Source organism: Lactuca saligna, chromosome 1, assembly GCF_052625555.1.
Source record: "Lactuca saligna cultivar CGN05327 chromosome 1, ASM5262555v1, whole genome shotgun sequence".
Taxonomy (NCBI): Eukaryota; Viridiplantae; Streptophyta; class Magnoliopsida; order Asterales; family Asteraceae; genus Lactuca; species Lactuca saligna.
The window spans coordinates 195,673,394-195,745,482 of NC_136417.1; the positions used below are offsets into that span (position 1 = coordinate 195,673,394).

The following is a 72,089-nucleotide window of genomic DNA, read 5'->3' on the forward strand; positions in this document are numbered from 1 at the left end:
GTGAAACCTAAACATCATAAACTTTAAGGAATTAACGGGGAACTTTGTTCCAGATTTTTACGAAACCTTTGCTTCAGTATCAAAAATTTCAAAACTCCAAATCATATTCAATTCGCATGCGTGGTCTTGATCAAATATTCGCAACCAACAATGTTTGTTACCCAACAAGATCCAGAACAAAATTTTCTTTTGAATATGATTTCACCGTGAGTTTTATTCGCAAATCCTAGTCATGATAAATATTTTCAAAAGCCAACTTGTCACTGACTACACTGGTCAAACAAGTAATTTCATTTACAATTTCTCACCTTATGTTAAGGCTGATATGTAATGAAATTTAAATCCAATCCCAAATGTCTTTTAAAAGAAGCCGTTCGATACTTCTCTATAAGTATTCGATTGTAATTCACGGGAAACTACACAAGCTGTTGATTATCCCTCTTGATGATTAACGAAGCAACCTTTGCCTGGGGTTTAACTGCATTCATGTCAAATTCAATTTTTGACATCACAGAATTCCAAATGTTTTTTTTTGTTGTTTCTCATCTTATTCTGATTAACACAATGCACACACGAAATCCTTGAGGTTCTAAGTAAAACCAACTCAGACTGATGATTTCGCAACTCTGGCATATGACTTCACTTTATATCCCAAAAGTGAAAGAGCCTTGACTCCATGCGAAGGGTTTTAACGGTTCAAATTCTATAACGGGAAACTTGACAGGCTGTGTACTCAAGATGGTTGGTATTCTATCCGGTTTTCAAGGAGATGTGACAGTTACTTTTTGAAGCATGGTTATCTTTTGCAGTCATGATCCGATTTTCAAGGTGCCACGTCGGATAACATTAAATGTATCCTGCTTTAATTTCAAATTAATTTGGGTAACCTATAAAAGGGGGATCAAGAACACTATATACGGTTACACAAACAAAACTCTCACAAACCTCCAAAGTCTCAAACTTGATCAAACCTCCTCTCTTTCAAACCCTAACAATGGCAGCCACTCAATCCAACACTGATGAAGTTCTTTCTCAATCCCTGATGAAAATCCAAAGCACCAATTATCAAGTTGATCCAAATGTATCTTCTTATCCTGAAGGCTTGAAGATGCTTATCGTCGCCCTGAAACGATCACTTCTGTCCACTGCCATGTTTAGTTCCTTCTCCGTTCTGATGATATGGTTATCCTTGACAGCTTCAACGGCATCATACAATCATACAGCAGATGTGATAACATTCAACTTGATCAACAACAAACGGGTCAAACTTTCCAAGAAGATGTTTGTTGAATTCTTGCAGATTCCAAACAACCCTCCATTTTTCAAACCTATTAATCCTCAAGTCATTCACATGTTCAATGAGATGGGTCATCAACCAGAGCTTGAGAAGATAAGTGACTTTCGAAAGTCTGGGTTACCGTGCATGTGGAATTTCTTATTTGGAATTTTTCTTAGATGCCTAACAGGAAGAACAGTTGGACAGGATAGAGGACGAATGGAAGTATATGCCATGGTTATGGGAATATACTATGACATAAACGTCGATTATGCAACCCAATTATGGAAGAAATTTGTTAAGAGTCTTGAAAACACAAATTCTGAAAAAGGGATTTCGTGTGCAAGGTATTGGAGCTTAATTCTGGAGAAAGTATATGAAAAAGAAGGGATTAAAGTAACGGAGGATGTTGAAGTTGCTGAATTTTCTTTCTATCAGTTTCCAAAGCTCGTAGAAGATGATGAGGCTATTTTTACTCATGTGGCTCACATTCCAGATGCGATGCTTCGCAAGATATCTCAAACTCACAAGGTCTTGGTGAGATATTTGCGAACAATTGATCAATCTGTGCAGACTGGAGTATTATTAGAAGTTGCTACTCTGTCAAAGAAGAAGAAGTCCACAAAGAAGGATGTGAAAGGTTCATCTTCACAACAAGCTCAATATGAAGATGTTCAGATTGAAGAAACGTCATCTAAATCAAAGCAAGAAATAATACCTTCCAAGTCTGGGGTATTGAAGAAAATTCGCAAGGCTGAGGTAAGCAGTAGAGGAGTTACTATTCGCAGTATTCCAGCTCTGGTTTCTCCAGGAAAGAAAAGGCAAAGAGCTGAACATGTTGCGAAAAACATGAAACATACTCTCACAAAAAAACGGAAACTGGTGATTTGAAATGAAGAAATTGTTCCAGAAACTCCACCAATGACGTCTACGGTAAATGTTTCATTACCCATTATCCCAACTTCGCAAATTTCTACCACAATACCACTCACCGAATCACTCGACATAGTCACTACCAAATCAGTTTTTGAGGAGGTACCTATTTCTGATATGGTTGTCAATGTATCTGATACGGGGGCACCTATCTCGAGTGTTGAAACCACAATTCCAATCACCGTACCCATTTCTTTACCAATTGTTTCAATTCCATCCACAATTCTATCCACTACCTCATCAATTTTTGATCATCCTCTTCTAAACCCTTTTACAACACTTTTTCCATCACACACCAGAAAATCCTCAACCTTCGCAACCTTTATCTGATAATGAAGCTGAAGGAGGAGTCTTTGGAGGGGTATTTGAAGATATTCATTTTGATTCAGAGGAGGAGGATATTCCTAATCATATGCTTATGACAGAAAAGAATTTAAAATTCTGATTCTGGCAGGATGTCTTCTATCTCAGCCATGGAAGTTGATGTAATGATCAAGAGTGCTAAGAAACGTATAATGGAGAAGGTTGATCAATCTGATAAAAACAATGAGCTTCGCATTCAAGCTCAAGGGAATAGCTTTTCTTCAGTGGTACAGGATTTGAAAACAGTTACAAAAGAACATCATGTTCTTTTTGTACAAGATGTGAAGAAAGTTCAGGAGGATGTCAACTATAAGCTTCAAGAGTTGAAAACTGAACTTGCGAAGTGGCTCTAGGATATTCATACTCAAAATGTTGATGTTCAAAAGCAGATTGAGGAGCTTAAAACAAACAAACAAACAACGGAGAGGTTTGATCAGCTGATCCAGTTGGTGACAAAGCTTAAAACGGTGGTTTCGCAATCTTCACACTACTAGAAATATAGCCTTTTACGACGCGCGAACCATGACACGCAGTGATTTATGATACGCAAAGGTGAGTGTCTAAAAAATAATGTCATCTCTTCCAAAATTTAAAGGATTTCAGACACACATTTTTGCGTGCCCTAAAATTTGTGTCTAAACAAAAAAAAAATAAAAACACGGAGGGCACCTGCGTGTCGTCTACGACCGTCGCTTTATATATTTTAATAGAACGCGCGCGTTCCATCCGGGGAAAATGAAATCCCAAAAACTTAAAATCCCCGCCTTCCTTTTTTTTTCTCCCTCCACTTTAATTTCCCTAGTAGCTAGGGCTTTTTTTTTCAAGAACTTGCCCCGATTATGCCCTCCTATACTGCTCATTCTCTCTTCAACTTCCCTTTCTCTCCTTCTCACTTCGACAAACCCTTTCTCTTCTTCTCGGTTCTCGACGTCGACAGCTTCTCCCACCTCCGATGTTTCTCTTGGTGTTGGCGCCTCCCACCTCTGACCTCCGTCTAGCCCTGCCCCACCGTCCAACGCTTTCCAGCGTCACCCAGCCGATGGAGCCCCTCATCTCTGGCAATCTCACCTTGCCTGCCCTTGCCAGCAACATTAGGTCTGGTGACCTAGACCGAGAAAACTCAGAGCCTTCGGAGGAGTGGTGGCACTACTCAAATCCCAGCGACAGAAGGAAACTCTCTATCACAGCAACAGAAAGTCGGAGACTGGAATGGGAGAAAGAGAAATAGAAATCGAGAAATCGACTTATACAGTAAATGGGGAAGAATCGATGATGCACGCAACATGTTTGATAAAATGCCTCATCCGCCACTGGAACAAAACTGTACGGACAATTCCAATCTCTCGTAAGTTTATGTGTCAATATGAGGTGTTTGGTAGCATGCTGCTTTACTTGACTTGGACAACTCCACATCTTTCTTTGGCGTTTATGATGGCCATGGAGGTAAGCATATGGATATAGATTATATACAGACATGTTTGTTTCTTCATATATAAGGTGTCCTTGTTGGGTAATCTCGATTCAGGATATGGATATGGGTATCAGAGCAGGTTGAAGAGAGCTAGTTTGAGAGTCGATTTTCGGAGGGAGGATCTTTTCGCTGCAGGGCAACAAGAGCAGTAGAAGCAGCAGCAGGTCGGCAAGAGAAAGAATGTTTGATTGGCAACAATCAGAAGAAAGAAAGAAAGACAAGAAGAAAGAAGAATGAAGAAAGTAGAAAGAAGAAAGAGAAAAGACACGAAGAAAGTGTTGGGTTTTAGCCATAAGAACTTTCCTATGTGCGCATGCAAAACCCTATTGCTTGGATCTAGGCTTTCTATCAAACATGCTTTTGAATCCAAGACTTCTAATGGCTAATTAGGTTAAACAATAACATTAAAACAAATCTAGAATCATACCTTTGAGTTCCTTGTTGATCTTCTTGTCTTGGAGCTTCTAGAGTCACAATTGTCACTCCTCTGATGGTTCACAAACACCAATAGCAAGCAAGATGATTTAGGAGAGAGGAGAGGGGATGGAATTCGGCCAGAGGTTCCTTTCTTTAGGTTCTGAAAGCTTGTCCACGAATTCCACACCCCAAGGGCCTATTTATACCTTTAGACTCCTTAAGGGTTTCACCCTAAACCCTAATTGGATAATCTTCACTTAAGGCTATCCAAATCCATTCCATAGATATCCTTATGGACTATTTTGAGCTATCCTAAAGCTCTTAGAAACCGTCCAAAGTCCATCCTAATGGATTTATAGTCTAAAGTCTAACTATCAAACAATTGCAGTTTATACCCTCTTATTTAATTAATCTCTTTAAGAAACCAAATTAATACCAATTAATCTATGACTTATATTAATCAAATAGCTAAATATTATTCCTTATAATATTTACTCTCTCTTAACAAATCATCCTTCAAGTTGCTATGGTGAAGGCAACCCAAAAGGACCATGCACCACCGAATATAGTTATAGCCTTAGACACTATTCCAACAGTCTCCCACTTGGATAAGTCTAGTAACTATACAAGTATAATACGGTTTGCAATCGTAGCTCTCAAAGACGCTGTCAACTCTGATCTAATCAATCTTGTCCTTTAGATAAGGGATCGTACAGTCCTCTGTTAGATATCATGCTGACAATCCTATGGAATGGTTAGTCTAGCATTTAGATTTCTCGATCTTCGATTTATTTGACATAGAACTTAATCGAACACATCAATTCAGTTCTGACCGGGCCCGGCACATAAGTCAAATCAAATCATCGAGTGGCCAAGATATCTCTTCTACCCTCTTAGGATAAAATTTACAGATAAACTTCGACTTATATGCATTTACTTATTCATTAACCAACTACACACAACAATGCGTTTTATAACATCAAGTTACTGATGCGTTTTCGCATTATCAATGCACAATCAAATAACAAATAATAAACCATATATCTAGGTTTTAAGACCATATGATATTATCGTCTTGCGATCACCTTTTATATCGTATTCCATAAAGTGATTACAGCAAGCGCGGGTTTATTCCAATGCTCAAAACCAGTTCGTAAGCACTCATGAACGTTGCAGCAACTCTTGCTATGTCTAACACCATTTAGACACTCTACACACCAATTCACGACAATCTTCATTCATATCTACTCCCAACATATGAACGATTGTGGACCATTTGAATAATTCGATTATTCCTAATAAACTCAATTATTCTGGAAGTCAAAACATGCAAAGTGAAACAATAGTTAAACAACTAACATGTGATAGTAACTTTACTCATAAATAAAACTTCTTTATTTAATCATCAAATGTTAATTACATTTATCTATTATACGTTTCTAATACAATCTAATCTGTGCTAATATCATCCTTCAGCCCAATACTCCTAGCATGCTGTAAGTGCTTAACCCTACTCAGTCCCTTCGTAAGCGGATCTGCTGGGTTATCTTCTGATGATATCCTCTTCACTACGAGTTGTCCTTCTTCTACACGATGTCTAATGAAGTGATATTTTCTGTCGATAAGTCGAGATCTACCATGATCCCTCGGTTCCTTGGTCAAGGCAACCGCACCTTCGTTATCACAGAAAATCTCCATGGGCTCCTTTATGGCCGGTACAACTCCAAGATCACCGATGAAGTTCTTCAGCCATATTGCCTCCTTCGACGCTTCGCTTGCTGCGATGTACTCTGATTCGCACGTTGAATCAGCTACGGTTTCCTGCTTGGAACTTTTCCATGTCACTGCTCCTCTATTTAGGGTAAAGACCCAACCCGACTGCGAACGATAGTTGTCCCTGTCGGTTTGAAAGCTGGCGTCACTATACCCTCGCACCTTCAAGTCATCACTCCCTCCAAGGACTAAGAACCATTCTTTCGTTCTCCGAAGGTACTTAAGGATGTTCTTCACCGCAATCCAATGTGCTTTGCCAGGGTTCCCTTGATATCTGCTAACCATGCTCAAAGCGAAGGCTACATCAGGGCGAGTACAAGTCATAGCGTACATGATTGAGCCAACTGCGGAAGCGTATGGTACTCGGCTCATTTCTGCTATCTCGGCTTCGGTACTCGGACTTTGAGTCTTACTCAACTTGGCATTTCCTTGTATCGGTAGTTCTCCCTTCTTTGAGTTTTCCATACTAAAACGTTTTAGTACCTTCTCCAAGTAAGTATTCTGACTAAGTCCAATTAGTCTCTTACTTCTTTCTCTTACTATCCTTATTCCCAAAATGTAAGAAGCCTCTCCGAGGTCCTTCATAGCGAAGCACTTCCCGAGCCAGGACTTAACCTCCTGCAGAGTCGGGATGTCGTTTCCTATGAGTAATATGTCATCGACATATAGAACGAGGAAGCTTACTACACTCCCACTGGCTTTGACATACACACAAGATTCGTCTTCGCTTCGTACAAATCCAAACTCTTTGACTTTCTCATCGAAGCAAAGATTCCATCTGCGAGACGCTTGCTTAAGTCCATAAATGGACTTCTCAAGCTTACACACTCTATTCGGATGCTTCGGATCCACAAACCCCTCTGGCTGAGCCATGTAAACATCCTCAGCTAACTTTCCGTTAAGGAAAGCGGTCTTGACATCCATTTGCCAAATCTCATAATCATGAAATGCGGCAATTGCTAGCATCACTCTAATAGATTTAATCTTCGCAACTGGCGAGAAGGTCTCATCATAGTCAACTCCGGGAGTTTGAGTAAAGCCCTTCGCAACCAATCGCGCTTTGTATGTGTGTACGTTCCCATCCACGTCGGTCTTCTTTTTGAAGATCCACTTGCACCCTACGGTCTTACGTTCGGGCACGTAATCAACCAAATTCCAAACTTGGTTATCGTACATGGATTGGATCTCGCTATCCATTGCCTCTTTCCATTTCGCAGACTCCGGGCCTGCCATGGCTTCCTTATAGCTATTAGGTTCATCAAGATTTATTAGTGTACCATCACTAATATACGTGTCCCCTTCGGTAGTAATATGAAAGCCATAAAACTGGGGTTGAACTCTAACTCTATCGGAACGTCTAAGAGGTAAGGATTCGTCAATCGGTTCAACCGGAGTTTCCTCCTCGGGTTGAACGCCAGCGGTAGAGGTTCCTTCATCTATCGATTCTTGAATCTCTTCAAGTTCGATTTGTCTCCCACTGTCTCCTTGGCTTATGAGTTCTCGCTCTCGGAAAACTCCTCTCCTCGCAACAAAGATAACATTATCTTTCGGTCTATAGAAGAGATATCCAAAGGAAGTTTGCGGGTAGCCGATGAAAATACATCGCTCACTTCGAGGTTCAAGCTTGTCGTGAGTATCTCGTCTTACGAAAGCCTCGCAACCCCAAACCTTGATATGTGCCAACGAGGGAGCTTTCCCTGTCCACATCTCGTGAGGTGTTTTGGCAACCTTCTTGGTAGGGACTCGGTTAAGGATATGGGCGGCAGTCTCTAAGGCATACCCCCAAAAGAAGATAGGTAGTGAAGCACGACTCATCATAGAGCGAACCATATCCAATAAGGTTCGATTACGCCTTTCTGCCACACCATTCAATTGCGGTGTCCTAGGAGGCGTCAATTGCGAAACTATTCCACACTCCTTGAGATAATCGTGGAATTCAAGACTTAGGTACTCTCCTCCTCGATCGGATCGAAGCATCTTGATTTTCCTGCCCAATTGATTCTCCACTTCATTTTTGAACTCTTTGAACTTTTCAAAGGTTTCTGACTTTTGCTTGATTAAGTAGATATACCCATATCTACTATAATCATCGGTAAAGGTCACATAGAAGCGGTTCCCATCCTTCGTGGTTGATCTAAAAGGTCCACATACATCGGTATGTATTAGGTCTAATAGTCCCTCACCCCTTTCACAAGTGCTCGTGAAGGGTGACTTAGTCATCTTTCCAAGTAAACAAGACTCGCAAGTGTCATCTTCCCTAAGGTCGAATGACTCCAACACTCCATCCTTTTGGAGTTGGGCTATGCGTTTCTTGTTGACATGTCCAAGACGACAATGCCACAAGGATGCTTTATCCATACTAGTGGAAGAATCAATATTCAAAACATCATTTCCTAAGTTATCAACAATCATAACAGTTTCATATATTCCATTACATGGTATAGCTTCAAAGTAAAAGACACCATTTAGATAAGCCAAAATAGAACCATTCTCATTATTAAAAGAAAATCTAAAACCTTGTCTATACAAACCATGAAATGAAATGATGTTTCTAGCCATTTCTGGCGAATAGCAACAATTGTTCAAATTTAAAACTAAACTATTCTTAAGCACCAAAGAATACACTCCAATCTTGGTCACAGGCGACGATCTTCTGTTCCCCATGATTAGATTGATCCTTCCTTGCTCCACATCCCTACTTCCTTTTAGTCCCTGCACATTAGAACAAATGTGATAACCACAACCGGTGTCAAGAACCCAAGAAATAGCATGATTAGAATCGTTAGATTTTATTGCATATATACCTGCGAAAGATGGCTTGATCTTTCCTTCCTTGATGGCTTGCAGGTAGTCCGGGCAGCTTCGCTTCCAATGTCCTATCTTGTGGCAGTGGTGGCACTCTGCCTCCTTCGGGTTAGAGCAGGGCTTAGAGGGATCAACTTTTGTCCCACTAGAAGAGGAACCATCTCGGGCTTTCACCTTTCGATAGTTATTTGAAGAAGCTTTCCTCTTCTTTCCCTTCCCTTGACCTATTGCCAAGACAGGAGCAGCAGACGGATTGGGAGTTGGTGCAACAGACTTGTCCTTGAAATTGCTCTCAGCAACCCTCAAGAGACCTTGGAGCTTACTTAGAGTGACCTCCTCTTTGTTCATGTGGTAGGTCATCCTAAATTGATTGTACATCGGAGGCAAAGAGTGAAGCACCATGTCGATCGCCAAGTCTTCGCCGAAGTCAACGTTTAACTTGCGAAGGCGGTCGACATACCTTTGCATCTTTTGCAAGTGCACGGTAAGAGATTCTCCATGACCCATCTTGGCGGAAATCATGTTGGTGAAGATCTCGTAACGCTCTTGTCTCGCGTTTTGGTGGTACCTCTCCAGCAAGTCTTGATGCATCTCGTATGGATACATGTCCTCGTAGGACTTTTGGAACTCGGAGTTCATGGTGGCGATCATGATGCAATGTACTTTCGTCGCATCTCGCTCATGGGTTTCAAAGGAGGTGATTTCAGCGGGAGTAGCAATTTCGGGGTTGATTTTCTCGAGCTTCTCGTCGAGGACATACTCTTTATCCTCATAGCGAGCAATGGTGCGAATGTATCTTATCCATTCGCCAAAGTTCGTTCCATCGAAGGTGACCTTTTGGCAAAGGCTCATCAACGTGAAAGAACTAGCAGCAGCGTTGTTTGCGTTTGACATCTATAGAAAGGACAAAGATAGATTAGAACAAGAATCCCTAATTATCACCCAATAAGAAAAATTAGGGCTAGGATCCAACAATAACATTTACATACTAGAAAAGGGATGCCGTAATCCAACATGCAAATAAATTGAAGGTAAGTGAATGACGATTCACTAATTCTCCATCACAAAACTTAAACTTTTAGTCCTAAGTGTTTTTGAGAATTCCTAGGTTCGGATGAGATTCATTGAACTATTCAATGGCATGTTTAAATCTCGATATGCCCCTCTTGTTTGTGACTGGGATGCCGAGGATCACAAAGCGGGTGTGAATTACCATGCAAATTTACATGGTGCCTTCATTGTTACGATCACCTATTCGATGTGCCGGTAAACCACACACGCTCCACCGAACTATGATAAACAATGAATCACCCTCCGCCACCTTCGCTTAGAACCAATTAGTGTGCCGGTAAACCACACACGCTCCACTAACATCTTAGCAAGGTGCAAAGTGTAATTTCATGGAATTGCATCAATTCACTTTTCCTAAAGTAACTAAGATTGGGAAATTTAAAAAAATTTAGTTACTTCGTATTTCTTATTATACTTTTAATGAGAGGATGAGGTTGCCCTATCCTACCCGTTCGGCTAACGACCCTCCACCAATGAAGCAAGCGGTGGGTGTGAGTGTACACCCATTAAGCGCCATTTTATAGGCCGCAACCTTATACCCACCTTATAGATCGGCTTCGTGAATGAGGCCTACTAGCGGTAAGACTAGCATTTAGTTATACATATATATATTATTCTAATAATGTCATATAAGTATAGGGTTGTATTTTAAACTTTTCAAAATCTAGGGTTTGAAATTTAAGTTGTCTAAATTAAAGCTTTTAATCACAAATTTAAATTTCAAAACTATAGGGTAGGTTTTAAACATTTAAAAACATGGAGGATCAAATAACAAATAATTTCAATTAACAATTAATATCTTAATTATCTTTATTTGATTTATCTTTGATTTCTTTGAAGATAATTACCAAAATTAATTAAAACAATTAATTAATTATCATATAAAGAAACTAAATATTTAATTAGTTGATAATTACCTTTAACTAGATCAATATAACACTTATATTTATCAAAAAAACGGATTCATATTGATCTAATTAGTTTATGGTAAGTTTGGATAAGATAAACACAAAGAAATCCCGAATCTGGCCCTTCCTGACGCTTGGACTCGCCGAGTACACAAATGGACTCGCCGAGTCAGGCCTACTCGCCGAGTCCACTTTGGAACTCGACGAGTCAGTGACTCAAAAACCAAAAAATCGAATTTTGCAGGTTTGTTTCAGTTATTCAAGCAACAATTTGTAGAAAACCAATCTAGGCTCTGATACCACTGTTGGGTTTTAGCCATAAGAACTTTCCTATGTGCGCATGCAAAACCCTATTGCTTGGATCTAGGCTTTCTATCAAACATGCTTTTGAATCCAAGACTTCTAATGGCTAATTAGGTTAAAAAATAACATTAAAACAGATCTAGAATCATACCTTTGAGTTCCTTGTTGATCTTCTTGTCTTGGAGCTTCTAGAGTCACAATTGTCACTCCTCTGATGGTTCACAAACACCAATAGCAAGCAAGATGATTTAGGAGAGAGGAGAGGGGATGGAATTCGGCCAGAGGTTCCTTTCTTTAGGTTCTGAAAGCTTGTCCACGAATTCCACACCCCAAGGGCCTATTTATACCTTTAGACTCCTTAAGGGTTTCACCCTAAACCCTAATTGGATAATCTTCACTTAAGGCTATCCAAATCCATTCCATAGATATCCTTATGGACTATTTTGAGCTATCCTAAAGCTCTTAGAAACCGTCCAAAGTCCATCCTAATGGATTTATAGTCTAAAGTCTAACTATCAAACAATTGACAGTTTATACCCTCTTATTTAATTAATCTCTTTAAGTCACCAAATTAATACCAATTAATCTATGACTTATATTAATCAAATAGCTAAATATTATTCCTTATAATATTTACTCTCTCTTAACAAATCATCCTTCAAGTTGCTATGGTGAAGGCAACCCAAAAGGACCATGCACCACCGAATATAGTTATAGCCTTAGACACTATTCCAACAATATGATGATTCCCTAGGAAAGTCTCGTACTTTCCTAAAAGTAATTTAGTTATTAGATTTCGATATACTGATTTATTTCCATTCGTACCTATTGTATTGACTAGGTACTCTGATATCCTAATGATAATATCTCGGGACATACTTAGCTACACATTTTTATATTCGTGTTCTTATTATTAAACATATTCTTGTAGTTATTCGTGTTCGTATTCATATTCGTTACTGTATTCGTTTCCCTATTCCTACTCCTATTACTATTCGTATTCGTATTCGTATTCGCAGTCGTATTCGTATTCGTAGTCGTATTCATCTACCTATTCCTACTCCTATCACTATTCGTAGTTGTATTCGTATTCGCAGTCGTATTCGTATTCGTTCTGTTCCTAATTATAGTTTCGTTATCCATTCTGTTCTTAGTTATAGATGTGTTATTCATTCTATTTCTAGTTGTAGTTTCGTTATTCGTTCTGTTCCTAATCATAGTTTCGTTATCCATTCTGTTCCTAGTTATGGATGTGTTATTCGTTCTATTTCTAGTTGTAGTTTCGTTATTCGTTCTGTTCCTAATAATAGTTTCGTTATCCATTCTGTTTCTAGTTATGGATCTGTTATTCGTTCTATTTCTAGTTGTAGTTTCGTTATTCGTTCTGTTCCTAATTATAGTTTAGTATTCGTTCTATTCCTAGTTATAGCTTCGTATACGTTTTCGTATTCGTAATTAGTTATAATTGGAAATTAGTAGAAGTTATTCGTAGATTATGAAATATAGTTTAGATTAGAACATTTTATCGAGAAATCTATGATTCGTTTGAAAGCTAAATTCGTAATTCGAACTATTTGATAAACACAGTTATTGATATTAGGACATACATAATGAAAACGATTAAACTGAAAACAATGAGTTTGAGTACAAGATTTCCTTGTACTTTTGCTTGTATTCCCCCCCCCCCCCCTTGAAAACAGTGAAAACAGTTGAAAAGGGGTAGGGGTATGAACTCACCGGACGAGAAATGTGGCGATTTTGGATGCTAAGTGTTGTCCGGGGCTTGCAAACACACGAGGTTCCTAAGTATAATGTAAAGATACACATTTGTATCTAATTATGACTTAGATTGGTTATTTGGTAGGGACAATTGTTTCTAGTCGCGAAAACACCCCGATACAAGTGTTTGGAGGGAGCCGGGAGGCTTTTAAGGACACATATAGTTAGGATAATGAGTTGGGACATCAAAGGAACACTCCTTAAGGAGTTTACGACCACAAGACCCTCTACCCATGAGTTTACGGCCGTAAACTCATGGTGGGCTGAGTTAAGGGCAAAAATGGCTTCAAATCACTTAAGGGAATTTTCTAGTTTTGGATTTAAAGGCTTGGAATGGATTTAAATCATCAAAATGATTAATTTATGGGAGTTTACGGCCTAGCATAGGCTCCTGGCCGTAAACTCCTTAATCCTCATAAAAATGGTGTTAAATGATGCTAAAACAAATCACATGTGATTGGTAAAATTGTTCCAAGGCCTTATATGCATTTGTTTGAAGATTTGAAAGGGTTTTTGGAGTTTAAGGCCATGGAGTATGTTCTATGGCCGTAAACTCTCATATATAGGATTTTGTTATGTTTAAAGCCTTAAAACTATTTTTGGTTGGTCCTTTGATTTATTCCAAGGCTTTTGGTGGTGTTGGATGGCTTTCTAACACCTTAGAATTGAATTTATACCCATTTTTAAGGAGTTTACGGCCCAAGCATATGCCTTGGCCGTAAACTCACACAAACCCCTCAAAAATTATGTTTCAAGTGTCCAAATGCTAATACCAATATTCTATAATTCATATCTAAGCCTTGTTTGTGATTTGGAAGGGTTTAAGGTCAAGAAAACCCTATTTATATGAGTTTACGGCCCAAGCACATGCCTTGGCCATAAACTCCTTCAAACCTCTCAAAATCCATGTTTTAAATGTTTTAAGTCCATATCTTGAAGTCATTTAGCCATATCTAGGTCCCAAAATTGTCTAGGAGGGGTTTAAGGGCTCAAAACCCTTCAAACTTAGAGTTTACGGCCTAGGCACCTTCCTGGGCCGTAAACTCATATGTCATGTCCAATTCCAATATTAAATCTCGAATTCGGAAGTCAATTAAGCTATACAATGAGGTTAGGAAGTTACCTTAAGGATTTGAGACCTTAAAATTGAGTTTTGGACCCTTAAACTTGGATTTAGGAGAGAGGTTAGAGAGAGAGTAGAGAGAGGAAGAAAAAGCTTCAAATGAGTGCTTAGATAAATTTAAATATTGTCTAAGTTTTGGACACGGTGGAATTCTACCCGATACCGGCATTAAACGCGGCTTTTGGTCGCACCCAATTAAGTTACCGTCACCCGGCAGGAGTGTTTCTAACTTTTTGAAATAAACACTTTTGGGTTAATTTCATGAGTTCCTAAGGGATTTGGACACTCATTAAACTATAATAAACATATAAGTTTTAATTAGTTAACCCAAAACGAGAACGAAACGAATTGACTAACGGCGAAATCTCACGGGTAGAACAAGTTTTCGACGATGGAAAACTTCGGGTTGTCACATGTATAAATCGGTCAAAACAAATAAATCAAAGTATAATTAAGTTTTGCAAAAAATAAAACGAAAAAAAATGACATTTGATACTTGAATAAAAGAAAAATAAAAAATGACCGTAGGTAATCTGTAGGTAAATACCTACGGATTGCCTATAGAATAAGGTGATCTGTAGGTAATCCGTAGGTATTTACCTACAGATTACCTACGGTATTTTTTGATTTTTCAATTTTCAAAGGTCAAATATCGTTTTTTTCGTTTCGTTTTTTTCACAACTTATTTATACTTTGATTGCTTTGTTTTAACCAATTTATACATAAGATAAACTTACAAACAAACGTATGCATCATTAGAAAAACAAAGTATGAATATAGATAGCTATTTGTTTGTTCTGTATATAGTAATGGTTTCTAACTAGGCATACGTTTGTATGTATGTTTAGGTTATATATAAATCGGTCAAAACAAAGCAATCAAAGTATAATTAAGTTGTGAAAAAAATAAAACGAAAAAAACGACATTTGGTACATGAAAAATAGAAAAATAAAAAATGACTGTAACTAATCTATTGGTAAATATCTACGAATTGCCTACAGAATAAGGTAATCTATAGGTAATCCGTAGGTATTTACCTACAATATTTTTTTATTTTTCAATTTTCAAAAGTCAAATATCGTTTTTTTAGTTTCGTTTTTTTTTTTCACAACTTATTTATACATTGATTTCTTTGTTATAACCAATTTATACATCAAATAAACTTACAAACAAACGTATGCATCATTAGAAAAGCCAAATTTGAATTTAGATAGCTTTTTGTTAGTTCTGTATATAGTAATGGTTTCTAACTAGGCATACGTTTGTATGTATGTTTATGTTATGTATAAATCGGTCAAAACAAATAAATAAAAGTATAATTAAGTTGTGAAAAAAATAAAACGAAAAAAACGACATTTGATACTCGAAAATAGAAAAATAGAAAATGACCGTAGGTAATCTGTAGGTAAATACCTACGGATTGCCTACAGAATAAGGTGATTTGTAGGTAAACCGTAGGTATTTACCTACAGATTGCCTACTGTATTTTTTTATTTTTTAATTTTCAAAGGTCAAATATCGTTTTTTTCGTTTAGTTTTTTTTTTCACAACTTATTTATACTTTGATTGCTTTGTTTTCACCAATTTATACATAACATAAACTTACAAACAAACGTATGCATCATTATAAAAACTAAATATTAATTTAGATAGCTTTTTGTTTGTTCTGTATATAGTAATGGTTTTAACTAGGCATACGTTTGTATATATGTTTATGTTATGTCTAAATCAGTCAAAACAAAGCAATCAATGTATAATTAAGTTGTGAAAAAAATAAAACAGAAAAAAAATGACATTTGATACTTGAATAACAGAAAAATAAAAAATGACCGTAGGTAATCTGTAGGTAATACGTACGGATTGCCTACAGAATAAGGTGATCTGTAGGTAATCCGTAGGTATTTACCTACCGATTACCTACGGTATTTTTTTAATTTTTCAATTTTCAAAGGTCAAATATTGTTTTTTTCGTTTCGTTATTTTCACAACTTATTTATACTTTGAGTGCTTTGTTTTAACCAACTTATACATAACATAAACTTACAAAAAAAAGTATGCATCATTAGAAAACCAAAATCTAAATTTAGATAACTATTTGTTTGTTCTGTATATAGTAATGGTTTCTAATTAGGCATATGTTTGTATTTATGTTTATGTTATATATAAATCGGTCAAAACAAAGCAATCAAAGTATAATTAAGTTGTGAAAAAAATAAAACGAAAAAACCGACATTTGATACATGAAAAATAGAAAAATAAAAAATGACCGTAAGTAATCTGTTCGGAAATACATACGGATTGCCTACAGAATAAGGTAATGTGTAGGTAATCCGTAGGTATTTACCTACAGATTACCTACGGTATTTTTTTATTTTTCAATTTTCAAAGTTCAAATATCGTTTTTTACGTTTCGTTTTTTTTTTCACAAATTATTTATACTTTGATTGTTTTCTTTTAACCAATTTATACATCAAATAAACTTACAAACAAACGTATGCATCATTAGAAAAACCAAATTTGAATTTAGATAGCTTTTTGTTTGTTCTGTATATAGTAATGGTTTCTAACTACGCATACGTTTGTATGTATGTTTATGTTATGTATAAATCGGTCAAAACAAATAAATAAAAGTATAATTAAGTTGTGAAAAAAAATGAAACGAAAAAAACGACATTTCATACTTGAAAAGTAGAAAAATAGAAAATGACCGTAGGTAATCTGTAGGTAAATACCTACGGATTGCCTACAGAATAAGGTGATATGTAGGTAATCGTAGGTATCTACCTACAGATTACATACGGTATTTTTTTATTTTTCAATTTTCAAAGCTCAAGTATCGTTTTTTTCATTTCGTTTTTTTTCACAACTTATTTATACTTTGATTGCTTTGTTTTAACCAATTTATACATAACATAAACTTACAAACAAACGTATGCATCATTAGAAAAACAAGGTATGAATATAGATAGCTATCTGTTTGTTCTGTATATAGTAATGGTTTCTAACTAGGCATACGTTTGTATGTATGTTTATGTTATGTATAAATCGGTCAAAACAAAGCAATCAAAGTATAATTAAGTTGTGAAAAAAATAAAACGAAAAAACGACATTTGATACTTGAAAAATAGAAAAATAGAAAATGACCGTAGGTAATCTGTAGGTAAATACCTACGGATTGCCTACAGAATAAGGTGATCTGTAGGTAATCCGTTGGTATTTACTTACAGATTATCTACGGTATTTTTTTATTTTTCTATTTTCAAAGGTCAAATATCGTTTTTTTCGTTTCGTTTTTTTCACAACTTATTTATGTTGGATTAGTGTCTAAGTCCATAACTATTTTGGTATGTACTTGACCCGATTATAAGCATGGTCCTTTTGGGTTGCCTTCACCATAGCAATATGTAGGATGATTTAAGGAGAGAAAGGTTTAAATATGATTTATTAATATATTATGAGAATAATATATTAAAGGAGAAATCGTATTGTTTAATTAATATTGGTCAAGAATTAATTAAGAATTAATTTTGTGGTTAAAATAGATTAATTAAACTTAGGGGACTGAAGTTGTAATTATAAGATAATTATAATTGGGCTATGGATCACCTAATAATATATAGGTTGAACGAATTCTATGGGAAGCCCATTAGAAATCGTCCAAGGGATATGTTTAAGGAGTCCATGGGCTGCTTAGGGCCTAAGCAGTCAGATTAGGGTTTCCTAGTTGTAAACCCTAATAGCCTACATGTATAAAAGGGACCCTTAAGCCCCAAAAACGAGGACAACACTTCCATTAGGGTTTCCAGCCGTTTTGGTGCCTCTTTTTCTTCTCCTCTTCATCTAAGTTGCATATGGTGTTTGTGACTCCATTAGAGGTACTACACTTGTGGTACTTGCTTTCAAGAGCTAAGGAAATTCAAGGAACTAGTTGTTATTGCTATATAACAACAAAAGGTATGTATTCTAGCTTTATATATGAATTTTGAAAATTATAGTAGCATGCCAGGTTTCTTTTTGTGTTCATAAAGCTGTATAACTAATAGTGAAAACATAGATCCAATACTAGGGTTGCATGCACACACAGGATTGTTTGTATAAGACCCATCAGTGGTATCAGAGCCATTGGTTTTTGTTTTCAATTAGCTTTTATTCAAATTTGTGAACTTGACATATTAGGGTTTATGGCTAATAAACCCTAAAGGCTTGGTAATTTTCGCAATCCGGGTTGCAAAACCCTAGATGGCGATTTTTGCTAGGGTTTCCCAAATCCTTTCCTTAGCCTCCAAGATTTTGAAATCTAGGGTTATCCAACCCTTGGATTTCGAAATTACCTCCTTCCCCAAGGTTAGATCCTAAATTTTAGGGATTTGGATAATCCCATATCTTGTAATTATCTTTTAATTGTTAAATATGGTAATTAAAGATCTTGAATTATCCCATCCCTTATTTTCGAGATTTAGAGAGGGATTCAAGGGATTAGGATATCTTAGATGTATAATTGGTAATTATCCTCATGATCTAGATAATCCCTTGTGATTTAATAATTTAAATTAATTGTTTAATTTATGGTAATTATTAAATCAAGAGTTTTAATATTTAAAATTTTAATTTAAATGTCTTAAATTCGAAAATTTTAAGTGAGATTAAAACCTAATTGTTTTGAAGAGTTTCAAAACTTGCCCTCAAGTTTTGGAATTTAAATTGTTGATTAAAAGTTAATTTTGAAAGTCTAAATTCCAAAACCCTGATTTTGAAAAGTTCAAATTAAACCCTTATGGTTTTATTAAATTAATTAAGTGTATAATTAAAAGATATTTAATAAATCCATAATGATTTTGGTTAGTTAAAAGTATAATTTAAACCACCTAGTATTTTAAAAGTGTAAAATACACCCTTATACTATATATAACATTAAAAGTTTAATATTATATATGTATAACTAAAAAGTCAGTCTTACCGTTAGTAGGCCTCATTCACGAAACTAGTCTATAAGGGGTGTTTAAGGAAATTGCCTATAAAATGGCGATTGAATGGGTATCCACTCTTACCCACCGCACTTTTGACTAGTGGAGGGTCGTTAGCCGAACGGGTAGGATAGGACAGAAACCTTCCATTATAAGTATAATGAAGTACAAAGTAACTAAATGCTTTTTCAAATTCCCAAATCATAGTTACTTTAGGCAAAATGTGAAATTGTATGCTAACCCATGGAATTACACTTCGTACCCTTGTCAAACGTTAGTGGAGCGTGTGTGGTTAACCGGCACACTAATTTGGGGATGACATTGGTGGCAAAGGGTGGCTCGATGCTTATCATAGATCAATGGAGCGTGTGTGGCTGACCGGCACATTGATTAGGTGATAGTAGCATTGGGTGCACCACGTGATTCGTATGGTTATTTACACCTTGTTTGTGATCCTCGGCATCCCAGTCAAGAATAGTAGGGCATAATCGAGATTAAACATGCCATTGAAGAGTTCAATGAGTCTCAAAAGATCTAGGAGTTTCAATTCATTTAAAACTTAAACTTATTTTTCGTTTTTCATGGTGGAAATTGGTAAATCGTCATTTACCTACCTTCAAATATTCTGCAACTAGATTACGGCATCCATCTTCTAGGTTGTAGAGTATTGTGTTGGATGCTAGCTTGATGTTTCATTTGGGTGTTGCATCAAGAATTCTAATCAACTTAACTTGAATTTTCTCCCGTTTTGTAGATGTCTGAATCTTACAATGGTCTTCCCAAATCCTTTGGAACAAGCTTTCCAAATGAAGATGACGTTCCGAGATACGATCAAGGAAATAAGAGTCATGCTTCACTTCCTCCACCTCCTCCAATTATTCTCCCTGACCCACAAGTTCAAAGGCTTGAAAAGTTCAAGCTCACTCAAGCCCTTTTGGCAAGTAAACACGAAGATGGGAAACCTGTGTGTGCGCATGTCTTAGAGATGAAGTCATACATTGATAGGTTAAACATGTTGGGTGTCGAGATTTCAAGTGAGTTGGCTGTTGACTGGGTTCTTCAGTCACTTCCTGAATCATATAGTGAGTTCGTTAGAGAGTACTATATGATGGACCACGACGTGACCCTAATTGATCTCACCTATTTGCTTATAGCTGCTGAATCAGCAATGATTTGGCGTGCTGGTCAAGCAAATTTGTCTAGTGAATCAAACTCCCAAACTTCAATGGACACTGGCAACATTGGAAGTCTAGAAAGAACTAAGTCTGTGATTGTCCGATGTGTTGTGCCAAAGGAGTCTATTTGCTTTTATTTCCAAGAGAAGGGGCATTGGAGACGAAGCTGCCCTAATTACCTGAGAGATCTAAGAGATGGGAGAGTCAAGACGTATGGCTCTGCTTCAGGTAAAATCCATTAACTAACTCTTTTAAGTTCCTATTCTAGATTCTTAATACATTATGTGATAAGATTACATTTTGATGTTTTGTAGGATCGAAGAAAAGAAAGGAAGCTTGAGAAAAGAAGTGAGCTGAATCTGATCATGAAGAAATGGATTTCGATCGCATTACTTGAAGAATGGATTCTTGAGCTACAACTTGGAGTTAGAATAGATTGTTAACATAGTTTTTCAGTTGAATTGCATTGTAAGGACAAGTTTTTTCCGCAATAAAATAAATTTTGATTTTGTCTTATTTATTTATCCTTACAATGAAATATATGAAAAATTGATGTTCATGTACTTCTATTATTAGCAAAATGGATTTGATTCTTAATTATGGAAATGTCAAAAGTGTACCAAATAGGGAGACTTTCTCATCGCCCAAGTTTCAATTGGACAGAAACTTGGAATCATGCAATGTGTATTGTATGATGAATGGAAAACTTTCACATTTGGGAAACTTAGACTAATTCTTTGGCAAAGTGTCAGTTGAAAGACTAGGAGATCAAGTACACTAGGTTGTGCGTTGATCAAGTCCACCACAAGAGTGACAAAGATATTCGTCATGATTTACTAAAGTTTAGTAAATGTGATTATACTTATAAGATTAAGTGTAATTCTGAGATTGATTGAAAGAGTTTCAATGAATAGTAGAACGAATAAAGAAGAATCAAGTAGGCAGAAAGATAAAAGTTTCTCTCTTCTAGAAAGAAGGGAGAGTACCTTTTATTGTGTTTTATGATAAGTCTTAAAGATTAAGAACCATGTCTCAATAGATCCTCTAAGTGAGTCTTAGTGCAATTGCATGTCTAAGAAGAGGAATCAAGTATTGTAGAAATGGTTAAATCAAGAAGTCAATCATACTTCGTTCCAATATCAAGTCTTAAAGTCAAGATTGTGACATTGAGTGAAAAGTTTTAAGTAGGTTTATAACACTCATCAAATATGGAACTTGGAAAAGTTTTCTCATTCTTGTACATTTCAGATTAGTAAGTTGTGATGTCTTGGATAAGACAAAGACCAACTAGGACCAACTTGTGAAGTGTTCTTGTCTTAATAATAACTGCACTAACTCTTGAATATTTGATTGTCAAGAAATGTTTCTTGACAAAGAGAATCATATATGTCAAGAGGTCAGTGGGAGTTTTAATGTTTTGAAAAAGTTTCAAGAACAAATCAAATAAACCTTATCGATCATCACTAGCGCACGAGTTGAGGTTTACAACCTATCGTGTTGACATTATTTTGATTCTGTGCCAATCCAATCGAGTTAATTATGCATGTGAGTTCTATGAATTCTCATTTGAATGCATAAAAAAGCAAGGACCTTGATCAATGAAAGTACATTGATAAGAAAGGGTGAGCTACTTAACTACTTGGATGACGTGGTAGGCAGCTGTGCTACCATAAGGCAAGAAATCAAGATTAAGAAAGGTTAGTCCATATGAGTTTGAATTTGTCATAAACTTTGGTTTTAACAAATTCACATGGATAGGAACAAATACACCATTTAAATCTAAGTGTCATAAGATTTCCTCCTTCATGAAAATGATTGTGAGGAAATGCTTTCACTGAGAAAGATTTTAAGAAGATAGTGATTGTAAAATTGCATTCTCGAATTCGATCATGGTTACGGTATCCCTTTCCATAATTTGAATTGTGAGGTTTGGCAATTAGTCTTAATTGTTAAGACACACATATGAACTATCTAAGGCAAAGGTGTATAAGTTCAAGAAGCCTTGATAAAAGATTATCAAAGCACTAAGTATTAGAAACATGGACTTAAGAAATTCAATAGTTATTGTCTTTCTGAAAGTTAAGATGTTTATGAATACATGTCGAAGCTAGTGGGAGCATAAGTGTTATGTTTTATAGTAATCATCATGATAGTGGGAGCATAAAAGTTATGATTGTATGATTATTATGGAAAGTATTGCAAGTTAGCAATATTAATTATAGAAAAACAAAGATTCAATTTGCAAAGTTGCATGGGTTGAAAAGTTGTTTTACTATAATTAAGGGAGAGAATATTATACTCCGTTTCAAAATCTAAAGCTTAGATTAAGAAATTTTAATATTTTCAGTCAAAGGATACATTGTGTGTTCTTAAAACGATTATGATTACGGCATCCCTCTTCATAGTTCGAATTATGAGAACATGACACATAAAATATTATGGCAAAAGATTGGTAAAGTATCATATCTTTATGTAGGACATTATGCATCGTGTCCCATACGCTTCGGGTATAGGATCGATTGCAAATGCTATAGTATTTTACCATTCTAAAATTTTCCAAATGTCTAGCGCATTTAGAGGGAAAAAAGGGACTAGAATTGGTTTTGACTAAAATAATTAAACAACTATTAAAGGACAATCCAAAGTTCGACGAGGATTGGTCGCTTGTGAGTAGTTGGAAGTATAGTATTGAAAAAATATGGAAATGTTTCCATATTGGATGGACCATATCGACATCATTACAAATAGAAAAGATTCTATTAAGAATGGGTTGTCATGAGGGTAATATGGAAGCGTGTTCATATTAGGAAGTAAATATTGAAAATCTAGATTAGAAACTTTTATGCAAAAGGATGTTCAAAGGAATGTACTTTGAGTGAGAGACATCATATCTAAGGAATTGTCTTGTAACAATCTCAGATAGAAGACTTTGTAATATCATTGGCAATAGTGCAATGACATTATGAAGGGATCGTTGCATAAAGTGTTAAGATCTAGCATATTCTATAAGTAGCGAGAATTTGATATTCTTACACTTATGAAAATGGATTTGGAGTTGTGAAATGAGAATGATTGGAAATGTGTTCAATTGATCTATTTCACAAAGCATGGACCATAGGAAACACGGTGTGCATGCTTAGAGCATGGGACAATTGTTGTTGTAATTCAAGCAATGAGTTGAATATCCGAAACATTAAATGATAAATAATGAGTAATCAATATGGTGGATAAATAGAAGGGTTTTATTTACTCTCACAAGTTTGGGGCCATATAGGATTAAGTATTGTTGTTATGTTTCAATTTGCATGTTTTGACTTCCAGAATAACTAGGTTATTCAAACATCCACAGTTGGTCATACGTTGGGAGTAGGTATGAATAAAGACTGTCATGAATTTGTCTGTAGATTGTCTGAAGTGTTTAGACATGGCACAAGTTTGCTGTAGAGTTCGTGAGTGCTTTGATAAGATTAAAGTATTGGATTAAACCCACGCTCACTTGGATCACTTCACGGTTTTATCACGAGTGATTAGTGAGACGATAATATTGTATATTCTTGAAACCGAGACGTGTGAGCTGTTATTTGTTGGTCAGTTACACATTGATAATAAGTAAACGCACCAGTAACTTGGTGTTATAAAACTTATTGTTGTGTGTGATTCGATCAGTAAATGCAAGCGAGCATTTGAGTCGAAGTTTATCCATTCCTTTTACCCAAAGTGGGATAAAAGCGATATATGTGGGCCTCTCGATGATTTAGTGATGACACCTAACTAAGTTGATGTGTTCAATTGTAGTCTGTTATCAGTCGTCATGAATCGGAAAGCGGGAAACAGTATAGAGAGAATTATTGAAATTCATGTCTTTTGTCTATACGATATCTTGAGAATGGAGGAATATATAATCCCTTATCTAGAGGACACGCTATCTGATAAGATCAGAGTTGACAACGGCTTTTGAAAGCTACGATTGCTGATCAGGTTCTGAAGTCATACGGAAAATAGTTATTAGACTTATCCAAGTGGGAGACTGTTGGATTAGTGTCTAAGTCCATAACTGTTTTGGTATGTACTTGACCCGATTATGATCATGGTCCTTTTGGGTTGCCTTCACCATAGCAATATGTAGGATGATTTAAGGAGAGAAAGGTTTAAATATGATTTATTAATATATTATGAGAATAATATATTAAAGGAGAAATCATATTGTTTAATTAATATTGGTCAAGAATTAATTAAGAATTAATTTTGTGGTTAAAAGAGATTAATTAAACTTAGGGGACTGAAGTTGTAATTATAAGATAATTATAATTGGGCTATGGATCACCTAATAATATATAGGTTGAACAAATTCTATGGGAAGCCCATTAGAAATCGTCCAAGGGATATGTTTAAGGAGTCCATGGGCTGCTTAGGGCCTAAGCAGTCAGATTAGGGTTTCCTAGTTGTAAACCCTAATAGCCTACATGTATAAAAGGGACCCTTAAGCCCCAAAAACGAGGACAACACTTCCATTAGGGTTTCCAGCCGTTTTGGTGCCTCTTTTTCTTCTCCTCTTCATCCAAGTTGCATATGGTGTTTGTGACTCCATTAGAGGTACTACACTTGTGGTACTTGCTTTCAAGAGCTAAGGAAATTCAAGGAACTAGTTGTTATTGCTATATAACAACAAAAGGTATGTATTCTAGCTTTATAAAGCTGTATAACAAATAGTGAAAACATAGATCCAATACTAGGGTTGCATGCACACACAGGATTGTTTGTATAAGACCCATCAATTTATACTTTGATTGCTTTGTTTTAACCAATTTATACATAACATAAACTTAGAAACAAACGTATGCATCATTAAAAAAACAAAGTATGAATATAGATAGCGATTTCTTTGTTCGTATATAGTAATGGTTTCTAACTAGGCATATGTTTGTATGTATGTTTATGTTATGTATAAATCGGTCAAAACAAAGCAATCAAAGTATAATTAAGTTGTGAAAAAAATAAAACGAAAAAAACGACATTTGATACTTGAAAAATAGAAAAATAGAAAATGACCGTAGGTAATCCGTGGGTAAATACCTACGGATCGCCTAAAGAATAAGGTGATCTGTAGGTAATCCGTTGGTATCTACCTACAGGTTACCTACGATATTTTTTTATTTTTCAATTTTCAAAGTTTAAATATCATTTTTTTCGTTTCGTTTTTTTTTTTCACAACTTATTTATACTTTGATTGCTTTGTTTTCACCAATTTAATGATAACATAAACTTACAAACAAACGTATGCATCAATATAAAAACTAAATTTTAATTTAGATAGTTTTTTGTTTGTTCTGTATATAGTAATGGTTTCTAACTAGGCATACGTTTGTATGTATGTTTATGTTATGTATAAATCAATCAAAACAAAACAATCAAAGTATAATAAAGTTGTGAAAAAAATAAAACGAAAAGATTGACATTTGATACTTGAATAACAGAAAAGTAAAAAACGACCGAGTTAATCTGTAGGTAAATACCTACGGATTGCCTACAGAATAAGGTGATCTGTAGGTAATACGTAGGTATTTACCTACAGATTACCTACAATATTTTTTGAGTTTTCAATTTTCAAAGGTCAAATATCGTTTTTTCGTTTCGTTTTTTTTTTCACAACTTATTTATGCTTTGATTGTTTTCTTGTAACCAATTTAAACATCAAATAAACTTACAAACAAACGTATGCATCATTAGAAAAAACAAATTTGAATTTAGATAGCTTTTTGTTTGTTTTGTATATAGTAATGGTTTCTAACTAGGCATACGTTTGTATGTATGTTTATGTTATGTATAAATCGGTCAAAACAAATAAATAAAAGTATAATTAAGTTGTGAAAAAAATAAAACGAAAAAAACGACATTTGATACTTGAAAAATAGAAAATGACCGTAGGTAATCTATAGGTAAATACCTACGGATTGCGTACATAATAAGGTGATCTGTAGGTAATCCGTAGGTATCTACCTACAGATTACCTACGGTATTTTTTTATTTTTCAATTTTCAAAGGTTAAATATCGTTTTTTTCGTTTCGTTTTTTTTCACAACTAATTTATACTTTGATTGCTTTGTTTTCACCAATTTAATGAGAACATAAACTTACCAACAAACGTATGCATCATTATAAAAACTAAATTTTAATTTAGATAGCTTTTTGTTTGTTCTGTATATAATAATGGTTTCTAACTAGGCATTCGTTTGTATGTATGTTTATGTTATCTATAAATCGCTCAAAACAAAGCAATCAAAGTATAATTAAGTTGTGAATAAAATAAAACGAAAAAATTTACATTTGATACTTGAATAACAGAAAAATAAAAAATGAGCGTAGGTAATCTGTAGGTAAATACCAACGCATTGCCTACAGAATAAGGTTATCTGTAGGTAATCCGTAGGTATTTACCTACAGATTACTTACGGTATTTTTTGATTTTTCAATTTTCAAAGGTCAAATATCGTTTTTTTCGTTTCGTTTTTTTCACAACTTATTTATACTTTGATTGTTTTGTTTTAACCAATTTATACATAACATAAACTTACAAGTAAACGTATGCATCATTAGAAAAACAAAGTATGAATATAGATAGCTATTTGTTTGTTCTGTATATAGTAATGGTTTCTAACTAGGCATACGTTTGTATGTATGTTTATGTTATGTATAAATCGGTCAAAACAAAGAAATCAAAGTATGGTTAAGCTGTGAAAAAAATAAAACGAAAAAAATGACATTTGATACATGAAAAATAGAAAACTAAAAAATGACCATAGGTAATCTGTAGGTAAATACCTACGGATTGCCAACATAATAAGGTAATCTGTAGGTATTCCGAATGTATTACCTACAGATTACCTACGGTATTTTTTTATTTTTCAATTTTCAAAGGTCAAATATCGTTTTTTTTTTGTTTCGTTTTTTTTTTTTCACAACTTATTTATACATTGACTGTCTTGTTTTAACCAATTTATACATCAAATAAACTTACAAACAAACGTATGCATCATTAGAAAAACCAAATTTGAATTTAGATAGCTTTTTGTTAGTTCTGTATTTAGTAATGGTTTCTAACTAGGCATACTTTTTCACAACTAATATGAGAAGTCAGTGTGCAGCAGCTTTGAGTCCAAAGTACTTTCGTATCTCTATATTTGCTTTCTGCATACATATATACTAGCCGTCTACCCGCGCAAAGCGGCGGGGCACGTGAGTTCTTTCGGTGATATGTTTCCATTACAAAATTGTTATGTTAAAAAAAAGTACATGTTGAAGACAATATAATCAAACTATGGTGTTATTTGTTACATCATGCATCAAATAACCAATAAAAAGCAACCAGTCAAGACGATACAAAATATTAATCGTGCAATACTTCTTTATACACCACATTTGCTGTATAAACCCCATCACCTTTTGAATTTTCGTTAGGCTGTACTAATACTTTTGTATTGCAACGTGAAACCCCTCTGGACAATGCAACATAAAGTTGTCCATGCGAGAATACTGGTTCTGGAAGATAGATACCTACATATGGAATTGTTTGTCCCTGAGCTTTATTGATTGTCATTGCAAAGCACAATCGAATAGGAAACTGTTTCCTCTTTAGCTTGAATGGGAACATATCATCATCAGATGGACATAAAGGAATCTTAGGCAAAAATATCCTTGTTCCTGCATGTTGACCAACAGCTATTTCTGCATCAATAACATTTTGCTGAAAGCTTCTACATATCAATCGGGTGCCATTACACAACCCATTTGCTGGGTCAATATTCCGTAACAGTATTATCGGACATCCAACTTTTAATCGAAGGTAATGCGGAGGTAAACCACTAACACTGATCGAGTTTAAGAATTCCAACGGATAGAAGCCATTTTTATCATCTATGGCTTCATCGACACTATAGTAAATTCTCTCTTCTCCTTGAAATCGATCGATCATGTAATCGTTAATCGCATCGACACTATCATTTTTTGTAGATAATATTGCCCACGATATGATATAATCTGATTCAGACCTATTAAATTCCAATGAGGGAAACACTGCATCAATCAAAGAATCTAATGGTTTTTCTTTATCAGTGTATGGAATGACCATATCATCAGGGATGCGAATAGAACTTCCGTCCACTGTTTCTTCAACTCCATCACCAACCCGTAATAGAAAGTTTGAGAACCATGGATCAGTAAGTGCTCTCATATTTATTGTTAACCGCAACTTTATAATCGAAGACCAAAGAGGCGACATTCGTAGGCTAGAGTCTACAATTTGTGCTCGTGTCCCACGTCTTACGACTGGCAATACTTGTCTAAAATCGCCTCCCAGAACCATTATCTTTCCACCAAAAGGGAGTGCCACCCCAGTGATATCTTGCATTGTCCGATCAAACGCCTCCACCACCTGTCGCTTTGCCATCGATGCCTCATCCCATATGATTATTTTTGCAAGCCGAAGTAGTTGAGCGGTACCGCTTTGTTTTTGGATTCTACAGAATGAGTTATTATCTGGAGTTAGAGGAAGTTTGAAACGCGAGTGAGCTGTTCTCCCCCCAGGCATGTTATTAGCCGCAACACCCGATGAAGCTGTGGCGAGTGCAATATGACCAAGTTTGCGTATATTAGCAAGTAAAGCTTTGTACAGATATGTTTTTCCTGTTCCGCCAGGACCATCTATGAAGAACACTCCTGTACAATCAGTACACACATGCCTCATGATCTCATCATATGCATATTTTTGTTCAGGATTGAGAAACTCTTTGGCACGCAAATGGTCATCTTCCACAATTATAGAGCATTCTTCTTGTACCTCTCGAAAAACTCCAGACTGAAAATTCAAATCGGTGTTTACAGTCGGGAGATCAAAGTTATCAAGCTTGTTACCCATAGACTGTAGGAATACGCTTATGTCTGTAAGGACCATATTTTGTACTCGATTGACATTATCGTATTGTCTACTATAATCTTCGGAGAGAGAATTGTAGTGGGAATTCCATATCTTGCGAACATCTCCAGGATCACAAAAAACTAATATCGTTGCAAACAACCTTCTGAGAGCATTTGGAAACTGAAACAAGGAGGCCTCTACAAGACACTGCGATAAACTATCATCTGTCTCTATTAACCCTCTTTCAAGAGCCGCTTTTCGAAATGTGGGATGTCTTACGTTATTGACTGTGTACAGATCTTCAAAACATGTAGGACCCCTAACATGACATAATAACACACGTAGATAGTATCGCTCACCTTCAGCAGGATTTGCAGAAACCAAACGACCAACTGCTCGTGATACTTTTCGAGGATTCCATAGACTCGATTCTTTATTCCATGTGAAGTGTTTGGGAAAATCTTTGTATAAATATTCTCTTGCATTAACGTTATCTTTATTCATCTTGAAAAATGCAGTCAACATTGATCTCTTATCTTTCTCCCTCTCAACAACTGATTTCATTGCATCATCATCAGTGAACCTAACCAACTGTTGGTTTGGAAGATGCAATTGCAAAGTGATCACATTAGGGTGGATTTGATTAAGAGAAAAGCTAAAAATTCGCCATACTGCTTCTGGAGCGGAGACGTATCGTGCATCCTGAAAACGTTTTATCTCATTGATAACAACAGGTTGTGCATCTGGATCAATATGGATAACTTGCTTGTCATGACCCTTGTAAATATACTTAAAGATGTATTTCACTGATGTTATACTCGAGCAAACCTCAACATTTAGATGGCAGTTGAACATCATCAACAACTTTGGGTTATATGGGACAACCCATCTATTATCCATCATAATACCTTGTTTATTCACAGCAATTCCATTATCTCTCCTTCGATAAACCGGATATGTGTCCTTTCCTTGTGTTGTGGCTTCGTTGAATTGTCGAGGGTATCTAAAACGACAGGTTGGTGGATCACCTTGCATACAAGAACATTTTTTGTTTAATGTACCACAAGGACCATGTATCATGTGTGATTTGACCAGATCGTGTAGTATAGGATACTTTGTCGGGTTTGGAATTTCGGCACACACATACTTGTCATAATGGTCTGTATTGGTGAGCTTCCATTCAGGTTTCATTATTAAGAGAAAATGAGCATGTGGTAAACCACGTTTCTGGAACTCTATTACATAAACATATGCACTCACCACACCAAGGACATGCCTCTTCAAGAGTTGTTCCTTAAGGTCATGTAACTTAGCACGAAAAACTCTTGCAACCAGATCTGGTCTATCTTGTGCTGTTTGAAAATGAAGTAACTCATTTTGGATTTCAGGCCAATTCGGATTGCACGTTATTGTAAGGAATATATCAGGTTTCCCTCCATCTTGAACTAAAGCCATAGCATCGAGAAATCGTCGTCGCATGTCACGAGGACCTCCGATGAAACTTGCTGGCAAAACAACACGTTGCCCAATCATACTTGCTTGTACCTCACCGACATTGACACAATCCACAACACCTTGGTATAACTCCGCTCTTATTGTAGATTGGTTTTTTCTACAAAATTCCAAACGCGAAGTCTCAATCTTGATGTAGATATCTACCACAAATTGTTGTAATAATCTCCCTCCTAACATAATTACGTTCAAGTTTGATCGAATCTGCAACTTGTAACAGTAGTACTCCCGCATAGTTACAGTTTTCCTACCCGTTCTTATATCAGTCTCTACATAATGATTAAATTGAATAAATTATATCAATTTTTACATTTGTAAAATTTAACAATATTAAAATTGTGGCTATGCGTACCTTCTAGATCTTCATCGAAGATTTGGTCGTCATTAACCATCTCATTGAATGAAACCCCTTGCCTTAGTATGTTAGAATGCCATCCAGGCTCACCATTTGGAAAGAATAAAGGATAACACAATGGGTCATAACATCCCCAATAAGATTGAATTGTTTTTGGTTTGTCGGACCTTCCATATACTATAATACTTCTTTTATATGCGGTTATGTTGTCATTGCCTTCAATCCAAATACCAGCAACCTGTGAAATTATACAATAGAAAAAATATGATTAAAACTGGTACGTAATTTGCATAGTTATATTTAATACATGAAACATCTTTTTTCTCAAAAACATATGTACATAATTAATTTCAAACCTCGGATGTGGTTGGCCGGTTGTACACCCTTTGGTCTAGTTCTACTGATGCATTTAAAGTGACTCTGTAATTGTCGAGCGGTCCTAGATCAGCAAGGCTACGAAATATTGCAACGTATGGGTTTGTAGCAAGAACGCGAGTCAAAATTTCAACAATTGGTTTAGCAAGATTCTTCCATTCGAGTCTATTTGACATCTCAGCTTCAACATCGTAAAAATACAATTGTAAGAACTTAGGTTCATCCTTTTTCCTTGGAACTAACTGATCGATTCTATGGTATATCCCTCCATTCACACAAAAAGTGTATACCCCAGATGTCATATTGGCCATCGATTCATCCACTTCTACGCCCATTGATGCAAATGAATAGTTGGTGTTGTATGCACGTATATTCTTTCTAAACAATTTGCCTAATTTTGTTTCTGAGGTGAAAAGATTGTGTAATTCGTCAGGAATAGATGAGTCTGCCAACTTTGTCTTTCCACTCATGCAACAAAAGCCAGCAGATTCAAATTGTAGTCGTTTTGCCCCACAATAACTACATATATCATTGAACTTCACCACACGATGTTTTTTACGGATACCGGCGAAAACAAAACTATATGGATCATCCGAGATGCTACCATTTTGTACTGATGGAGTGACATTGCCATGGATACAACCTTGTGGATCTGTAGACATTTTATTCATTAGTTAAATGTAATATAAATAAAATTAAAATAATTACACATAATTATTAGCCACTATATATGATATTTTTCGGTAAAAATCAAATACTGACCTATTGATGTTGAAATTTGAGTTATCAATTCATCGCGTGGAGGTAGTATTACGTCAGGCTGACTTTGAATACCTACGTATAAACAAAAATTTCTCATTAAGAATGTAAATTATGAAAGATTATGGTTAAATGTAATGTTGTACTACTTAGATTGTAATATGATAACTTCAGACATAGTTACCTGGTTTTGTTATGGTTGGTTCCGTCTGACGTTGATAAGGGTTTCTATTATAAATCAACTTTTTTTGACCAAAATCCATTACACATGTAGGAGATGCATTGGTAATATCCACCAGATTCCTATTTACTGTTGGCACATTTGACAAAAATGTTGCGTTTTGACTATTTCCTTCCCCATTAGCTATTCGTCTCATTTTGTTTTTCTCCTTTCGTCGTTCGTAACATGCCTTATTATATGCTTTTCGTTTTTCTGCAATATTTTTTTAAATGAAAAATGTATAACGATGATATACTAATAATGATTGTAAATATGTGATATACCTTTTGTATTTTCTGCATCAATTTGGATAACATTATTATGTTTATTTTCTTTACCGTCAAACCTCATTGCAAACTGTAAAACACACAAAAAAATGTATACTTTATTTTATACATAACAAATCAAAAATTATGATTATTCAAATACGAAATTTATTACCATTTGTTTTTGTTATAATAGTTTAGATCAAAACCAGATTTTATTTATGTGTTTCTGGTAATGTGAATGGTCTATAAGGAGATGATGCTTGAGTTGCCGACATATATTGGTTTGATGATACTTCTTTTCTTAGGTGAAGCTAGTTACTTTGAAACACGTTGCATCTAACTAAAAAAATACTATAAATAGTAGACTTTTTCATCATATAGTACTTGAATAAGAGATAATTTAAAGTTAAATACACATACCTGTTTGATTTTGATGAATCCGATAGAGCAGATGGTTTTTGTGAAGCCGATAGAATATATGTAGTTTATGCATGTACAAAGGAACACAAAGTGAGTGGGAATGGTGTATAATCGAGAAAGTAAAAATCGTAAATAGTAAACATACGCAGTAGCAGACTGTAGAACCGATGAAGCCTTCTTATATGTTAAATTATAATTATAGAATATGTTTGCAATTGGCGCCTATGGTTCATCTACTACGCAAATATCTCTCTCTCTCTCTCTCTCTCTCTCTATATATATATATATATATATATATATATATATATATATATATATATATATATATATAGGTTAAAAGTTTGTTATGAAAGGATTACATATAGTTCATACTTATGTGTATATTTATAATAAAATTTGAAAATTCGTAATCCATTTTGATTTACTTTTATCTTATTAGTTGAAAAGTATTCAAAATTATACCGGGAAACAAAATAAGATTTTTTGTTTTGAATTGGTTTTACATGTAATTCAATTTTAATTATTATTTTTGTAGATTCTTAAAAAAAAAATAGGAATTGCATGAAAAAACGTATAAAATTCTCTTACTTTTTCCTTGTTTTTTAATACAGGTCTAATAATTTAATCAGAGTTGGAAGTGGATACAGTTTGATGGACGAAAACCAGTTATCACTGAAAAACGATGAAGTAGCATATAGCTTTAATTATGGGTATGAATTTTTTATTTTTATTTTAGTAACCTATTTGGTTTTTTAGCATTTATTTATTTTTTTAAAATTTTAGTATGAATATAGGTTAATCCAGTTGGAAGTGGATGCAGTTTCATGGGGATAAACACTTATTACTGAAAAACGATGAGGTAGTTGATCGAGAAAGGATAGAGGTGAATATCGATGGATGTGGATTCGCATATGAAATCAATTGTGTTCGCATCTATGAAATCAGTTCGCATATGACATCAATTGAGTTCGCATTTGGTTTTGTGGGTCAAAACAGTTCGCATAAGAAGTTCACGATTTGTTGTTTGAGGTTAATTGATTTTGATTTCGCAAGCTTGGAGTCGGAGATCTGGATTGTGTTCGCATCTATAGAATGCGAGGAGAATTTAATGGTGATATTCAGTTCGCATTTGGTGACACAAGTACGTGGTTGATGATTTTTGGTTGGTTCGCATTTGAAATCAGTTGGTTTCGCATTTGGGTTCGTATCTGGGTTTCTCAAACAACTGAAATGCGAATATGAGACAACTGATTAATTTCTCAGTTAATGCGATGAAATGCGAATGAACTCAAAGACGGATGGATGCAAGATGCGAAGAACTTGAATGAAAATGCGAAGTTTTTAATGTATAAATGCGAATTGGGGAAGAAAACTAAGAGTTTCGCATTTGGCCCCTGATCTTTTCAAGAAATAATATAAGTGGTCCAACTTCGCAAAATGGGGTCATAAAAAGACAAAAGTGCAGAATTTTCATTTCGCATCCCTATAGTCTTCGCAAAATGGAAAATTTTACCCAGTTCCACCTTATAAACCCTGCTATAAATCTCACTGCCATGAAGTATTTCCCTTATATATATATATATATATATATATATATATATATATATATATATATATATATATATATATATATATATATATATATATATATATATATATATATATATATATATATATATAGTAAGTCAAAAAGAAAATAAAAACACCACATTCACGAATGAAAAGTTAACAAATTAACAAAACCAATAATAAAACTTAAAACTGATAAAAGATATAATGTGGTAAAACCATATGTGTTAAAAGTTCCACAACTGAATTGAAAACACGGGAATTAAAAAAGTTTTCAAGAAAATCTTTTTCTAATACTCTCATCAATATCTAGCTCTAATCCTATCAGCTTCATACATTTGTGGTTCAACATCAAAGTCGGTTAAAACAGTAGAAACCAATAAATTACCTGCAAAAACATGAAACATGTGGCATAAAATTTAATAATATGTATTTACAATTTGGAATATGTTGATATTAATATAAATTATATACTGATCATATTTTTTAACTGACCCAAATTGTTGTGGACCAGCTTCATGCAAGAAACATAGAGTATGGATTTGTTGTATGTTGCAACAATAACCTTAATCATAAGGTTTGCTGGTACGTTATACAACAATAACTTTGTTACGTTCCCCCTATTAAAAGGTAATGCTGTTTAAACTCTTATAATGAATGATAATAAATTTAATAAAAAACTATGTTGTTTTAAGTGTTTTTTGAATACATATATACTTACGTCTCATCTTGGAGAATTAACTCAAATGATCGCAGCTGTCTGATTCGATTTCCCCATACTATTCTTCCAACCACATCTAAAAAACATATTTTCTTGTTAAATTTATAGTAGATGATATAAAAATGATTAAAGAAAAGATATAAATATACCAACAAGCCTTCTTTTATTTGTATGATCTTGTGCAACAGTTGTGACAGTAGACACAATTGGATAAAGTGGATATCCACTGGCAAAATCGCTTGCTAACCGAGTAAAAGTTGTGGCATGGTTTATCATTATCGCCTTATCACTGGTGCAGATTTTGTACTGTTGGTACATTGGATTGTCCAAATGGTATTCATCAACTTGGAAATGTTGCACAGAGAATACATTTCCTTTCAGATTCATGATTCGATATCCGGGCACTAAATGGCGAGGTATGATTGCTAATATTTTTTCTCTCTGGTGTAAATAACAAAATGGTAATGGTATTATTTACAAAATTAAACTTTTAATAGAAGTTGAATATTTTAATTGGAAAAAAACCTTACCTGGCGATCTATCATCCACAAGAGCATCCTGTTGTTTTCCATGTCCTCCCAAACATACAATACTCTAACACTTGTAATGTTCCACCATTCATATATTTGCCCCAAAGCAGAAAATTCATTAACAGTAGTATGATAAATATCCATTTCAACTGAAAAACACTTCAGTTAATAATTGCTATACTTGATGGTTTTTCTAATACATATTGCTTGTACTATGAAATAAAGTAAAAGTTCAATACCTGTTTGATTCTGATATAGCATATAGAACAGATGGTTTTATGAAATCAATGGAACAAATGGTTTGATGGTAAAGTATGGAAGCAAGATTCGTAATCTTAAATACGTATATATGTACAGATTACAAAACATGTTTGTTATTAATGGATGAGATAGATTTAATGTATATCATCAGTTTTTTTTTAAATGACAATTTAAAAAATCCTAATCAGTTTGGATAGAATTTGAAGTGCTTATCTGATAAGCACTATGATAATTTCGAAGTTAGTGTTATCTTTTTCTAATTAATAATGATATAAACTGTAAAGATAATTTCGAAATTAATATGTTGACTAACATTGATCCTTAAAATTTGGGATATGAATGGTTTTGAGCGGGAAAATATTGACACCTGGGTAACCCTCTACAATAAATACCTATGTTTGCTTCTCTGAAATTCGATAATGACTTGATTCTTCCACCTGGGAAGAAGGTATGTTCACATATTTTTTGTTTTCTCTTTTGATTTAATTGTTACGTTGTAACTAATACTACTTTTGACATAGAAAAACGGCCATAATGTCGAACTCAAGTAGCATTGTAAATAAGCAGGAATGTGATCAAATCATCCTTCAACTTGGTATGCATGAGAAACATGAGAAAGAAAAGAAAAGGGAATGGGCATTGCTAAATTGGAATTGGGATGAGGTTATTGATATTCTAAGTTCTGAAGATGAAAAGCTGGATGATGAAGCTGTGGAAAAGTCTGACACATTAGATTCAACAAAACCAAAAACTTTGTCACCACCACTGAAGAGACCCCGTGTCAAAGTTCAAAGCCGAAACAGATGTTATAGGCTTCGTGATGAAGAAGATGGTGAATTTCCTGTTGATGTCGGGTAAGATCATTTGTACTTTGTTTTACAAACGATCATGAAAAACTGTTTTTTTTTATATATTTCAAGGATCAAGAAACTTATGAATGCCTTAAATTTTATTTTTTTGTCAGGAGTGGTTTGATTACTGTTGCAGCTGAAAACCAGCCATCTCAGGATGATGAAGATGCAGTTGTTAACACCTAAGTTTTTTTAGTAGATTTATTTGATGTTGGAATTTTTATGGTTGTCTTTTTTTTGGATTGTTTCAAATAAGTAACATGTTTTTATGGTGTTGTTTTTCCTTTGCTATTACATTATTATTTTCTGGGGTATAAATGCATGCCTTGTTTTTATGTCTTTTAAAAGGCAACCAATGTCACACAATCCATAGGTATTTATTGTAGAGGGTTACCCAGGTGTCAATATTTTCCCGCTCAAAACCATTCATATCCCAAATTTTAAGGATCAATGTTAGTCAACATATTAATTTCGAAATTATCTTTACAGTTTATATCATTATTAATTAGAAAAAGATAACACTAACTTCGAAATTATCATAGTGCTTATCAGATAAGCACTTCAAATTCTATCCAAACTGATTAGGATTTTTTAAATTGTCATTTAAAAAAAAAAACTGATGATATACATTAAATCTATCTCATCCATCAATAACAAACATGTTTTGTAATCTGATTAAATGTCACACATATGACATTTAATCAGAAAATCGATCATTCTTCAAATATGACATTTAATCAGAAAATCGATCTAAAAATGAGACATTTGGTGTTTATCGATTTTTCAGGGTCGACGGGTTGTATGAAAAGCGAAGGCTGAGTAATTGAAAATTAGAGGATCGATGGTTGCTACTAATTGCTTGTAACTGGTATTGGTTTCATATCGATGGATGTGGATTCGCATATGAAATCAATTGTGTTCGCATCTATGAAATCAGTTCGCATATGACATCAATTGAGTTCGCATTTGGTTTTGTGGGTCAAAACAGTTCGCATAAGAAGTTCACGATTTGTTTGAGGTTAATTGATTTTGATTTCGCAAGCTTGGAGTCGGAGATCTGGATTGTGTTCGCATCTATAGAATGCGAGGAGAATTTAATGGTGATATTCAGTTCGCATTTGGTGACACAAGTACGTGGTTGATGATTTTTGGTTGGTTCGCATTTGAAATTAGTGGGTTTCGCATTTGGCTTCGTATCTGGGTTTCTCAAACAACTGAAATGCGAATATGAGACAATTGATTAATTTCTCAGTTAATGCGATGAAATGCGAATGAACTCAAAGACGGATGGATGCAAGATGCGAAGAATTTGAATGAAAATGCGAAGTTTTTAATGTATAAATGCGAATTGGGGAAGAAAGCTTAGAGTTTCGCATTTGGCACCTGATCTTTTCAAGAAATAATATAAGTGGTCCAACTTCGCAAAATGGGGTCATTTAATCAGAAAATCGATCATTCTTCAAATATGACATTTAATCAGAAAATCGATCTAAAAATGAGACATTTGGTGTTTATCGATTTTTCAGGGTCGACGGGTTGTATGAAAAGCGAAGGCTGAGTAATTGAAAATTAGAGGATCGATGGTTGTTGCTACTAATTGCTTGTAACTGGTATTGGTTTCATATCGATGGATGTGGATTCGCATATGAAATCAATTGTGTTCGCATCTATGAAATCAGTTCGCATATGACATCAATTGAGTTCGCATTTGGTTATGTGGGTCAAAACAGTTCGCATAAGAAGTTCACGATTTGTTTGAGGTTAATTGATTTTGATTTCGCAAGCTTGGAGTCGGAGATCTGGATTGTGTTCGCATCTATGGAATGCGAGGAGAATTTAATGGTGATATTCAGTTCGCATTTGGTGACACAAGTACGTGGTTGATGATTTTTGGTTGGTTCGCATTTGAAATCAGTGGGTTTCGCATTTGGGTTCGTATCTGGGTTTCTCAAACAACTGAAATGCGAATATGAGACAACTGATTAATTTCTCAGTTAATGCGATGAAATGCGAATGAACTCAAAGACGGATGGATGCAAGATGCGAAGAATTTGAATGAAAATGCGAAGTTTTTAATGTATAAATGCGAATGAACTCAAAGACGGAAGAAAGTTTTTAATCTTAAATGAAATCATAGTTTCCTAATAAATTAATTAACAAAATACTTAACCCGAAAACAAAATCGAAAACCAAAATATAACCACATAACGTGAACCCACCAAACCAATTACGAATGTCAAAGAAAGACACATGAGAATTAACAAAAAAAAAAAAAAACTTTCATTCACAAATGGTATAATGCATAAATAAAGCTTATTTTTTTCATTTACATAGAAAATATTAAGAACAAAACACTCCCATGTTCTTGTACATGATACATACAAAACGAAGAAGAAACTATTATTCATATGGTACCTTCAAATATAAGAATGATACAATAGTCAAATATGTATATGATAAAATTTGAAACAAATCAATCCAAATTCACAAAATTTTGTCAGTTAAATTTTTTTGTTGTCTGACAATAAATGAAACCAAAAACTTATGCATTGCAATTTTCAAAAACAAAACTTACAAATGGGTTTACCCCAAACAATAACAAAAACTTACATATTGCAACTTTAAAGAAAAAAAACTAATTGACTCTTGGTGATTTGCAAGATAAACATAGACTCATACAAACACACACAACCAAATTGAGAAACGATAAGGAAAGAAAGTAATACCTTGAACTAAACAAATTAACAAGCTCTCTAGTTGCTTATTTCTTTAAGAACATCAAACTAACTATGAAATTTTCAAATATAATAAGAACCTCTATTATCAATTGCAAAGAATACAATATAAAAAAACGATGATATAGTCATAAAGAGAGTAACAACTATCTGACATTTGTGTTAATTTTCTAGTTCTAATGCAATTTCATCTACCGGAAGGACTTAAATGAGAGAACTTGAAACCAACATTTCATGATCAGCTACAATGAGATCAAAATCTACAAAACTAACATCTGACCTGCAAATCCCACACCAATATCCGATATTCAAATGATGGAGTAAAAACCCCAAACCCAATCCCCAAGAAAAAACAAACAATATCTTACCTTCAAACACAGATTCAGATTAACCCATCTGCAATTTTTTGGGTTTAATTAAGAATCAGTTCTAAATGAAAACTAAAATCAGAAACTATTAAAGAAAACCTACATGGCTTCGAATGATCTGCCGAATCTTTGAGTAGTCCACATCGGTTTCAAGGTTGAAGCGGCGATGCATATATCCTTAGGTTTCCAACGAGTGATGGAGATATGAATGAGGTGATGGTAGTAATGAAGTAGTGAAGACGAATGTGTTGATATGTGTAGGGTTTTAGAGATAGGTCTTAATAAGGTGTAGAAGTGGTAGAGGTGCGTTGGGGATGGGTAACAGTAGATATTGGTGAACAGAGAAACGTAGGCGAAGGAGGGTAGAGGCGAAAAATTATTGGGTGGCGGTGATAGACGGAAAGAGGCAGAGTGCCTACATTGGTGGTCAGACTGTGCGTGGTTAACGTTAATTTTAGAGAAGTAGGTAGGTGGCAGAGAAGGTGAAGCATGCGTGACTGTGGGTGGAGATTATAGAGGTGACGGAGTTGTGCGGTTGTGTGGCTGGTGAATTCCAACAGCTAGGGTTTTTCCATTGAATGAAGGAGATAATGTATAAAGAGATTGAAAAGCCGGTTATGGTTGTTGACCGATTAAACTGGCTGAAAGAAGGCCAGATCGGCTTCCTTGAGATAAATAAGGATTTTAACTTGGGGATTAAATAGCTTAGTCAAAATTCATGCATAGGTGATTGTACACTAAGTTTAAAAATTTAGACGATTTCAAATTTAATATTATTTTATTAATGGTTGTTTGTAATATTAGCTTAATCGTTTGTACGTCTTAAAAAAATAATATTATTATATTCAATCTATTTATAGAAATAGTTAGATTTCTTTTATAAGTAGTAAAGATATCTGTGTTGTGTGAGTGAGAAGGTTGGGACCTGTTCCAACAGTCCTCACTAAGCTTTTTTTTATCTTTCAGGTCAAGCAGTCTCTAAGTTCTGTGCCAAGTATCTTCACCAGATGTGTGGAGAGCATAAAGATTCTGGAATCCTTAGGCATGGCTTTCTTGCATCATCTTCAGAAGAGGCAGATTCTATTCAGAATTCATCATTGAAGCAAAATGGGAAATCAGGTCTAAAGAGAAAACAACTTTGGCCCCACATAAGTTTTTAAAGATTGATTTTTTCATTTAAATTGTTTTCATTTCCTTGATCTTTTTTTTTTCAATCAATGTTAGCTTCTTGCTCAAAAACTTTGGCCCCACATAAATCGACAGCAGTGGGGTTTGATGACAGGATGTTGCTTCATTCTGAAGTAAGAATTCTTCCCGATATTTCAATTTTCATTTTTAAAAAAAATTATTTTTAATAGTCTTGATGGTTTTATAAATAAAAAACTTTGATGTCATCATTTTTTGATCTTTATAATTTGTAGGTTGAAAGGAAGTCTCTTCCTCATCCAGAAAGACCAGATCGTCTTCGAGCAATTGTTGCCAGCCTGGCAACTGCAGGTGTGTGACTAGGATTCCTTGTCTTTTTTTTAAAAAAAAAATTTTTATTCTCTAAATTGTCATTTCTGTAAATTTTAGGTATATTTCCTGGAAGATGCCAACCGATTTCAGCAAGAGAAATTACACGTGAAGAACTTCAGATGGTAAACATTTCATTCATTAGTTTAAAGTCAACTTGCAATCTTGACTTTCCACTTTCATTGGTATTGGCTATAAAATAAGCTGATTGTGATATACCTAAACTTTAAGGTAGTGTTTGGTATTAGGGAATCAGGGAGGGAAGGGAATGGAATGGAATGGCTCATTCCATTGGAATGAAAAAAGCTGTTTGTTTTGTTTGATGGAATGGAATGGAATGCACCATTCTTGAAGGAATGTGATTCCTTCTCTTTTGTAAATTCTCATTTTGAAGGAATGGAATGAAAATTTGCAATATAACCCATTTTTATTTATAAAATTTGTAATATTAGAGAACAGTTATTTGGATTCTAATGAGCTTTTATGTTTAATCTTTTAGTTTTGCAAATTAAAATTTTATAAATTAGAAGTGAATAACATATAAAGTAGAGTTAAAACTTAACACTATACAATGTATCTTAATATAATAAAAAATTGATTACATTCTTACACACCAACCAAACATGATTCTGGAATGTAATGACTGATTCCATTCCATTCTATTGTTTTCAGATCCACTCTCATGAGAATATTGAATCTGTTGAACTCACAAGCCAACATGTTGCTAGGTACATTAAATATCAATTACTTATATAACCTCTTAACATTTTAGTATTTCTCCATTATATTTAAGGTTTATCTCAAAAAAGACCTTATATTTTATGTTTTTTCCGGATTAAACCACAAATTTATTTTTTGCCTGAAAAAGACCTTGTGTTTTTTCATTTTTTCCGAAAAAACCCTCAACCTCCTAAATACTTCCAAATAAACCCTCAACCTTTTTAGTTTTTCTCCAAAAAAAAAACCCTCACTCACATTTTACAATTTTTTTGGCAAATACAATGTAAAAAAATAAATTTGAGGTTTAATCTGGAAAAACACAAAATATAAAGTCTGTTTTGAGATTAACCCTTGTATTTATTAGCAAAAATTGTTTTTCCAACAGTTATTTCACCCCTGATACATATGCAAAGCCAGGCTGGCAGCAGGGTTATGTGTTGACCTGGCATCATCTATATACTCGGGGCGTGCTAAAAACGGGTTTGCACTGGTAAAAAGAAGTTTCTACCTATAATTCTTCACCTCTCTATTTGTTCCATTAATCTTTATGTTTGATGGATCATGGGTCGTGGGTCATGGGTCATGGGTCAGGTGCGTCCTCCAGGTCATCATGCTGGAGTGAGACAAGCAATAGGATTTTGTCTGCATAACAATGCAGCCATTGCTGCATCAGCAGCACAAGCTGCAGGAGCAAAAAAAGTCTTGATTGTTGATTGGGTAATAATCTTTGTAATTAAAAAAAAAAACTATGAGTTGTAGTTATCTAACCTTATTTATTTACAAGATGTAACATGGAAATGGAACTCAAGAAATATTTGAGCAGAACAAAACAGTAATTTTATTTTTATTTTTTTTATTCGTGCAATAATTGATACTACTTTCTTCAACTTGTTAATGATATTATTATTATATGGTTAACTCCATATTCTGTATTTTTTTTGGTTTAACCACAGAAATAATTTTTTTCTTGGTTAACCACAAAGAGTTTGTGATATTTAAAAAAAAACATAAACACTATAAGTGTTTCCTGGTAATAAATTGCAGGAGGCCATGTAAAATTAACTATCATTCATTCTCCTATAAAAAAAAAATGAAACTCAACATAAATATAAAACAATATAGTTGATTAATTTATTTTATATCATAAATAACATTGTAGATTACTATCTGACTATTTCTGATGATACTGGTTTTAATTGTTATAGGTGTTGTATATATCCTTACATACACATGAAGGTGGAAAATTCTACCCTGGTACAGGCGCTGCCCATGAGGTAAACATAACCCTAATTTTTTTTCTCTCTCTCATTTTTTACATCGAGAAGGGTAAAATGGTCATTTCACTCTTATATATGTTATCAGGTGGGGTCCATGGGTGGAGAAGGGTATTGTGTAAATGTTCCATGGAGTCGTGGAGGAGTTGGGGACCATAGTCACAGGATTCGCCAAAGTAGTCACGATCCACGTTCCAAACGGCTCGATCCCAAACGGGGTACGATTGCGTATCGATCGCCGACAGAAACGCCCTCCGGTACGTCATGCTTGCGATCCCACCAATTCTTTAAATCGATACCTGAAACGTGAAATTGGCAAATTGAAGCAAATGTAGGGTTTCTTGTAAGATTTGGGTGAATGCATCAGGTATGCCACCTTTGTTTTCCCTTTGTCATGTTTGAATTGTTTGGAATTAGTTATGTTATGTCAATGTATGCTTTATGTTATGTCAATATATATATATATATATATATATATATATATATATATATGTAAATGACATGTATACATACTCCTAAAATTTCCTATAGTTGGCTGAAAACATGCAGACAAACAAATTTGACATATTAGTGCCTTGCAGCCTCTCAAAGTTCTTGCATGCAGGTTATTCTTTTAGAAAGAAAATTGTCAAAGGTGATTGTCAAAGGAGAATTTATTCAAGGGTTTCTTTTCATGTTGTACATGTTTTGTTTTCAATAATAAATATTATGCAATATTAGCAATGTGTTACATTTACTTACTATTGGAATGATTATTTGTATACGACATTAAATTTTATGAAATGGATTATATTTTTTGTATATGATATTTTATTTTCTATTATGAGTCATTAAATTCAAATTTAATTTGAAAATTAGTAAATCTATTAAAAATATTTTTTTTAAACATTTAAAATTATGATACGCAAAAATGTGTGTCATCTTCATTTATGACATGGCCTTTCTTGACAGGGGCTTTCTTGATACGCATTGCGTGTCATTAACACGCGCGTCGTAAGGTTACGACATTCGAATGCGTGTCGTCTTCCTTTATGACAGGGCCTTCCTTGATACGCATTGCGTGTCGTAAATGCGCGTCGTCTCTCTTTATGACAGGGCCTTCCTTGACGCGCATTTGCGCGTCGTCTGAGCGTTTTACGACGCGCAATGAGCGTCGTAAAAGGCCTTTTTTCTAGTAGAGTCATCTACACAAATTCTTACTCCTGAGTTCTTGTCTCTAAAGATTAATACTTTAGAACAAGCAATTCAGAAAGCTCTTGCTCCACTTGCCAATTTTACCTCTTTACTTCCAAGGGGTGCCCCACCTGCTTTCACAGGGGTGCAAGGGGGAGAGAAAAGTTTAAGTAAAGAGGAGGATGCAAAGATAGTGGGAAAAGTTATATCTACCCAGCTTAAAACTACTCTTCCCATGCTTACGAAGCAAACTTCCTCAACTACAATAACCACAAGACCTAATGCCAAAGGAATTGTTATTGGAGAAAAAGCAGGAGGTTCAAGTTCAAAACCTCAAACAGATATGGAGGGAAAAGGAAAAGGGATATTATACAAAAAATCAAAGGAGGAGAAGAAAGCTGAGGCTGAAGTAGAGATGTAAAGAATGAGGCAGATACAAAGCATCATGAGACAAAGGGCAAGTGATCCTCCACGAGGAACAAAGGAGATCCATTGAAGCTTTACTCTTACGAAACTATACAGTCAAAAGTTGTGGGGAGGGAAATGTATGAATTCAAGAAGAAGCCAAAGAAAAGTTATGATATTGCGAATTCAAACAATTGCTAGCTAGATTTTCCAATCAATGAAATGCTCAGTACAAGATTAGTGAGAAGTTTGATAATCCTGATGAGTTTACACAAATGAAAATTAGATTTCATGCTGTTTTGGGGAAGAATCCAGATGAAATTTGGTCTTTATTGAAGATCAAAAAGGTGCTAACAATCAAGAAAGATATATTGTTTGAAGACATGCTTCAAAATTTTCGTTATTTTGTTATTCGAGCAGACAACAAGCAGTATGACTTCACTGTAGCAGATTTTCCTCTGATAAACTGCAACGATTTGATTCAAGTGGCTCTGATTTTGAAGCATATGGAAGAGAATAAGCTCAAAGGCTCTGAGACTGAACTATTCAAGATAGGCTTCGCACATGTTAAGACATACATCGATAATTACTTCGATTGTTTGGCTCTTACAGATGATGAATTGGCAAATGTGTTGGGAAGAGAAGTGAAAGGTCCTTGGGAAGAGACTGTATCCCAATCAGCATTGTCGAATTATGCTGTTGATGAAATATGCTTGAAACCTTTTGGTATGGTGTTTTCAGGAAGAGATACAAAGGGAAAACCTAAGAAATTTTTGTTTAAAGTCTCAGAGATAGAAAGATATAATTCTTCGCAATATACGCACTTTATTGTTCGTATGAACAATTGCAAGAAGAACAATGAAGGAGACAAGAAGGATCTCAAGAAGGTGATCTCCTGGTATGGAGAAGTGCGAAAGACAATTCACTCAGCTGTTCAAAAGCTTATAAATTGAATAGCTTGGACTGTTTACAAAGGGGGAGATTGTAGAAGCAAAATTGTAAAAGTCGAATATTGTGTTTTGTATTGTTTCGCATTTTATGTTATTTTACCAAGTCATATTTGTGCGAAGTGTAATGTTTAGACTTAGTATATTTTTTGTACACTCATGTTCCATATAAATAGGGACTGAGGTTAGAAGTAGAAAGGACTGGTTGTTAACGCAAATATCCTTTCTGCTTATTCTGTAATCAGTCTTCATCAATATAAGATCTCATTAATATTTACTCTTCGTGTTCTAATTCTTAGATTACTAAAATCATACTTTGTTTTCTTAAATCTCGATAACAATTCTCATCACAAGGTGAGAGTTTGGCGGGGGCAATTCTGTCTTTTTTTGAGTTGTGGTTTACAGACCCACCAATGTATGGGACAGGCGCAAATCTGTGCTTTTTTGTCTATAAAATTTTGTGTGTTAATATACTTCTATGGCTAGTGAAAGACACATAAGCCTCTAAATAATCTAATTTGGGTGTGTGTTTGTTTGCCTATAACTGCATATTGATGTAAATAATCTAAATAATCTATGGCTAGTGAAAAGCACGTAAGTCTCTAAATAATCTATGGCTAGTCAGTAATTCATTCGTTAAAGCAAATTAATAATACGCTGAACAATTGAAGTTTTGTACAAGTTTCAGCAAACTGAAATCACATTACATACCTTCAGGTGTCGTTAATGGAGGTATTGGGGTATTGACGGTGGCGGTATGCTGCAGGCTTGTGGTGGTTTGCGATAATGACAGCCGGATCAGGCGGTATGAGGAGGTCGATGGTGGTGCGGGACAGCGACATCAACAGCAATGTGGGTTTTGATGGGGAATCGCCGGAACAGGGGTTGGTTTTGGTGGGGAATCGTCCGAAAGAACGAGACTAGGTTTTGGTGGTAGAAAAGAGTTATGCGACCTGATAAGGAAGGGAATTGAAAAATGGGTTAAATGCTTTTTTTTTTTTTAAATTCCAAATGGCTAAATGCCTTTTAATTCCAAATGGTTTAATTCCAAAGAGTTATGCGACGGTGGTTAAATGCCTTTTTGTTTTTAATTCTAACTCCACGTATAAATTTTGAGTTCACATTCTATACTTTGTCATGCTTTGAATATATATATATATATATATATATATATATATATATATATATATATATATATATATATATATATATATATATATATATATATATATATATATATATATATATATATATATATATATTTGTTACATAATGGTAAATTGGAAAATGAAACTTATTTGTATTTTATATATTTGTTGTTTATTTATTTTTATTTTTTCAGATTTATGTTACTTATAGCATCTTACTTATATGTTTATGACTTTCTTTATTTTTTTCACAATTTAATGGTTCATAAGTTTGTATCTAAATTTATGTTATCCACAAATCAGTCAAAAAAAAGCAATCAAAATATAATTAAGTTGTGAAAAAAAAAAAAAAAACAAAACGAATAAAACAACATTTGATACTTGAAAAATATAAAAATAAAAAAAAGACCGTAGGTAATCTGTACATAAATACCTACGGGTAAATACCTATGGATTGCCTACAGAATAAGGTGATCTGTAGGTAATCCGTAAGTATTTATCTACAGATTATCTACGATATATTTTTATTTTTCAATTTTCAAATGTCAAATATCATTTTTTTCGTTTTGTTTTTTTCACAACTTATTTATACTTTGATTGCTTTGTTATAACCAATTTATACATAACATAAACTTACAAACAAACGTATGCATCATTAGAAAAACCAAATTTGAATTTAGATAGCTTTTTGTTTGTTCTGTATATAGTAATGGTTTCTAACTAGACATACGTTTGTATGTATGTTTATGTTATGTATAAATCGGTCAAAACAAAGCAATCAAAGTATACTTAAGTTGTGAAAAAAATAAAATGAAAAAAATGACATTTGATACATGAAAAATAGAAAAATAAAAAACGACCGTAGGTAATCTGTAGGTATATACCTACGGATTGCCTACAGAATAAGGTAATCTGTAGGTAATCCGTAGGTATTTACCTACAGATTACCTACGGTATTTTTTTATTTTTCAATTTTCAAAGGACAAATATCGTTTTTTTTTTGTTTCGTTTTTTTTTTTTTCACAATTTATTTATACTTTGATTACTTTGTTTTAACCAATTTATACATCAAATAAACTTACAAACAAACGTTTGCATCATTAGAAAGACCAAATTTGAATTTAGATAGCTTTTTGTTTGTTCTGTATATAGTAATGGTTTCTAACTAGGCATACTTTTGTATGTATGTTTATGTTATGTATAAATCGGTCACAACAAACAAATAAAAGTATAATTAAGTTGTGAAAAAAATAAAACCAAAAAAACGACATTTGATACTTGAAAAATAGAAAAATAGAAAATGATCGTAGGTAATCTGTAGGTAAATACCTACGGATTGCCTAAAGAATAGAGTGATCTGTAGGTAATCCGTAGGTATTTACCTACAGATTACCTACGGTATTTTTTTATTTTTCAATTTTCAAAGGTCAAATATCGTTTTTTTCGTTTCGTTTTTTTTCACAACTTATTTATACTTTGATTGCTTTGTTTTCACCAATTTATACATAACATAAACTTACAAACAAACGTATGCATCATTATAAGAACTAAATTTTAATTTAGATAGCTTTTTGTTTGTTTTGTATATAGTAATGGTTTCTAACTAGGCATATGTTTGTATGTATGTTTATGTTATGTATAAGTCGGTCAAAACAAAGCAATCAAAGTATAATAAAGTTGTGAAAAAAACAAAACGAAAAAAACGACATTTGATACTTGAATAACAGAAAAATAAAAAATGGCCGTAGGTAATCTGAAGGTAAATACCTACGGATTGCCTACAGAATAAGGTGATTTGTAGGTAATCCGTAGGTATTTACCTACAAATTACCTACGATATTTTTTTATTTTTCAATTTTCAAAGGTCAAATTTTCACAACTTATTTATACTTTGATTGCTTTGTTTTAACCAATTTATACATAACATAAACTTACAAACAAACATATGCATCATTAGAAAAACAAAATCTGAATTTAGATAGCTATTTGTTTGTTCTGTATATAAAGTAATCGTTTCTAAGTAGGCATACGTTTGGTACATGAAACATAGAAAAATAAAAAATGACCATAAGTAATTTGTTGGTAAATACCTACGGATTGCCTACAGAATAAGGTAATCTGTAGGTAATCCGTAGGTATTTACCTACAGATTACCTATGGTATTTTTTTATTTTTCAATTTTCAAAGGTCAAAGATTGTTTTTTTCGGTTCGTTTTTTTTTTCACAACTTATTTATATTTTGATTGCTTTGTTTTAACCAATTTATACATCAAATAAACTTACAAACAAACGTATGCATTATTAGAAAAACCAAACTTGAATTTAGATAGCTTTTTGTGTGTTCTGTATATAGTAATGGTTTCTAACTAGGCATACGTTTGTATTTACGTTTATCTTATGTATAAATCGGTCAAAAGAAATAAATAAAAGTATAATTAAGTTGTGAAAAAAATAAAACGTAAAAAATGACATTTGTTACTTGAATAACAGAAAAATAAAAAATGATCGTAGGTAATCTGTAGGTAAATACGTACGGATTGCCTACAGAATAAGGTGATCTGTAGGTATTTACCTACCGATTACCTACGGTATTTTTTTATTTTTCAAATTTCAAAGTTCTAATATCGTTTTTTTCATTTCATTTTTTTTTCACAACTTATTTATACTTTGATTGCTTTGTTTTCACCAATTTATACATAACATAAACTTACAAACAAACGTATGCATCATAATAAAAGCTAAATTTTAATTTAGATAGCTTTTTGTTTGTTCTGTATATAGTAATGGTTTTTAACTAGGCATACATTTGTATGTATGTTTATGTTATGTATAAATCGGTCAAAACAAAGCAATCAAAGTATAATTAAGTTGTGAAAAAAATAAAACGAAAAAAACGACATTTGATACATGAAAAATCGAAAAATAAAAAATGACCGTAAGTAATGTGTTGGTAAATACCTACGGATTGCCTACAGAATAAGGTAATCTGTAGGTAATCCGTAGGTGTTTACCTACAGATTACCTACAGTATTTTTTCATTTTTCAATTTTCAAAAGTCAAATATCGTTTTTTTCGTTTCGTTTTTTTTTCACAACTTATTTATACTTTGATTGCTTTGTTTTAACCAATTTATACATCAAATAAACTTACAAACAAACATATGCACCATTAAAAAAACCAAACTTGAATTTAGATAGCTTTTTGTTTGTTCTGTATATAGTAATGGTTTCTAACTAGGCATACGTTTGTATGTATGTTTATCTTATGTATAAATCGGTCAAAACAAAGCAATCAAAGTATAATTAAGTTGTGAAAAAAATAAAACGAAAAAAATGACATTTGTTACTTGAATAACAGAAAAATAAAAAATGACCGTAGGTAATCCGTAGGTAAATACCTACGGATTGCCTACAGAATAAGGTGATCTGTAGGTAATCCGTAGGTATTTACCTACAGATTACCTACGGTATTTTTTCATTTTTCAATTTTCAAAAGTCAAATATCGTTTTTTTCATTTCGTTTTTTTCACAACTTATTTATACTTTGATTTCTTTGTTTTAAACAATTTATTCATAACATAAACTTACAAAGAAACGTATGCATCATTAGAAAAACAAAGTATGAATATAGATAGCTATTTGTTTGTTTTGTATATAGTAATGGTTTCCAACTAGGTATACGTTTGTATGTATGTTTATGTTATGTATAAATCGGTCAAAACAAAGCAATCAAAGTATAATTAATTTGTGAAAAAAATAAAACGAAAAAAATGACATTTGATACATGAAAAATAGCTTACAAACAAACGTATGCATCATTAGAAAAACAAAGTATGAATATATATAGCTATTTGTTTGTTCTGTATATAGTAATGGTTTCTAACTAGGCATACGTTTGTATGTATGTTTATGTTATGTATAAATCGGTCAAAACAAAGCAATCAAAGTATAATTAAGTTGTGAAAAAAATAAAACGAAAGAAATGACATTTGTTACTTGAATAACATAAAAATAAAAAATGACCGTAGGTAATCTGTATGTAAATACCTCCGGATTGCCTACAGAATAAGGTGATCTGTAGGTAATCCGTAGGTATTTACCTACAGATTACCTACGGTAATTTTCTATTTTTCTATTTTTCAAGTATCAAGTGTCGTTTTTTTTTCGTTTTTTTGTCACAACTTAATTATACTTTTATTTATTTGTTTTGACCGATCTATACATAACATAAACATACATACAAACGTATGCCTAGTTAGAAACCATTACTATATACTGAACAAACAAAAAGCTACCTAAATTCATACTTTGTTTTTTTTTCGTTTTTTTTTCACAACTTATTTATACTTTGATTCCTTTGTTTTCACCAATTTATACATAACATAAACTTACAAACAAACGTATGCATCATTATAAAAACTAAATTTTAATTTTGATAGCTTTTTGTTTGTTCTGTATATAGTAATGGTTTCTAACTAGGCATACGTTTGTATGTATGTTTATGTTATGTATTGTCACACCCCGAAAACCAAAGGCGGAAACCTTCCTGGGGTTGACTCCAAGTTGAGTATCAAATCCGATGTACATAGTAAGCAAAGTAAACAACTATTACATTACATATCAAAGTTTACATTTGTTCAATAGTAAAGTTGTACATTTGTAATACATAGTATATATGAATAAAAGTAGAGACGAGTCTTCTGTACGCTCCGTCTTCTCCAGAAGATTCGCTAGGTACCTGTCTAATGTTGACCTGAGAATACATGCAGTTTGAAAATCAGCATAAAGCTGGTGAGTTCATAAGATGTTTGCTTTGTGAAAATGTACGAGTTTCCTTTAGTTTACCGAAAAGTTGTTATCCAAGAAAATCCCATATTTTCGTAAAAGAGAAGGTTGATTGATTGTTAGTCTATACGGTTTTGATTGTTTAACTATGATCCCAGGAAAGTCCATACTTTCCTGATTATATATTACTAATTGTGAAAGATGTATAGTTGTCTAGTTTATCACTCTATTTTAGTTATATGTGTTGGGTTTTAGCCATAAGAACTTTCCTATGTGCGCATGCAAAACCCTATTGCTTGGATCTAGGCTTTCTATCAAACATGCTTTTGAATCCAAGACTTCTAATGGCTAATTAGGTTAAACAATAACATTAAAACAGATCTAGAATCATACCTTTGAGTTCCTTGTTGATCTTCTTGTCTTGGAGCTTCTAGAGTCACAATTGTCACTCCTCTGATGGTTCACAAACACCAATAGCAAGCAAGATGATTTAGGAGAGAGGAGAGGGGATGGAATTCGGCCAGAGGTTCCTTTCTTTAGGTTCTGAAAGCTTGTCCACGAATTCCACACCCCAAGGGCCTATTTATACCTTTAGACTCCTTAAGGGTTTCACCCTAAACCCTAATTGGATAATCTTCACTTAAGGCTATCCAAATCCATTCCATAGATATCCTTATGGACTATTTTGAGCTATCCTAAAGCTCTTAGAAACCGTCCAAAGTCCATCCTAATGGATTTATAGTCTAAAGTCTAACTATCAAACAATTGACAGTTTATACCCTCTTATTTAATTAATCTCTTTAAGTCACCAAATTAATACCAATTAATCTATGACTTATATTAATCAAATAGCTAAATATTATTCCTTATAATATTTACTCTCTCTTAACAAATCATCCTTCAAGTTGCTATGGTGAAGGCAACCCAAAAGGACCATGCACCACCGAATATAGTTATAGCCTTAGACACTATTCCAACAGTCTCCCACTTGGATAAGTCTAGTAACTATACAAGTATAATACGGTTTGCAATCGTAGCTCTCAAAGACGCTGTCAACTCTGATCTAATCAATCTTGTCCTTTAGATAAGGGATCGTACAGTCCTCTGTTAGATATCATGCTGACAATCCTATGGAATGGTTAGTCTAGCATTTAGATTTCTCGATCTTCGATTTATTTGACATAGAACTTAATCGAACACATCAATTCAGTTCTGACCGGGCCCGGCACATAAGTCAAATCAAATCATCGAGTGGCCAAGATATCTCTTATACCCTCTTAGGATAAAATTTACAGATAAACTTCGACTTATATGCATTTACTTATTCATTAACCAACTACACACAACAATGCGTTTTATAACATCAAGTTACTGATGCGTTTTCGCATTATCAATGCACAATCAAATAACAAATAATAAACCATATATCTAGGTTTTAAGACCATATGATATTATCGTCTTGCGATCACCTTTTATATCGTATTCCATAAAGTGATTCCAGCAAGCGCGGGTTTATTCCAATGCTCAAAACCAGTTCGTAAGCACTCATGAACCTTGCAGCAACTCTTGCTATGTCTAACACCATTCAGACGCTCTACACACCAATTCACGACAATCTTCATTCATATCTACTCCCAACATATGAACGATTGTGGACCATTTGAATAATTCGATTATTCCTAATAAACTCAATTATTCTGGAAGTCAAAACATGCAAAGTGAAACAATAGTTAAACAACTAACATGTGATAGTAACTTTACTCATAAATAAAACTTCTTTATTTAATCATCAAATGTTAATTACATTTATCTATTATACGTTTCTAATACAATCTAATCTGTGCTAATATCATCCTTCAGCCCAATACTCCTAGCATGCTGTAAGTGCTTAACCCTACTCAGTCCCTTCGTAAGCGGATCTGCTGGGTTATCTTCTGATGATATCCTCTTCACTACGAGTTGTCCTTCTTCTACACGATGTCTAATGAAGTGATATTTTCTGTCGATATGTCGAGATCTACCATGATCCCTCGGTTCCTTGGTCAAGGCAACCGCACCTTCGTTATCACAGAAAATCTCCATGGGCTCCTTTATGGCCGGTACAACTCCAAGATCACCGATGAACTTCTTCAGCCATATTGCCTCCTTCGACGCTTCGCTTGCTGCGATGTACTCTGATTCGCACGTTGAATCAGCTACGGTTTCCTGCTTGGAACTTTTCCATGTCACTGCTCCTCTATTTAGGGTAAAGACCCAGCCCGACTGTGAACGATAGTTGTCCCTGTCAATTTGAAAGTTGGCGTCACTATACCCTCGCACCTTCAAGTCATCACTCCCTCCAAGGACTAAGAACCATTCTTTCGTTCTCCGAAGGTACTTAAGGATGTTCTTCACCGCAATCCAATGTGCTTTGCCAGGGTTCCCTTGATATCTGCTAACCATGCTCAAAGCGAAGGCTACATCAGGGCGAGTACAAGTCATAGCGTACATGATTGAGCCAACTGCGGAAGCGTATGGTACTCGGCTCATTTCTGCTATCTCGGCTTCGGTACTCGGACTTTGAGTCTTACTCAACTTGGCATTTCCTTGTATCGGTAGTTCTCCCTTCTTTGAGTTTTCCATACTAAAACGTTTTAGTACCTTCTCCAAGTAAGTATTCTGACTAAGTCCAATTAGTCTCTTACTTCTTTCTCTTACTATCCTTATTCCCAAAATGTAAGAAGCCTCTCCGAGGTCCTTCATAGCGAAGCACTTCCCGAGCCAGGACTTAACCTCCTGCAGAGTCGGGATGTCGTTTCCTATGAGTAATATGTCATCGACATATAGAACGAGGAAGCTTACTACACTCCCACTGGCTTTGACATACACACAAGATTCGTCTTCGCTTCGTACAAATCCAAACTCTTTGACTTTCTCATCGAAGCAAAGATTCCATCTGCGAGATGCTTGCTTAAGTCCATAAATGGACTTCTCAAGCTTACACACTCTATTCGGATGCTTCGGATCCACAAACCCCTCTGGCTGAGCCATGTAAACATCCTCAGCCAACTTTCCGTTAAGGAAAGCGGTCTTGACATCCATTTGCCAAATCTCATAATCATGAAATGCGGCAATTGCTAGCATCACTCTAATAGATTTAATCTTCGCAACTGGCGAGAAGGTCTCATCATAGTCAACTCCGGGAGTTTGAGTAAAGCCCTTCGCAACCAATCGCGCTTTGTATGTGTGTACGTTCCCATCCACGTCGGTCTTCTTTTTGAAGATCCACTTGCACCCTACGGTCTTACGTTCGGACACGTAATCAACCAAATTCCAAACTTGGTTATCGTACATGGATTGGATCTCGCTATCCATTGCCTCTTTCCATTTCGCAGACTCCGGGCCTGCCATGGCTTCCTTATAGCTATTAGGTTCATCAAGATTTATTAGTGTACCATCACTAATATACGTGTCCCCTTCGGTAGTAATATGAAAGCCATAAAACTGGGGTTGAACTCTAACTCTATCGGAACGTCTAAGAGGTAAGGATTCGTCAATCGGTTCAACCGGAGTTTCCTCCTCGGGTTGAACGCCAGCGGTAGAGGTTCCTTCATCTATCGATTCTTGAATCTCTTCAAGTTCGATTTGCCTCCCACTGTCTCCTTGGCTTATGAGTTCTCGCTCTCGGAAAACTCCTCTCCTCGCAACAAAGATAACATTATCTTTCGGTCTATAGAAGAGATATCCAAAGGAAGTTTGCGGGTAGCCGATGAAAATACATCGCTCACTTCGAGGTTCAAGCTTGTCGTGAGTATCTCGTCTTACGAAAGCCTCACAACCCCAAACCTTGATATGTGCCAACGAGGGAGCTTTCCCTGTCCACATCTCGTGAGGTGTTTTGGCAACCTTCTTGGTAGGGACTCGGTTAAGGATATGGGCGGCAGTCTCTAAGGCATACCCCCAAAAGAAGATAGGTAGTGAAGCACGACTCATCATAGAGCGAACCATATCCAATAAGGTTCGATTACGCCTTTCTGCCACACCATTCAATTGCGGTGTCCTAGGAGGCGTCAATTGCGAAACTATTCCACACTCCTTGAGATAATCGTGGAATTCAAGACTTAGGTACTCTCCTCCTCGATCGGATCGAAGCATCTTGATTTTCCTGCCCAATTGATTCTCCACTTCATTTTTGAACTCTTTGAACTTTTCAAAGGTTTCTGACTTTTGCTTGATTAAGTAGATATACCCATATCTACTATAATCATCGGTAAAGGTCACATAGAAGCGGTTCCCATCCTTCGTGGTTGATCTAAAAGGTCCACATACATCGGTATGTATTAGGTCTAATAGTCCCTCACCCCTTTCACAAGTGCTCGTGAAGGGTGACTTAGTCATCTTTCCAAGTAAACAAGACTCGCAAGTGTCATCTTCCCTAAGGTTGAATGACTCCAACACTCCATCATTTTGGAGTTGGGCTATGCGTTTCTTGTTGACATGTCCAAGACGACAATGCCACAAGGATGCTTTATCCATACTAGTGGAAGAATCAATATTCAAAACATCATTTCCTAAGTTATCAACAATCATAACAGTTTCATATATTCCATTACATGGTATAGCTTCAAAGTAAAAGACACCATTTAGATAAGCCAAAATAGAACCATTCTCATTATTAAAAGAAAATCTAAAACCTTGTCTATACAAACCATGAAATGAAATGATGTTTCTAGCCATTTCTGGCGAATAGCAACAATTGTTCAAATTTAAAACTAAACTATTCTTAAGCACCAAAGAATACACTCCAATCTTGGTCACAGGCGACGATCTTCTGTTCCCCATGATTAGATTGATCCTTCCTTGCTCCACATCCCTACTTCCTTTTAGTCCCTGCACATTAGAACAAATGTGATAACCACAACCGGTGTCAAGAACCCAAGAAATAGCATGATTAGAATCGTTAGATTTTATTGCATATATACCTGCGAAAGATGGCTTGATCTTTCCTTCCTTGATGGCTTGCAGGTAGTCCGGGCAGCTTCGCTTCCAATGTCCTATCTTGTGGCAGTGGTGGCACTCTGCCTCCTTCGGGTTAGAGCAGGGCTTAGAGGGATCAACTTTTGTCCCACTAGAAGAGGAACCATCTCGGGCTTTCACCTTTCGATAGTTATTTGAAGAAGCTTTCCTCTTCTTTCCCTTCCCTTGACCTATTGCCAAGACAGGAGCAGCAGACGGATTGGGAGTTGGTGCAACAGACTTGTCCTTGAAATTGCTCTCAGCAACCCTCAAGAGACCTTGGAGCTTACTTAGAGTGACCTCCTCTTTGTTCATGTGGTAGGTCATCCTAAATTGATTGTACATCGGAGGCAAAGAGTGAAGCACCATGTCGATCGCCAAGTCTTCGCCGAAGTCAACGTTTAACTTGCGAAGGCGGTCGACATACCTTTGCATCTTTTGCAAGTGCACGGTAAGAGATTCTCCATGACCCATCTTGGCGGAAATCATGTTGGTGAAGATCTCGTAACGCTCTTGTCTCGCGTTTTGGTGGTACCTCTCCAGCAAGTCTTGATGCATCTCGTATGGATACATGTCCTCGTAGGACTTTTGGAACTCGGAGTTCATGGTGGCGATCATGATGCAATGTACTTTCGTCGCATCTCGCTCATGGGTTTCAAAGGCGGTGATTTCAGCGGGAGTAGCAATTTCGGGGTTGATTTTCTCGAGCTTCTCGTCGAGGACATACTCTTTATCCTCATAGCGAGCAATGGTGCGAATGTATCTTATCCATTCGCCAAAGTTCGTTCCATCGAAGGTGACCTTTTGGCAAAGGCTCATCAACGTGAAAGAACTAGCAGCAGCGTTGTTTGCGTTTGACATCTATAGAAAGGACAAAGATAGATTAGAACAAGAATCCCTAATTATCACCCAATAAGAAAAATTAGGGCTAGGATCCAACAATAACATTTACATACTAGAAAAGGGATGCCGTAATCCAACATGCAAATAAATTGAAGGTAAGTGAATGACGATTCACTAATTCTCCATCACAAAACTTAAACTTTTAGTCCTAAGTGTTTTTGAGAATTCCTAGGTTCGGATGAGATTCATTGAACTATTCAATGGCATGTTTAAATCTCGATATGCCCCTCTTGTTTGTGACTGGGATGCCGAGGATCACAAAGCGGGTGTGAATTACCATGCAAATTTACATGGTGCCTTCATTGTTACGATCACCTATTCGATGTGCCGGTAAACCACACACGCTCCACCGAACTATGATAAACAATGAATCACCCTCCGCCACCTTCGCTTAGAACCAATTAGTGTGCCGGTAAACCACACACGCTCCACTAACATCTTAGCAAGGTGCAAAGTGTAATTTCATGGAATTGCATCAATTCACTTTTCCTAAAGTAACTAAGATTGGGAAATTTAAAAAAATTTAGTTACTTCGTATTTCTTATTATACTTTTAATGAGAGGATGAGGTTGCCCTATCCTACCCGTTCGGCTAACGACCCTCCACCAATGAAGCAAGCGGTGGGTGTGAGTGTACACCCATTAAGCGCCATTTTATAGGCCGCAACCTTATACCCACCTTATAGATCGGCTTCATGAATGAGGCCTACTAGCGGTAAGACTAGCATTTAGTTATACATATATATATTATTCTAATAATGTCATATAAGTATAGGGTTGTATTTTAAACTTTTCAAAATCTAGGGTTTGAAATTTAAGTTGTCTAAATTAAAGCTTTTAATCACAAATTTAAATTTCAAAACTATAGGGTAGGTTTTAAACATTTAAAAACATGGAGGATCAAATAACAAATAATTTCAATTAACAATTAATATCTTAATTATCTTTATTTGATTTATCTTTGATTTCTTTGAAGATAATTACCAAAATTAATTAAAACAATTAATTAATTATCATATAAAGAAACTAAATATTTAATTAGTTGATAATTACCTTTAACTAGATCAATATAACACTTATATTTATCAAAAAAACGGATTCATATTGATCTAATTAGTTTATGGTAAGTTTGGATAAGATAAACACAAAGAAATCCCGAATCTGGCCCTTCCTGACGCTTGGACTCGCCGAGTACACAAATGGACTCGCCGAGTCAGGCCTACTCGCCGAGTCCACTTTGGAACTCGACGAGTCAGTGACTCAAAAACCAAAAAATCGAATTTTGCAGGTTTGTTTCAGTTATTCAAGCAACAATTTGTAGAAAACCAATCTAGGCTCTGATACCACTGTTGGGTTTTAGCCATAAGAACTTTCCTATGTGCGCATGCAAAACCCTATTGCTTGGATCTAGGCTTTCTATCAAACATGCTTTTGAATCCAAGACTTCTAATGGCTAATTAGGTTAAAAAATAACATTAAAACAGATCTAGAATCATACCTTTGAGTTCCTTGTTGATCTTCTTGTCTTGGAGCTTCTAGAGTCACAATTGTCACTCCTCTGATGGTTCACAAACACCAATAGCAAGCAAGATGATTTAGGAGAGAGGAGAGGGGATGGAATTCGGCCAGAGGTTCCTTTCTTTAGGTTCTGAAAGCTTGTCCACGAATTCCACACCCCAAGGGCCTATTTATACCTTTAGACTCCTTAAGGGTTTCACCCTAAACCCTAATTGGATAATCTTCACTTAAGGCTATCCAAATCCATTCCATAGATATCCTTATGGACTATTTTGAGCTATCCTAAAGCTCTTAGAAACCGTCCAAAGTCCATCCTAATGGATTTATAGTCTAAAGTCTAACTATCAAACAATTGACAGTTTATACCCTCTTATTTAATTAATCTCTTTAAGTCACCAAATTAATACCAATTAATCTATGACTTATATTAATCAAATAGCTAAATATTATTCCTTATAATATTTACTCTCTCTTAACAAATCATCCTTCAAGTTGCTATGGTGAAGGCAACCCAAAAGGACCATGCACCACCGAATATAGTTATAGCCTTAGACACTATTCCAACAATATGATGATTCCCTAGGAAAGTCTCGTACTTTCCTAAAAGTAATTTAGTTATTAGATTTCGATATACTGATTTATTTCCATTCGTACCTATTGTATTGACTAGGTATTCTGATATCCTAATGATAATATCTCGGGACATACTTAGCTACACATTTTTATATTCGTGTTCTTATTATTAAACATATTCTTGTACTTATTCGTGTTCGTATTCATATTCGTTACTGTATTCGTTTCCCTATTCCTACTCCTATTACTATTCGTATTCGTATTCGTATTCGCAGTCGTATTCGTATTCGTAGTCGTATTCATCTACCTATTCCTACTCCTATCACGATTCGTAGTTGTATTCGTATTCGCAGTCGTATTCGTATTCGTTCTGTTCCTAATTATAGTTTCGTTATCCATTCTGTTCTTAGTTATAGATGTGTTATTCATTCTATTTCTAGTTGTAGTTTCGTTATTCGTTCTGTTCCTAATCATAGTTTCGTTATCCATTCTGTTCCTAGTTATGGATGTGTTATTCGTTCTATTTCTAGTTGTAGTTTCGTTATTCGTTCTGTTCCTAATTATAGTTTCGTTATCCATTCTGTTTCTAGTTATGGATCTGTTATTCGTTCTATTTCTAGTTGTAGTTTCGTTATTCGTTCTGTTCCTAATTATAGTTTAGTATTCGTTCTATTCCTAGTTATAGCTTCGTATTCGTTTTCGTATTCGTAATTAGTTATAATTGGAAATTAGTAGAAGTTATTCGTAGATTATGAAATATAGTTTAGATTAGAACATTTTATAGAGAAATCTATGATTCGTTTGAAAGCTAAATTCGTAATTCGAACTATTTGATAAACACAGTTATTGATATTAGGACATACATAATGAAAACGATTAAACTGAAAACAATGAGTTTGAGTACAAGATTTCCTTGTACTTTTGCTTGTATTCCCCCCCCCCCCCTTGAAAACAGTGAAAACAGTTGAAAAGGGGTAGGGGTATGAACTCACCGGACGAGAAATGTGGCGATTTTGGATGCTAAGTGTTGGTCCGGGGCTTGCAAACACACGAGGTTCCTAAGTATAATGTAAAGATACACATTTGTATCTAATTATGACTTAGATTGGTTATTTGGTAGGGACAATTGTTTCTAGTCGCGAAAACACCCCAATACAAGTGTTTGGAGGGAGCCGGGAGGCTTTTAAGGACACATATAGTTAGGATAATGAGTTGGGACATCAAAGGAACACTCCTTAAGGAGTTTACGACCACAAGACCCTCTACCCATGAGTTTACGGCCGTAAACTCATGGTGGGCTGAGTTAAGGGCAAAAATGGCTTCAAATCACTTAAGGGAATTTTCTAGTTTTGGATTTAAAGGCTTGGAATGGATTTAAATCATCAAAATGATTAATTTATGGGAGTTTACGGCCTAGCATAGGCTCCTGGCCGTAAACTCCTTAATCCTCATAAAAATGGTGTTAAATGATGCTAAAACAAATCACATGTGATTGGTAAAATTGTTCCAAGGCCTTATATGCATTTGTTTGAAGATTTGAAAGGGTTTTTGGAGTTTAAGGCCATGGAGTATGTTCTATGGCCGTAAACTCTCATATATAGGATTTTGTTATGTTTAAAGCCTTAAAACTATTTTTGGTTGGTCCTTTGATTTATTCCAAGGCTTTTGGTGGTGTTGGATGGCTTTCTAACACCTTAGAATTGAATTTATACCCATTTTTAAGGAGTTTACGGCCCAAGCATATGCCTTGGCCGTAAACTCACACAAACCCCTCAAAAATTATGTTTCAAGTGTCCAAATGCTAATACCAATATTCTATAATTCATATCTAAGCCTTGTTTGTGATTTGGAAGGGTTTAAGGTCAAGAAAACCCTATTTATATGAGTTTACGGCCCAAGCACATGCCTTGGCCATAAACTCCTTCAAACCTCTCAAAATCCATGTTTTAAATGTTTTAAGTCCATATCTTGAAGTCATTTAGCCATATCTAGGTCCCAAAATTGTCTAGGAGGGGTTTAAGGGCTCAAAACCCTTCAAACTTAGAGTTCACGGCCTAGGCACCTTCCTGGGCCGTAAACTCATATGTCATGTCCAATTCCAATATTAAATCTCGAATTCGGAAGTCAATTAAGCTATACAATGAGGTTAGGAAGTTACCTTAAGGATTTGAGACCTTAAAATTGAGTTTTGGACCCTTAAACTTGGATTTAGGAGAGAGGTTAGAGAGAGAGTAGAGAGAGGAAGAAAAAGCTTCAAATGAGTGCTTAGATAACTTTAAATATTGTCTAAGTTTTGGAGACGGTGGAATTCTACCCGATACCGGCATTAAACGCGGCTTTTGGTCGCACCCAATTAAGTTACCGTCACCCGGCAGGAGTGTTTCTAACTTTTTGAAATAAACACTTTTGGGTTAATTTCATGAGTTCCTAAGGGATTTGGACACTCATTAAACTATAATAAACATATAAGTTTTAATTAGTTAACCCAAAACGAGAACGAAACGAATTGACTAACGGCGAAATCTCACGGGTAGAACACGTTTTCGACGATGGAAAACTTCGGGTTGTCACATGTATAAATCGGTCAAAACAAATAAATCAAAGTATAATTAAGTTTTGCAAAAAATAAAACGAAAAAAAATGACATTTGATAGTTGAATAAAAGAAAAATAAAAAATGACCGTAGGTAATCTGTAGGTAAATACCTACGGATTGCCTATAGAATAAGGTGATCTGTAGGTAATCCGTAGGTATTTACCTACAGATTACCTACGGTATTTTTTGATTTTTCAATTTTCAAAGGTCAAATATCGTTTTTTTTCGTTTCGTTTTTTTCACAACTTATTTATACTTTGATTGCTTTGTTTTAACCAATTTATACATAAGATAAACTTACAAACAAACGTATGCATCATTAGAAAAACAAAGTATGAATATAGATAGCTATTTGTTTGTTCTGTATATAGTAATGGTTTCTAACTAGGCATACGTTTGTATGTATGTTTAGGTTATATATAAATCGGTCAAAACAAAGCAATCAAAGTATAATTAAGTTGTGAAAAAAATAAAACGAAAAAAACGACATTTGGTACATGAAAAATAGAAAAATAAAAAATGACTGTAACTAATCTGTTGGTAAATATCTACGAATTGCCTACAGAATAAGGTAATCTATAGGTAATCCGTAGGTATTTACCTACAATATTTTTTTATTTTTCAATTTTCAAAGGTCAAATATCGTTTTTTTAGTTTCGTTTTTTTTTTTCACAACTTATTTATACATTGATTTCTTTGTTATAACCAATTTATACATCAAATAAACTTACAAACAAACGTATGCATCATTAGAAAAGCCAAATTTGAATTTAGATAGCTTTTTGTTAGTTCTGTATATAGTAATGGTTTCTAACTAGGCATACGTTTGTATGTATGTTTATGTTATGTATAAATCGGTCAAAACAAATAAATAAAAGTATAATTAAGTTGTGAAAAAATAAAACGAAAAAAACGACATTTGATACTCGAAAATAGAAAAATAGAAAATGACCGTAGGTAATCTGTAGGTAAATACCTACGGATTGCCTACAGAATAAGGTGATTTGTAGGTAATCCGTAGGTATTTACCTACAGATTGCCTACTGTATTTTTTTATTTTTTAATTTTCAAAGGTCAAATATCGTTTTTTTCGTTTAGTTTTTTTTTTTCACAACTTATTTATACTTTGATTGCTTTGTTTTCACCAATTTATACATAACATAAACCTACAAACAAACGTATGCATCATTATAAAAACTAAATATTAATTTAGATAGCTTTTTGTTTGTTCTGTATATAGTAATGGTTTTAACTAGGCATACGTTTGTATATATGTTTATGTTATGTCTAAATCAGTCAAAACAAAGCAATCAATGTATAATTAAGTTGTGAAAAAAATAAAACAGAAAAAAAATGACATTTGATACTTGAATAACAGAAAAATAAAAAATGACCGTAGGTAATCTGTAGGTAATACGTACGGATTGCCTACAGAATAAGGTGATCTGTAGGTAATCCGTAGGTATTTACCTACCGATTACCTACGGTATTTTTTTAATTTTTCAATTTTCAAAGGTCAAATATTGTTTTTTTCGTTTCGTTATTTTCACAACTTATTTATACTTTGAGTGCTTTGTTTTAACCAATTTATACATAACATAAACTTACAAAAAAAAGTATGCATCATTAGAAAACCAAAATCTAAATTTAGATAACTATTTGTTTGTTCTGTATATAGTAATGGTTTCTAATTAGGCATATGTTTGTATTTATGTTTATGTTATATATAAATCGGTCAAAACAAAGCAATCAAAGTATAATTAAGTTGTGAAAAAAATAAAACGAAAAAAACGACATTTGATACATGAAAAATAGAAAAATAAAAAATGACCGTAAGTAATCTGTTCGGAAATACATACGGATTGCCTACAGAATAAGGTAATGTGTAGGTAATCCGTAGGTATTTACCTACAGATTACCTACGGTATTTTTTTATTTTTCAATTTTCAAAGTTCAAATATCGTTTTTTACGTTTCGTTTTTTTTTTCACAAATTATTTATACTTTGATTGTTTTCTTTTAACCAATTTATACATCAAATAAACTTACAAACAAACGTATGCATCATTAGAAAAACCAAATTTGAATTTAGATAGCTTTTTGTTTGTTCTGTATATAGTAATGGTTTCTAACTACGCATACGTTTGTATGTATGTTTATGTTATGTATAAATCGATCAAAACAAATAAATAAAAGTATAATTAAGTTGTGAAAAAAAATGAAACGAAAAAAACGACATTTCATACTTGAAAAGTAGAAAAATAGAAAATGACCGTAGGTAATCTGTAGGTAAATACCTACGGATTGCCTACAGAATAAGGTGATATGTAGGTAATCGTAGGTATCTACCTACAGATTACATACGGTATTTTTTTATTTTTCAATTTTCAAAGCTCAAGTATCGTTTTTTTCATTTCGTTTTTTTTCACAACTTATTTATACTTTGATTGCTTTGTTTTAACCAATTTATACATAACATAAACTTACAAACAAACGTATGCATCATTAGAAAAACAAGGTATGAATATAGATAGCTATCTGTTTGTTCTGTATATAGTAATGGTTTCTAACTAGGCATACGTTTGTATGTATGTTTATGTTATGTATAAATCGGTCAAAACAAAGCAATCAAAGTATAATTAAGTTGTGAAAAAAATAAAACGAAAAAACGACATTTGATACTTGAAAAATAGAAAAATAGAAAATGACCGTAGGTAATCTGTAGGTAAATACCTACGAATTGCCTACAGAATAAGGTGATCTGTAGGTAATCCGTAGGTATTTACCTACAGATTACCTACGGTTTTTTTTTTTTTTTTTTTTTCAATTTTCAATGCTCAAATATTGTTTTTTTCGTTTCGTTTTTTTTCACAACTTATCTATACTTTGATTGCTTTGTTTTCACCAATTTATACATCACATAAACTTACAAACAAACATATGCATCATTAGAAAAACAAAGTATGAATATAGATAGCTATTTGTTTGTTCTGTATATAGTAATGGTTTCTAACTAGGCATATGTTTGTATGTATGTTAATGCTATGTATAAATCGGTCAAAACAAAGCAATCAAAGTATAGTTAAGTTGTGAAAAAAATAAAACGAAAAAAATGACATTTGTTACTTGAATAACAGAAAAATAAAAAATGATCGTAGGTAATCTGTAGGTAAATACCTACGGATTGCCTACAGAATAAGGTGATCTGTAGGTAATCCGTTGGTATTTACTTACAGATTACCTACGGTATTTTTTTATTTTTCTATTTTCAAAGGTCAAATATCGTTTTTTTCGTTTCGTTTTTTTCACAACTTATTTATGTTGGATTAGTGTCTAAGTCCATAACTATTTTGGTATGTACTTGACCCGATTATAAGCATGGTCCTTTTGGGTTGCCTTCACCATAGCAATATGTAGGATGATTTAAGGAGAGAAAGGTTTAAATATGATTTATTAATATATTATGAGAATAATATATTAAAGGAGAAATCGTATTGTTTAATTAATATTGGTCAAGAATTAATTAAGAATTAATTTTGTGGTTAAAATAGATTAATTAAACTTAGGGGACTGAAGTTGTAATTATAAGATAATTATAATTGGGCTATGGATCACCTAATAATATATAGGTTGAACGAATTCTATGGGAAGCCCATTAGAAATCGTCCAAGGGATATGTTTAAGGAGTCCATGGGCTGCTTAGGGCCTAAGCAGTCAGATTAGGGTTTCCTAGTTGTAAACCCTAATAACCTACATGTATAAAAGGGACCCTTAAGCCCCAAAAACGAGGACAACACTTCCATTAGGGTTTCCAGCCGTTTTGGTGCCTCTTTTTCTTCTCCTCTTCATCTAAGTTGCATATGGTGTTTGTGACTCCATTAGAGGTACTACACTTGTGGTACTTGCTTTCAAGAGCTAAGGAAATTCAAGGAACTAGTTGTTATTGCTATATAACAACAAAAGGTATGTATTCTAGCTTTATATATGAATTTTGAAAATTATAGTAGCATGCCAGGTTTCTTTTTGTGTTCATAAAGCTGTATAACTAATAGTGAAAACATAGATCCAATACTAGGGTTGCATGCACACACAGGATTGTTTGTATAAGACCCATCAGTGGTATCAGAGCCATTGGTTTTTGTTTTCAATTAGCTTTTATTCAAATTTGTGAACTTGACATATTAGGGTTTATGGCTAATAAACCCTAAAGGCTTGGTAATTTTCGCAATCCGGGTTGCAAAACCCTAGATGGCGATTTTTGCTAGGGTTTCCCAAATCCTTTCCTTAGCCTCCAAGATTTTGAAATCTAGGGTTATCCAACCCTTGGATTTCGAAATTACCTCCTTCCCCAAGGTTAGATCCTAAATTTTAGGGATTTGGATAATCCCATATCTTGTAATTATCTTTTAATTGTTAAATATGGTAATTAAAGATCTTGAATTATCCCATCCCTTATTTTCGAGATTTAGAGAGGGATTCAAGGGATTAGGATATCTTAGATGTATAATTGGTAATTATCCTCATGATCTAGATAATCCCTTGTGATTTAATAATTTAAATTAATTGTTTAATTTATGGTAATTATTAAATCAAGAGTTTTAATATTTAAAATTTTAATTTAAATGTCTTAAATTCGAAAATTTTAAGTGAGATTAAAACCTAATTGTTTTGAAGAGTTTCAAAACTTGCCCTCAAGTTTTGGAATTTAAATTGTTGATTAAAAGTTAATTTTGAAAGTCTAAATTCCAAAACCCTGATTTTGAAAAGTTCAAATTAAACCCTTATGGTTTTATTAAATTAATTAAGTGTATAATTAAAAGATATTTAATAAATCCATAATGATTTTGGTTAGTTAAAAGTATAATTTAAACCACCTAGTATTTTAAAAGTGTAAAATACACCCTTATACTATATATAACATTAAAAGTTTAATATTATATATGTATAACTAAAAAGTCAGTCTTACCGTTAGTAGGCCTCATTCACGAAACTAGTCTATAAGGGGTGTTTAAGGAAATTGCCTATAAAATGGCGATTGAATGGGTATCCACTCTTACCCACCGCACTCTTGACTAGTGGAGGGTCGTTAGCCGAACGGGTAGGATAGGACAGAAACCTTCCATTATAAGTATAATGAAGTACAAAGTAACTAAATGCTTTTTCAAATTCCCAAATCATAGTTACTTTAGGCAAAATGTGAAATTGTATGCTAACCCATGGAATTACACTTCGTACCCTTGTCAAACGTTAGTGGAGCGTGTGTGGTTAACCGGCACACTAATTTGGGGATGACATTGGTGGCAAAGGGTGGCTCGATGCTTATCATAGATCAATGGAGCGTGTGTGGCTGACCGGCACATTGATTAGGTGATAGTAGCATTGGGTGCACCACGTGATTTGTATGGTTATTTACACCTTGTTTGTGATCCTCGGCATCCCAGTCAAGAATAGTAGGGCATAATCGAGATTAAACATGCCATTGAAGAGTTCAATGAGTCTCAAAAGATCTAGGAGTTTCAATTCATTTAAAACTTAAACTTCTTTTTCGTTTTTCATGGTGGAAATTGGTAAATCGTCATTTACCTACCTTCAAATATTCTGCAACTAGATTACGGCATCCATCTTCTAGGTTGTAGAGTATTGTGTTGGATGCTAGCTTGATGTTTCATTTGGGTGTTGCATCAAGAATTCTAATCAACTTAACTTGAATTTTCTCCCGTTTTGTAGATGTCTGAATCTTACAATGGTCTTCCCAAATCCTTTGGAACAAGCTTTCCAAATGAAGATGACGTTCCGAGATACGATCAAGGAAATGAGAGTCATGCTTCACTTCCTCCACCTCCTCCAATTATTCTCCCTGACCCACAAGTTCAAAGGCTTGAAAAGTTCAAGCTCACTCAAGCCCTTTTGGCAAGTAAACACGAAGATGGGAAACCTGTGTGTGCGCATGTCTTAGAGATGAAGTCATACATTGATAGGTTAAACATGTTGGGTGTCGAGATTTCAAGTGAGTTGGCTGTTGACTGGGTTCTTCAGTCACTTCCTGAATCATATAGTGAGTTCGTTAGAGAGTACTATATGATGGACCACGACGTGACCCTAATTGATCTCACCTATTTGCTTATAGCTGCTGAATCAGCAATGATTTGGCGTGCTGGTCAAGCAAATTTGTCTAGTGAATCAAACTCCCAAACTTCAATGGACACTGGCAACATTGGAAGTCTAGAAAGAACTAAGTCTGTGATTGTCCGATGTGTTGTGCCAAAGGAGTCTATTTGCTTTTATTGCCAAGAGAAGGGGCATTGGAGACGAAGCTGCCCTAATTACCTGAGAGATCTAAGAGATGGGAGAGTCAAGACGTATGGCTCTGCTTCAGGTAAAATCCATTAACTAACTCTTTTAAGTTCCTATTCTAGATTCTTAATACATTATGTGATAAGATTACATTTTGATGTTTTGTAGGATCGAAGAAAAGAAAGGAAGCTTGAGAAAAGAAGTGAGCTGAATCTGATCATGAAGAAATGGATTTCGATCGCATTACTTGAAGAATGGATTCTTGAGCTACAACTTGGAGTTAGAATAGATTGTTAACATAGTTTTTCAGTTGAATTGCATTGTAAGGACAAGTTTTTTCCGCAATAAAATAAATTTTGATTTTGTCTTATTTATTTATCCTTACAATGAAATATATGAAAAATTGATGTTCATGTACTTCTATTATTAGCAAAATGGATTTGATTCTTAATTATGGAAATGTCAAAAGTGTACCAAATAGGGAGACTTTCTCATCGCCCAAGTTTCAATTGGACAGAAACTTGGAATCATGCAATGTGTATTGTATGATGAATGGAAAACTTTCACATTTGGGAAACTTAGACTAATTCTTTGGCAAAGTGTCAGTTGAAAGACTAGGAGATCAAGTACACTAGGTTGTGCGTTGATCAAGTCCACCACAAGAGTGACAAAGATATTCGTCATGATTTACTAAAGTTTAGTAAATGTGATTATACTTATAAGATTAAGTGTAATTCTGAGATTGATTGAAAGAGTTTCAATGAATAGTAGAACGAATAAAGAAGAATCAAGTAGGCAGAAAGATAAAAGTTTCTCTCTTCTAGAAAGAAGGGAGAGTACCTTTTATTGTGTTTTATGATAAGTCTTAAAGATTAAGAACCATGTCTCAATAGATCCTCTAAGTGAGTCTTAGTGCAATTGCATGTCTAAGAAGAGGAATCAAGTATTGTAGAAATGGTTAAATCAAGAAGTCAATCATACTTCGTTCCAATATCAAGTCTTAAAGTCAAGATTGTGACATTGAGTGAAAAGTTTTAAGTAGGTTTATAACACTCATCAAATATGGAACTTGGAAAAGTTTTCTCATTCTTGTACATTTCAGATTAGTAAGTTGTGATGTCTTGGATAAGACAAAGACCAACTAGGACCAACTTGTGAAGTGTTCTTGTCTTAATAATAACTGCACTAACTCTTGAATATTTGATTGTCAAGAAATGTTTCTTGACAAAGAGAATCATATATGTCAAGAGGTCAGTGGGAGTTTTAATGTTTTGAAAAAGTTTCAAGAACAAATCAAATAAACCTTATCGATCATCACTAGCGCACGAGTTGAGGTTTACAACCTATCGTGTTGACATTATTTTGATTCTGTGCCAATCCAATCGAGTTAATTATGCATGTGAGTTCTATGAATTCTCATTTGAATGCATAAAAAAGCAAGGACCTTGATCAATGAAAGTACATTGATAAGAAAGGGTGAGCTGCTTAACTACTTGGATGACGTGGTAGGCAGCTGTGCTACCATAAGGCAAGAAATCAAGATTAAGAAAGGTTAGTCCATATGAGTTTGAATTTGTCATAAACTTTGGTTTTAACAAATTCACATGGATAGGAACAAATACACCATTTAAATCTAAGTGTCATAAGATTTCCTCCTTCATGAAAATGATTGTGAGGAAATGCTTTCACTGAGAAAGATTTTAAGAAGATAGTGATTGTAAAATTGCATTCTCGAATTCGATCATGGTTACGGTATCCCTTTCCATAATTTGAATTGTGAGGTTTGGCAATTAGTCTTAATTGTTAAGACACACATATGAACTATCTAAGGCAAAGGTGTATAAGTTCAAGAAGCCTTGATAAAAGATTATCAAAGCACTAAGTATTAGAAACATGGACTTAAGAAATTCAATAGTTATTGTCTTTCTGAAAGTTAAGATGTTTATGAATACATGTCGAAGCTAGTGGGAGCATAAGTGTTATGTTTTATAGTAATCATCATGATAGTGGGAGCATAAAAGTTATGATTGTATGATTATTATGGAAAGTATTGCAAGTTAGCAATATTAATTATAGAAAAAAAAAGATTCAATTTGCAAAGTTGCATGGGTTGAAAAGTTGTTTTGCTATAATTAAGGGAGAGAATATTATACTCCGTTTCAAAATCTAAAGCTTAGATTAAGAAATTTTAATATTTTCAGTCAAAGGATACATTGTGTGTTCTTAAAACGATTATGATTACGGCATCCCTCTTCATAGTTCGAATTATGAGAACATGACACATAAAATATTATGGCAAAAGATTGGTAAAGTATCATATCTTTATGTAGGACATTATGCATCGTGTCCCATACGCTTCGGGTATAGGATCGATTGCAAATGCTATAGTATTTTACCATTCTAAAATTTTCCAAATGTCTAGCGCATTTAGAGGGAAAAAAGGGACTAGAATTGGTTTTGACTAAAATAATTAAACAACTATCAAAGGACAATCCAAAGTTCGACGAGGATTGGTCGCTTGTGAGTAGTTGGAAGTATAGTATTGAAAAAATATGGAAATGTTTCCATATTGGATGGACCATATCGACATCATTACAAATAGAAAAGATTCTATTAAGAATGGGTTGTCATGAGGGTAATATGGAAGCGTGTTCATATTAGGAAGTAAATATTGAAAATCTAGATTAGAAACTTTTATGCAAAAGGATGTTCAAAGGAATGTACTTTGAGTGAGAGACATCATATCTAAGGAATTGTCTTGTAACAATCTCAGATAGAAGACTTTGTAATATCATTGGCAATAGTGCAATGACATTATGAAGGGATCGTTGCATAAAGTGTTAAGATCTAGCATATTCTATAAGTAGCGAGAATTTGATATTCTTACACTTATGAAAATGGATTTGGAGTTGTGAAATGAGAATGATTGGAAATGTGTTCAATTGATCTATTTCACAAAGCATGGACCATAGGAAACACGGTGTGCATGCTTAGAGCATGGGACAATTGTTGTTGTAATTCAAGCAATGA

At 34.3% G+C, this 72,089-nt stretch overlaps 2 protein-coding genes, 1 long non-coding RNA gene and 1 pseudogene across 5 annotated transcripts; 2 read left to right on the forward strand and 2 right to left on the reverse strand.

The window, feature by feature from the left end:
* Positions 1-27,074: 27,074 nt before the first annotated feature.
* LOC145014653 (uncharacterized) lies at positions 27,075-32,937 on the reverse strand. Its single transcript, XM_078973081.1, has 8 exons — positions 32,923-32,937; positions 32,778-32,850; positions 32,458-32,706; positions 32,277-32,348; positions 31,496-32,166; positions 31,137-31,377; positions 27,981-31,053; positions 27,075-27,090 (listed from the first exon to the last, which is right to left on the reverse strand). The coding sequence occupies exons 1-8, from the start codon at positions 32,935-32,937 to the stop codon at positions 27,075-27,077; spliced, it is 4,410 nt and encodes a 1,469-aa protein (XP_078829207.1).
* Positions 32,938-33,730: 793 nt separating this feature from the next.
* On the forward strand, positions 33,731-35,366 carry LOC145047296 (uncharacterized). The gene is made up of 3 exons (XR_013682182.1): positions 33,731-33,892; positions 33,977-34,041; positions 35,266-35,366. It is a non-coding gene; the product is annotated as an uncharacterized LOC145047296 (long non-coding RNA).
* Positions 34,951-47,195, reverse strand: LOC145047280 (uncharacterized). Of its 2 annotated transcripts, XM_078995536.1 has the most exons (6): positions 46,963-47,195; positions 36,003-36,151; positions 35,622-35,913; positions 35,473-35,548; positions 35,247-35,371; positions 34,951-35,139 (listed from the first exon to the last, which is right to left on the reverse strand). In XM_078995536.1, exons 2-6 carry the CDS (start codon positions 36,144-36,146, stop codon positions 35,054-35,056), a joined length of 723 nt encoding a protein of 240 aa, XP_078851662.1. In that variant the 5' UTR covers positions 36,147-36,151; positions 46,963-47,195; the 3' UTR covers positions 34,951-35,053. The 2 variants fall into 2 exon arrangements, with proteins under 2 accessions (XP_078851662.1, XP_078851669.1); XM_078995543.1 differs by lacking the exon at positions 46,963-47,195 and having other exon boundaries at positions 36,003-36,398.
* LOC145014658 (histone deacetylase 15-like) lies at positions 41,216-45,320 on the forward strand (annotated as a pseudogene). Its single transcript, XR_013665571.1, has 11 exons — positions 41,216-41,336; positions 41,442-41,518; positions 41,639-41,714; positions 41,793-41,857; positions 42,405-42,460; positions 42,838-42,942; positions 43,044-43,169; positions 43,237-43,284; positions 43,658-43,726; positions 43,815-43,983; positions 44,962-45,320. The product of XR_013665571.1 is annotated as a histone deacetylase 15-like (transcript).
* Positions 47,196-72,089: the final 24,894 nt, after the last annotated feature.

Bases quoted from the DNA above. Each gene is read 5' to 3' on its own strand.
- LOC145014653 (XM_078973081.1), bottom strand. The intron at 31,378-31,495 runs GTTTGAAATTAA...ATAATTTCACAG, and splicing joins ACCGGCCAACCACATCCGAG to GTTGCTGGTATTTGGATTGA. The intron at 31,054-31,136 runs GTACGCATAGCC...ATCATTATGTAG, and splicing joins CTTCGATGAAGATCTAGAAG to AGACTGATATAAGAACGGGT.
- LOC145047280 (XM_078995536.1), bottom strand. From the start codon at position 36,146: ATGGATATTTATCATACTACTGTTAATGAATTTTCTGCTTTGGGGCAA. The intron at 35,914-36,002 runs GTAAGGTTTTTT...TATTTACACCAG, and splicing joins TGTGGATGATAGATCGCCAG to AGAGAAAAAATATTAGCAAT. The intron at 35,549-35,621 runs GTATATTTATAT...TATGTTTTTTAG, and splicing joins AAATAAAAGAAGGCTTGTTG to ATGTGGTTGGAAGAATAGTA.